Here is a 72089-nt window from a genome sequence, read left to right as displayed (position 1 = left end):
CATCCAATAACAGAAATTAGTGATTTATACCAATATGTGATGCGGCTGCTGGGCAGTCAACCCTGGTTGTGGAGTAAATGAAGACACTATGGAAAATATATAATGATAATATTAATTAACCATTCAAAGGTCAGTGAAGGCATACTGCCAGTTAGTGATATAGGCTACGTTTGGGCATGAGGTAGTGGGTTCGCCTACTCATTTCAAAATTATATAAAATATCCAGGGTTGGATTTAGTTTGCAATTTGGATTTTTATTATTATTATTATTATTATTATTATTATTTTGTATAAATTTATTACGCTCCCTCAAAACTTGCGACATCTGTGGCATTGTGCTGTGTGATAAAACTGCACATTTTAGAGTGGCCTTCTATTGTGGCCAATCATGCTGTCTAATCAGCATCTTGATATGCCACACCTGTGAGGTGGATGAATTATCTCGGTGCTCACTAACACAGATTTAGACAGATTTGTGAACAATATTTGAGAGAAATAGGCCTTTTGTGTACATAGAAAAAGTCTTAGATTTCATGAGTTCAGCTCATGAAAAATGCGGGCAAAAACAAAAGTGTTGCGTTTATAATTTTGTTTAGTGTATGAGCAAATCATTTTCAGGGCTCGCAAAATTTCAAAATCCCTGGTAGCCCTTTGGGTAGGTACTCTTCAGATTTTGGTAGCCCGAAAATGTATTTAACTAGCCCAAATAAAAAAACGGAAACATTTTCATCGCGCTGATCGCGCACTGATGGCGGCTTGGTAGGTTGCTGTCACGAGAATACTCTTCAGTGGTTGGTTGGCCTCGTTCTGACTTGATGACGCTCCCAGGAAGTTGATTCAGTTTCTGAGGCTTTTAGATGTTAAAGTTCTTTGGAAGCTTGAGTCTTGGTCTCAGTTTATTGCTCAATCATGATGTTAAATGGCTGAGAGCGTCCAGCAAGGAGGGAGCTGAGCTTAAGCTTTCCTTTTCAATTTCCAACAACCAACTCAACAGACAGTTGAGTATCTGTTTTTAACGGGCCGATTTGGAATCTGCCCCCCGGGCGACTGACCCAATCGGATTCTTCCTGCACAGCTCCTTTTCCGTGCATACATTATTTGTTCAGTTATTTATCACATGAAAAACTTATTGACAGCAGATTTCTATTCGTATTGTAATCATGCATTGATGAGAACAAACTAATTTCATCCACACCAGCTTACTATTAATTAAATCAGCTTTCATCTGAAACCAAACACCTACGTATTTGACATGCACAAAAATACATATATCCTTTGTATTCATTACGCGGTTAATGCATCGATTAAACGATCCTAAATTCTACATAAACACATTCAGCATGTGAACTGAACACTAGGCATCAGGTGAAGTTATGCATCAGAAGATTACAACAATATCATACGTTCCAATGACACAGTAAAGTTTATACATGTCATGACAACCTTAATATATGTTGTGAATATATTATACATAGTGTTTTTCCAGTATATTGCTTCAATAGCAGAAACTAGTATAAATTTGTCCCTGTAAGATACGTGAGCAAAGCGTGGCGTCTTTGTCTGTTAGAGAGCAACAAGGAAAAGGCGCGTTCCCCTCTTGGGGAGAAGCGCGAGGTTGTGGGAAGGTCACTTTCGTGGAGATCTGGAGATTTTCTTAGCTGGACGTTGATCATAAATACATCATCTTCAACGATACCATCCTTGAATTTACTGCGTTAATGGAGAGAGATTAGGGAGGGTTTCTGTGGAGTTTCTCCAAATGACAAGGTCTTTTCCCTTGTTCGACTTTATTTATGATAAATCCAGCCAAGCACTTAAAGTTGCTCTTCTCTAAAAGCATCCAGATGTCTTTTCTCCAATATATCCTGGTTTTTATGGTCCCAGGAGATAAGGGGGTTCGGAGCGAGCGGTGGACTAGAATGGGAGCTTTGATCCTTGCTTCAGGAATGTGTTGAAATTAGGTGTGTGTATCCTGGTTTCGACCAGGTCTTCCAATGCCACTCATTCTGTACCAGCAGATCTGTTGAGCATCACAACTTGGCTTACAGGACCTACTTTCCTGTTACAAGCAAAACAAAGTTCATCATCGGAGGAAGAGAGGTTTGATGTCATTGAGCCAGATTCAGACACAGAGGTTTGATCTCTTGTAACCACTTTATCCACTGATGGCTCTTACCTCAGATGTCAACACTTTGAGCGATTCTCTTCTTGGAGGTCTCTAGTCAGAGCCATAGCTTCCCTCATACACATCATCCAGGCTTACAAGGCGGATGATCACCACAATACCTGTAGATCATGGCACCACTGCTCAAAGCCTCGCTCAGTGGAAGAATTGTTACAAGCAGAAGCAGCCATAATAAAGAGTGTGCAGAGAGAAGCCTACAAAGAGGAACTTAACTGCATTGTTGAGGGAAACGACATTCCAAGGAACAGTCCTCTGAAAAAGCTGGACCCTTACATGGATAATGGAGGGATTCTCAGGATAGGATGTTGGCTTACGAATGCAACACTGGATCTTAATGAGAAGTTTCCTTTGATTATTCCAGGCCGCAGTCATGTCGCAAAATTACTTGTGGAGCATTACCATGATCGAGTCAAACATCAGGGTCGTGTGTTATCTGAATCCGCTATTCGCAATGCAGGGTATTGGATTGTGGGTGTCAGGAAGCTTATCAACAGCATTCTACACAAGTGTGTCATATGCAACAAGCTTCGTGGGAAGGTAACTGAGCAGAAAATGACTGATCTACCCATCGATAGCCTGAGCACTGAACCAACATTCACGTACGTTGGTCTTGATGTTTTTGGACTGTGGACAGTTATTGCAAGGCGCATGCGAGGAGGACAAGCTCAAAGCAAAAGATGGGCTGTTCTTTTCACTTATATGACCACTCGTGCGATACACATCGAGCTGATTGACTATGGATTCGTCCACCTTTATAAACGCCTTGAGAAGGTTTTTTGCTTTGTGAGGACCTGCAAATCAAATCCGTTCTGACTTTGGGACCAATTTTGTAGGAGCCTGCAAGGAGCTGGAAATTGTGCTAGCTGACTCTCGAGAGCCTAACGTGAATTGGTACCTTAGTGGAGAAGGTTGTACATGGGTCTTCAATCCTCCTCACGCATCCCACATGGGAGGCACCTGGGAGTGGATGATTGGAGTCTCCAGGCGCATACTGGATTCCATGCTTCAACAGATTAGTCCTTCCTGCTTGACACATGAAGTGTTGTCTACTCTGATGGCAGAAGTTACAGGAATTGTTAACTCAAGACCTCTTGCTCCTATTTCTACAGACCCAGACTCACCTTTCTTGTTGACGCCAGCTATGCTTCTAACTCAAAAGGGTCATACTCTCCTCGCGCCTCCTGGTGAATTTAAGGTAACCAATCTCCACAGACAGCAGTGGAGATGAGTACAACATCTCACCAAAACTTTCTGGAACAGATGGAGGCGTGAATACCTCACAACACTCCAAAGCTGAAGCAAATGGCAAAAGGAACGATGAAACTTAAAAGAGGGTGATGTAGTCCTTCTTAAGGATGCCCAAGCCAAGCATAATGAATGGCCTATGGCTCTTGTAACCAAGATTTTCTTCAGCAGCGACAAAAAGGTGAGAACAGTTGAACTAAGAGTTGCAAGAAATGGGAATCAAGACATTCCTTAGACCTATATCCGAAACAAGTCTCCTCATGCCAGCAGAGGATGGAAACTTTGTAAGGGCTTCTTGTATGGACATTCCCTGTATCTCAGCTGATTATAAAGCGGTATCTGAACAATACTAGGCAGGGAGTGTCATGTCATGCATTTGTTTGTTATTTTGTAGCACCATCTTGTGGCAGTTTGGTGTAACAACAAAGAACATTGATAATTGTGAGCTATTTTCTTAGTGGTTGATTTAGACCATGTGTATGGAGGTATTTTAACACCATAAAGATTTGCATGTGCAGGGTAAGATTTGTGAAAGTGTACATAAGACTGTAAGCGTAAATTAAATTTGCATGCACAAGAGATACTTTGTTAGAAAAAATTATTTGCAGCATTTTACTGTTACTTGTAAGTAAATATGTAAATATCAAGTAAATATGATCTGCATTCTTATGACTTCCATTTTTCCGCGCTTATACTTTTGGCATGTTTTTTTCGCCAAAATAAAACTTTAATCACTGTTCAAAGGCTTGCAGTGCTTTTGACCGTATTTTGGCGAAAAAAACGTGCCAAAAGTGTAAGCGCGGAAAAATGGAAGTCATAAGAATGCAGAACATATTTATTTTGCGCTAGCATGAAGTTGCAGTTTCACAATACATGAATTACACTTTTACTGCCATTTACTGCAAATCATTTTTTCTTGCGCTTGAAAAGCGATTTACAACTTTACAAAGCGTCTCTTGCGCATGCAAATTTAATTTACGCTTACAGTCTTATGTACACTTTCACAAATCTTACCCTGCGCATGCAAATCTTTATGCCGTTAAAATACCTTCATACATGTGACTCTTGGGTTAGAGGTTAACCAGGAAATAATCGCAGTGTTCCAGATTCTCTCCATGGGGTTGTCCAAGAGGTTCTTTGCTCTGTTTCCTTTGCGTTGTGTGCCTTGGAAAGGCTTTACCTAATGATGGTGAAATGAAGCTTTTCAAAGCGCCAAGGCTTTCCCTTCAAGTGTATTGTAAAATGGTTCATTACTCGAAGCTTACTGCGCACACTAACGACATCTTGTGGTCAAAAGGTGAAGGTGATGCATGTTCCAGGTGGCCCATTATTATAATAATAATCATTATTTTATGAATATTGCTGATTGTTTCATGTAATAAATCACTTTCTGCTGTGAAAACCCCAAAAGCAATACAATAAAATTATTCTAAAATAAAGTTTTTCTGCGTGGATGCAGTACACAATAGCTTATTAATGAATTCATGAAAGAATTAATAAATGGGATAAATTAACTTGTACAGAAACAATTTTTTTATGAATGTGCTTTGATCAACACATGCAGCCTTATTCACATAAGCTTTATCCTTATTCCTAAACCTATGGATTCATAGGCAAGGCTCATGTAGGCATATATAATCAAAGGGAAAGGACATTATTGTGGAATTGTGAAATGCTTGTGAACTGGTTAGTGAAAGTGCATGTTTAGCTCTAAAATGTCTCAACATGGAGGATGTGTTGTTATTATAAGGAAGCTGTTGAGAACAAATTAGGTACTCAACCTACGGAAGGAGGTCACATGTATTAATATATTGATATTCTTTTCCTACATTATGTAGGCCTATTATTTAACATATTTTATTATACATTGAATAAGCATAAAATACACATGTAAATATTTATTCATATTATAGTTAATTATAATAATTATTTATTATTTTAAAATACCAATCTTACTACTACTACTACTACTCCGTGTGTATGTTCACTACTGTGTGTACACTTGGATGGGTTAAATGCATAGCACAAATTCTGAGTATGGGTCACCATACCACTTCCCCTTTCCCCCCCTTTATTTGTTGATACAAGTTGAAAATGCTGCCACACTTCTGAACGGCCTTTTTTCTTGGCTGGTTCCATGCTGACAATTCAAAAGAGCTCAGTCTCTGTTCCGAGGTGTTTGGCACGCGAAACCTGCGCAAGGGGTTCGTTATTTTTGAATCAGATTAAGAAGCAGTCACGTGGATGTACGCGAAAGTGAAGCTTCAGATGACACTGATCACGTGGTTATGGCAAAATGAATCAAGCTCCGGTACACTGCTTCACTGCCAGATGTTTCATGTTTTTGATACAAGTTTCGAAGCCTCGGCGCATAACGTCACATCACTAGCTTTACCTGTAAGTCTATTACTTTTCTTCAGTGTTTGCAAGAATGTATATGCACGTATAAGTGTGAAATTCACAAGTTAGTTTAAATCTATTACTCTTTGGTGATAATACTAAGCAGAGCATGAATGTAGCCCCTTGTTATGTGTGTTCATTGTAAATAATGTAAATTCATTCACATTTATTTGTGAACTCTGTAACAAGACATTTGTAATCTTTATATTTTTCCGTTTTACAAAAAAGAAAAGAATAAGAAACGGAAGAGGAAAGAACCTAACGGTAAAACGTTCAACTTTACTCCTGCGTCTGCCCCTTTTCTGAATTCTGACTGTTAGCTATCTGTTAATGTTGCGTAGATGGAACCCGCATCTAGGACAGAATAGTTGGAGCTAAACTCTGCAGGGACACTGGCCCTCCAGGACCGAACTTGGTGACCCCTGGTCTAAAGCAAGAGTTATACAAATTCTGAAAATCTTTTAGAGCTCATTTGTTTAAAAAGTATAACACATTACACATAATGAATAAATCAGTATTTATAAAATTATTTAATTTAAGTGACCTGTTTTTTTTTTGTTTTTTTTTTCATGAAAGCTATAGCTTCTGAACTTTAAATCAAAACATACTCATGATTTTTTTTAGCATCAATTACTGCTTTATTTAATCAGAAACAGTCTAAATATTATTTGTGTATTTTGCTTTCATTTGATTAGAAGTAGGCTAACAGTGCACCCTACGGAATTAAAACGCTTTACGGAGTGGGCATTAGGACCTGGGGGAGGTTGCCGCTGCAGCCGCTGCACGTGCTCTATCACACACCGAACCAGTCATTCTGTATGTGCATTCTCAGTTTAAATGCAGTGATCCAAAACAGTGAATCTAATCATCATTCAGGAAAAACTGCTGACGTTATCTAATCGCTAGCACACCCTGAGCACATGTGATATTGATCCTGCAGGGCCGGTATAATTTTTCATATCGGTCCAATGCCGATATTTACATTTAAAGCCAATATCGGCTGATTCCGAAATTGGTCCGACAATATCGTGCATTCCCTAGAAAGCACTCTTACCATAATGTTTTTCTGCTGGACTTGTGTATGTCAGTCCTTGTCTTGTGTTTCCCCTCCTCCTGTGCCCATATTTGGCCTTCCTGTTCCTGTCCTCGTTTGTCTTCATTAGTTTAATTAGTCCCTAGCCCTGTGTTTTGATTAGTCCACACCTGTTCCTTATTTCCCTGTGTTCATAAGCCCTGTGTTTCCTAGCCCCTGTGTCCGGTCTAAACGTCATTGATGTTCGTCTCTCCCCAAGCTCCTCGTCTCCTTGTGTGCGTCTCACCAAATAAAAGGATTTTTGGTACTCCTACGTCTCCTCGCTCCTTGTCTCCCGAGAGGGAACGTGACAGAAGACCGGACCGAAACAGAAGTAAGCGGCGCTTTTCCACCCCCGCCTTTTTTTTTTCGTTTTTGAAAGTTTTTTGTTAGCTCCTTTTTTCCCGCTCCCTCCACGGCGATGGAGTTCACCGCCCGCCTCGGCGCCCTCGTTTTGCGGGACCTCCCCTTCGTGGAGTACACGGAGGAGTTCTGCGAGCTGGCCGGGAAGGCGGAGCTGCACGACGCTGTCATCCTCCAGCTCTTCCGGCTCGGGGCCTGTCACCACCGCCCCATGAACCTCCCAGACACCACGGGATTGACCTGGAGGCTGGGGATATACCGGTGTCTGGGAGACTTCCGGGCCCGAGTCGAAGCTAGCCCGCCGTCGTCCGCGGCTCTCCCGAGCCCGCCGCCGCTCGCGCTTCCAGAGCGCCCCCGCGAACTCGCGCTTCCAGAGCGCCCTCCAGTGCCTGCTCCTCGCAGGTGGACTCCTGAGTTCCTGCTGGTTCCGCCCAGCCGTCCTGAAGTCCCGCTGGTTCCGCCCAGCCGTCCTGAAGTCCCGCTGGTTCCGCCCAGCCGTCCTGAAGTCCCGCTGGTTCCGCCCAGCCGTCCTGAGTTCCCGCTGGTCCCGCCCAGCCGTCCTGAGTTCCCGCTGGTCCCGCCCAGCCGTCCTGAGTTCCCGCTGGTCCCGCCCAGCCGTCCTGAGTTCCCGCTGGTCCCGCCCAGCCCTCCTGAGTTCCCGCTGGTTCCGTCCAGCCCTCCTGAGTTCCCGCTGGTTCCGTCCAGCCCTCCTGAGTTCCCGCTGGTTCCGTCCAGCCCTCCTGAGTTCCCGCTGGTTCCGTCCAGCCCTCCTGAGTTCCCGCTGGTTCCGTCCAGCCCTCCTGAGTTCCCGCTGGTTCCGTCCAGCCCTCCTGAGTTCCCGCTGGTTCCGTCCAGCCCTCCTGAGTTCCCGCTGGTTCCGTCCAGCCCTCCTGAGTTCCCGCTGGTTCCGTCCAGCCCTCCTGAGTTCCCGCTGGTTCCGTCCAGCCCTCCTGAGTTCCCGCTGCAAGAGCGCCCGACAGAGTCCGCGCTGCAAGAGCGCCCGACAGAGTCCGCGCTGCAAGAGCGCCCGACAGAGTCCGCGCTGCAAGAGCGCCCGACAGAGTCCGCGCTGCAAGAGCGCCCGACAGAGTCCGCTCCTCTGTGGCTCCCAGGGGGGAGCTTCCCCAAGAAAATTTTGGGGGGGGGTAAGAGGGTCACAGCCTGTGTGGCCGGGCCAAGGGCCAAGGCCACACGACCCGAAAAAAATAGGCCGTGGCCTCCCGAGTCCTCTGACCCGCCCTGGCCTCCCGAGTCCCCTGACCCGCCCTGGCCTCCCGAGTCCCCTGACCCGCCCTGGCCTCCCGAGTCCCCTGACCCGCCATGGCCTCCCGAGTCCCCTGACCCGCCATGGCCTCCCGAGTCCCCTGACCCGCCATGGCCCCTGGAACGGGCACCGCCCTGGAGGCCTCCAGAGCGCCCACCCCCCCTCCCCATTGGATGGTGTTAGGCGTGAGGACACGCCTTCCGGAGGGGGGCGTAATGTCAGTCCTTGTCTTGTGTTTCCCCTCCTCCTGTGCCCATATTTGGCCTTCCTGTTCCTGTCCTCGTTTGTCTTCATTAGTTTAATTAGTCCCTAGCCCTGTGTTTTGATTAGTCCACACCTGTTCCTTATTTCCCTGTGTTCATAAGCCCTGTGTTTCCTAGCCCCTGTGTCCGGTCTAAACGTCATTGATGTTCGTCTCTCCCCAAGCTCCTCGTCTCCTTGTGTGCGTCTCACCAAATAAAAGGATTTTTGGTACTCCTACGTCTCCTCGCTCCTTGTCTCCCGAGAGGGAACGTGACAGTGTAGGCCCAAGGTGTTATTTTTTTCTCTCTTCTGTTAAAAGCTGTTAAATTATTAAGCATTGTCTCATGAGGGTTTTTTCCTTGTATTTTATGTGGTGACCACAGGGAGGTGCTCTGGGTATATATTTTTCTTTCTTGGTTTTCTTCCCTGACATGATGTGTGTTGCAAAGCGAAAGTAAAAGATTCACACAAGTTCATTCCATTCTAGCAGGAAAGAGTTCCGTGTCTTTATTTAAAATCAGTACTTCTTTTATAAAGAACACCACTTTCTCACATAACACACAAATATCTTAAGCAACCTCATAAAGTATAGTTCGGGGGAACATGCCTAGAAATGGTACACCTTTAGTTAAGGCATACTTTTAGAGTTTTCATAGGGCCCTTTTAGAGACAGCGTAATCAGGAAACGCAGTCCAGGAAGCTGAACATCGCTCATGCAGGGGTCTGGTTACTTGTAGCAGCACAGGTGGTGGTCAATCAGCTGAACTTCGTATCCCATAAAGTTTCTGCTTAGGTTTGAACTGCTGGCTTTTGTAATCTCTCTCTGTTTCCACAACAATTCAACATGCTGTTTAACACCTCAAGTTGTATTCATAGGGGAATCATTGGGATCTAGGCACATCTGGTAAATGTAATCTCAATGATGAGAAAACAGACGGTGTGTGAAGAACCACAGCAAAAGTTCATTTACTAAAATAGTTTGTCAGATATTCTGCTCTTTTCCACTAATCAGCTTTCAATAAAATTATCAGAAATTATCATTACTGTTTTTATTAAATAAATATACTGAAATAAACTAATGCCTTTGTTTGAGGCTGTAATAATATTTAACAAATCTAAACAACAAAAATAATTAAATATGTAATTATAAGTAAATTAATATGTTTTAACATAGTTTGTGAGCTGCTAGATGGCTGTTAAAATTCCTCACTTCTTTATGGATGGTTACTTTGTATTTGCTCTAGATTTGTTCTCTGGTTTGGCTTAAAGGGTTTGACTGTTTTTTTTCTAGGCTTGATTGTGGTTATGGGATGCAGTCTAACATGCGTTAGTGCTTCGTTTTTGTTTTTTTTTAAATGCATTATTTTTCCCATAATATACCTTTATTCCACTCCACTCTGTCCCTTCTCCTATAACAGGCTGATCATTTCCTGCTTTTATGAAGCCCCTCCCTCAGAAATAAGGCATGGGCTCAGATAGTTAGCTGGTCCAGTGTGTTGTGATTGGCTAAACCACCTCTAGTGTGGACAGGTATCTAAACATCCCGCCCCTCACCTCAGTGGCATGTGCTCCGGTTGTATTGTAAACAATCACGTCATCTATATTGCTTATCAATTTGAGCCCGATTGAGATGCAGGATATTAGTGAAGAGGATCGCACAGAACCTGTGCTAGCACGGCTCTTAATGGTATGTTTTTTTTTTGTGTTGTTGTTGTCTCATACTTTTAGATATGTTGTTATTTGTAAATGTTACTGCTTTGGTTAGCTTTTATTGTACAGTTTTATCCTGAGTAAAGCTTTAATACAATACGGCAATCACACGCACGTCCATGTATAACTCCTCTCTATGTGAAAATAAGTGTATAAATGGAACAGTTCATTGTTGGAGCTGAGCTGATGATCTGAATGAGAGAGAGCGAGAGAGATGCAGAGCAGGGGACCTGAGGAACAGGATTGAGAACCGCTACTTTAGAACATTGATTTTGAAACTTGTGAATCCATTAGAATCGTTAGAAGACAGAATTGCGATTCATTTATTAACAGATTTTTACGTGCACCCCTAGTTTTCTTCCTCTTCTCTAAAGCAGCACAACATGGCCTCACCCGCTTAGCTGCATGTTCCCAGGGGTGGGGTTTATCAGGGTTCGTCGAAGCCAGGAAGTAGCTTGTTGTAGTCCCTATGAGCTGCTTTTGTAGGCATTAAACTGCCAGAATTTTAAAAGACAAAATATCTTTAAAAGATATTGCTCAAACATAGTATTTTATAAATCGTATTATAATAGTATTACAGTTTAAAAAAAAATGTCCCTCGATTTTCTTTCTCTGAATGAAACAACCAAAGAGTATTGTTTTATTAAAAAAAAAAAAAATCAGCAACTATATTCATAACTAACTATATTGGGCAACATTTTACCCAAAAATGAAAATTCTTTCTAAATTATGTTTTATTAACAAGGTTCAGGAGGAGCACGATCAGATAATCAACTAATTTGGCGCAGGTGCAACTCATTTAGCTAACTATTCTAACGAGCACAATGCGTATAAATATGCAGCCTGCCTACCTCTGTCCATTGACAATTTTCCAGCATCCCTCCTCCACCCCAACTCCTCACCCCTAATCTATTTAATCCCATATTAGGGATAGGGGAGTTCTCTGGGTTCGGGCCATATTCCGGGCTCGGAACCCTCCCCCAGGACAGCATGCCAAAATATGTGTATTATTTGCTATCAGATTAGATGTAAGGGTGAACTCGTGAAACATGTATGAGTTTATGTTGAATACAACAGTAGACAATTTGTAGAATGTTGGTAACCAACAGCTGATGGTAGTCATTGACTCCCATGGTATGGGAAAAAATTTGTATTGAAGTCAATGGCTATCAGCAACTGTATAATTACCAAAATTCTCTTATTTTATAATAAAACTTATTTTGTGTTAAACTCTTTTTGTAAGAAGCCATAATCTCTAACTGTATAGATGTTGTCAGTTATTTAGCAGAATCATAATTGTGACACTTCTTAACATTGTAGCTTACACTCGCCAGTACACAAGTAGCCAACAAGGTAGCAGAGCTGATGTGGAGGTTTGTAGGTAAGTGCATTTCCTCCATCAAGCTCATGGATGCACAGGCAGGTCCAAAGCCTCTTTCAGCCTCATTCCTTTCCCATGGAAGTTCTTATGCAGCAATGTTTCTGATTTCATTCCAAAAGCACTGTCAGTAGTAATATCAATGCATTTGCAAAGTTAAACCATCATTGCCATTTGATGTTGGTAGCTGGGCTCAGCGTGTATCAGTGTTTACAGCTAAGCTATAACAATTAATGAAAAGAATTAAAAAATTTACGCTTAATTTGTAGACTTAGGCTTAGTAGTTTTGACAAAGGGAAAAACCTTCTGACCTGCTGTCCTCTCTGTCTGAATGTTCAATGCCTAGTAAGCAGGTGTCCAGGAAGTGCACAGCTGCATACAAGCTTACTAAATATTTATATAGCCTACTATAAAGGCAGATGCGTTTATTTGCCGTAATGGTTTTCTGTTTTTGGGGTTTGGCCATTAGTTTGCGTTTCCAGTGTAGAGATGCGCCGTTAATTTGCCTGTTCTTCAGTGGTGTATCTGAAATGTGTGAATGACAGTGATTTGCATCTAATACAAGGCTCGCTTTGAATAACAAAATGAAGTTGAGAAAAAAAAAAGTAATTTATCTTTTAACGTGTGACACATGCCAGTCTTTTACACAATGCAGTGTTTATTTGGACTTGAAATAAGTTTGTTTGACAATGGCACAATGGTAGAGTGCATGCACGCATAGTCGCATTGGGATATTAATCGCGTGTGTGCACCTGCTTTGAATCTCTCCAGAATATTAAACAAAGATTTGTTCCTATGTAAAGAGATTTTAGGTTGAGTATACAAATGTCAAATTATTCACATGATATCATTACCCATCTACGCACATTTGAAAGATTGAAAGGCTTAAAATACAAAGAAAAAAGCAGTATTTTCTTTATTATTAATATAACACCCAAAATACTGTTGTCACATGTCTGGTTTTCTGTTTTCCTCTGTGACCTAGTTTTCCCCATTCTGTTTAATTAGTCATTCAGTTCACCTGTGTTTGTAATTATCTCATTAATCTCCTGTTTGGTCCATCCTTTATAAGTCCTCAGTTCTCCCTTTGTATTCGTCCGTTCTCATCAATGTAAGCTTGTTTTATTGTCTGCCTCTTGGATATTCTCATTAAAATACCTTTTGTTTGACTACCTTCTTCTTCCTGAGCCTGTGCCTCATCAGCCCGGGACAGAAGAGCGGACCCATACAGTTTTTTTGCAGCATTTTTTTGGTTCCAGTATTTTTTTTTCTCACTCCCCGTCACCATGGATAATCCCAACGTTGCCCTGCTATGCCTGGAGCAGAGGGATCGCTCCCTAGAGATTTACACCAGGGAATTTGTTGAATTGGCGTGCCTAACGCACTATCCTGACCGCCCGCTTTGTGTGTTTTACATTGCTAGCCTTATCGCTAGTCTAAGGCACGCCTCCCCGGGAGCGGTCCTCGGAACAACTTTGCCGCATGTGTGGAGTGGGTGCTGGAGAAGAATGGACTATACTTCTCCGTCTGCCCCGCTGATGAGGACATCTCCAGCCCCACTCCCAAACCAGTGACCAGCCAGCCATCATCCTACTGCACGGAGATTTCGCTGGAGCCCACTCCAGACGGAGAGCCAGAGCCTGCTGTAACGTATGAGCCAGATCCGAGACCTGCGACTGAGCCTATCGTCACCCCGGAGCCTAAGCCTCAGGAGTGGTCTGACCAAGTGCGTGAGCCGGCAAAATCGTCTGTCCCCGAGGGAGTCTTAGTGGAGATCGAGGGCTTGGAGGGAAGCCCCGCCTACCCTGAGGGTGAGCTGCAACTGGCCACTGGCAATTATACTGAGGAACTTAAGGACATCTTCGAATGGGATCTGATTGACTGGTTTGGATAGGTATTACCCAACCCTGAATCTCCTGTGTCTCCGCTGGTTCCGTCCAGCCCTGAATCTCCTGTGTCTCCGCTGGTTCCATCCAGCCCTGAATCTCCTGTGTCTCCGCTGGTTCCATCCAGCTCAAGTCCTTCCGTGTTCCCTCCTAGCCTCCCTCTCCCGCCTCCTCTCCAGTCAGTCAGTTCCTCAGCCCAAGTCCCGCTGGTGCCTGTCAGCCCCTCAGCTCACCCTCAGTCTGCGCCAGCCTGGCGCCCTGATCCATCACCGCGGGACTTCCAGCCTCCAGCTCTGCCAAGGTGTGAGGATCCCCTGTCTCCACCTCCAGCTTCCGAATCCTGGACTCCATCTCGGCTCTCCGAACCATCGGCTCCACCTTGGTTCATAGCTCCCTCGTCTCCACCGTGGCCCGTCCTCCCACCAGCTCCGCCGGGCTGCCTCGTCCCTCCGGCTCCGCCTTGGTCAGTCGTCGACCATCCTCCGCCTTTGGGCTCCATTCCTCCAGCTACGCCTTGTCACTCCTCCCCTCTGGCTCTGTCAATCAATCAAATGTTATTTATATAGCGCCATACAACAACCTGAAAGGTGCCCAGGGCGCTTTCCAGTATAAAAACCAGAAACACAGTAGACAGCAATAAATAAAAGCACAAATATACATAAAAACAACAATCAAGTCAGTGGCTACATATCAAAAGCTTGTCTGAAAAGATGTGTCTTCAACTGCGATTTAAAAACACACAACTCAGTGATGCTTCGAAGCTGTCCCGGAAGTGCGTTCCACAGCTTTGGGCCCTGAACGGCAAACGACCGGCCTCCAAACTTTTTATAATTGAACTTGGGTGTGACCAGCATGATGTGTTCAGAGGAGCGCAGGTCAGGCTCCTCCTTCCCTTCAGCGTCACCTTCGTCCTCCGTCACTCCGGCTCCGCCGCCGCATTCCGGATCCCCGCCTCCGCCTCAGTCGCCTGTGCCACGGACTCCGCCTTGGCCCTCCGGGTCCTTGATGTCACCCTGGCTCTCCATCTGTTCGGCTCCATCCTGGGCTCCCCTTCCATCGGCTCCATCTCCGTCAGTCGTCCCCAGGGTGTCGTCTAGGCCTTCTCCACCCTGGCTACTCCCTCCCTCGACTCCGCCCTGGGGTCTCTTCTTGGCTGGTCTCTGGATTTTCATCTGACTCCTCCTGCTCCTGACTTCCCCTTGGCTCCTCCCACCCTCCACTCCCCCATGGACTTAATTTTTGGACTCTTTTCTTTTCTGCCACCCTCCTGCTCCACATCCTCCTCCAGAGCCCACCCTCCCTCGTGAGTTGGTATATTACGGCGTGGGGTCACGCCTTGCCGGGAGGGGGCGAACTGTCACATGTCTGGTTTTCTGTTTTCCTCTGTGACCTAGTTTTCCCCATTCTGTTTAATTAGTCATTCAGTTCACCTGTGTTTGTAATTATCTCATTAATCTCCTGTGTTTGGTCCATCCTTTATAAGTCCTCAGTTCTCCCTTTGTATTCATCCGTTCTCATCAATGTAAGCTTGTTTTATTGTCTGCCTCTTGGATATTCTCATTAAAATACCTTTTGTTTGACTACCTTCGTCTTCCTGAGCCTGTGCCTCATCAGCCCGTGACAACTGTTCTCCAGTATAGAACTTGAAAATGAAAATTCATTTACTCACTCTCATGCCATCCCCAGATGCACAGACTGACGTTCTTAGGATGAGGGTGTTTTTCTTCTAAAAGTAATTTTTTATCTGGATGGGTTTTTAATATAGCCTATATTTCCTTCACAAGTACAGATTACAATACAGACTTGTTATAAAGCTTAGATATGTGTACTTATTAGGTGTGCCAAGTAGGAAAATGATACAACCTGCCCAACCCAACATGTTTCTTGTTATTTTTGGTTTTTGCAAAACATTACGTATTACTGTCTCCGTAGCTTTTTTTTCCCCTTAAAAATGCAAATATATCATGTCAATCTCAACATCTGAGATGCTCCTACATAAGTCATAACCAGACATTTTTGACAACCAGATCTGGATAATTAATGGGATGATGATGGATCGCTTCATGCTGTTGCTCATATTTCTTTCAGGTAAGGGATTATTGTAACGTTACAGATTAAATTTCAGGAAAATAAATGTGGGGCAGGGTTTATTTTAAGAATATAACAAATTTCTCCCTTTCTATATATATATTTATGTATATATATATATATGTATACATACACATACAAGTGGTCAGAATTGTTGGTACCCTTGCTAAATATGATCAAAGGCGGCTGTGGAAATAAATCTGCATTGTTAATGCTTTTGATCTATTAATTAAAAAATGGACAAAAATCTAACCTTTCATTGGATAATAATAGTTTAAAATGGGGGGAAATATCATTATGAAATAAATGTTTTTCTCTAATACACATTGGCCACAATTAATGGCACCCTTTTATTCAATACTTTTTTAAACCTCCATTTGCCAGTTTAACTGCTCTAAATTTTCTCCTATAATGCCCGATGAGGTTAGAGAACACCTACAAGAGATCAGAGACCATTCCTTCATCCAGAATCACTCCAGATCCTTCAGATTCCCAGTCCCATGACGGTGTTTCTCCTCTTCAGTTCACCCCACTCATTTTCCACAGGGGTCAGGTCAGAGGACTGGAATGGTCATAGCCGAAGCTTGGTTTTGTGCTCAGTGACCCATTTTTGTGTTGTTTTTAAGGTTTGTTTTTGGATTATTGTCCGGTTGGAAGATCCAAACATGGCCCATTATAAGATTTCTAACAGAGTCAGTCACTTTGATTTTTCAGATTTTTCATATGTTGGTATTTGATAGGATCCATGATGCCATGTGTCTAAACAAGATGTCTAGGACCTCCAGGAGAAATATAGCCCCACAACATCAAAAATACAGCAGTATATTTCATTGTACACATGGGGTACTTTTTATCCCTGTGTTCACTAAACCCATCTTGAGTGTTTGCTGCTAAAAAGGTTTTTGTTTTTTTTGTTACACCTGACCATATAAGCCAGCCCCATTTGAAGTTCCAGTCGTGTCTGACAACTGCATATGCTGGAGATTTTTTTTTTTTGTGAAAGCATTTTCTTTTCTTGATTTGTTTTATCTTGAAGCCCTCCCAAACAATATGTGGTGATGTAGGTACTGTTTGACAATTTTTTTTTGACACGGTTTTCTGACCCCCAAACTCAACCTTTTTATGCAATTCTCCAGCTGTGATCCTTGAAGAGTCTTTGGCCACTCAAAGTCTCCTTCTCACCATGCATTAGGACGATATAGACACACACCCTCTTCCAGGCAGTTTCATAACATTTTCTGTTCTTAATTATTGCCCTGATGGTGGAAATGGGATTTTTCACTGCTTTAGCTCTTTTCTTAAAGCCACTTTCTAATTTGTGAAGCTCAATTATATTTTGCTGCACATCATAAATATATCCTTTGGTTTTTCTCATTGTGGTGGGTGATTAATTTAGAATTTGGCCGTTTTTTTTTTTTCCCTCCTATTTATATTTCTGTGAAACAGGAAGCCATGGCTGGATAATTTCATGTTCATAATCACCCTGGAGTGCTCAAAATTGTGATTATGAATATATTTCAGATATATTTTACTCAAAATAATTTCTAGGGGTACCAGTAATTGTGTCCAACATGTATTTGAGAAAAGAACATTTATTTCATTTATTCCATTTTAAATTCTTATTCTCCAATGAAAGGTTAGAGTTTTGTGATTATTTTAAATTAAAGATCAAAAGGATTAACAATGCACATTTATATTCACAACCTTCTTTGATCATATTTACCAAGGGTACCAACAATTCTGACCATGTGTATGTATGTATGTATATATATATATATATATATATATATATAACTTTTGTGCCTGTTGTGCAATGATGTTGGAAATGATGCAATGGATGTTAAAAGTTCTTCATGGAACCATCAATGCATCAATAAAGAATCTTTACATTTCAGAGTGTAGCTGTCAATAGGCGCTTTCGCATCGCATAGTTCTAAGAACTCAGTTCTAGGAACAAGACAGCAGGGTCGTTCCTAGGGAACAAATTTCTCCCTCGGGCTGGTTTCCTGGTTGTATTCGCACCGGCAGCAGGAACTCTGTAGCGACTGACAGCTACGTCTTTATTCATGCCATTTACAAATATCAACAAACAGTGAATGGACTAGTGTGTCGTGGGTTTCGTTATAATGGAGATGGAATGTAAATGCACAATTTACGCGATTAAAAGAGCATGGAAGCCTGACTAAATTCCCTATGACAACTTTCAGTGTTACATATCATTGAGGCTGAGAAAAGAACACAATGCTGCAGACAACAGGTAAATGCCGTTATCGCTGTTTTCCACGTTCGTGGAGTAAATATTTTTACATGGTGAAAAAATGCAGTCATCTTTGTTTTGTATGCATTTGGCCAATCAGTGTACACTTACGTCACTAGTAGTTCTGCAGAATTGTTTTAGACCCTACTCTGAAGTAGGAGCTAATTAACGGTGCATTCCAAACGGGATATATTGTCCTCCGAAGGGCACTTCGGAGTGAAAACGAAGTGCTCAAAACTGGTCACTTCAAAGGGCCCTTCAGAATGAAGGATTTCTTAGGGTACAACTGATGGACACTTCAGGCCCCCATGATCCTTTGTACTGATTATTTCCATGATGACAGCACCTCCGTATGGGCACGGGATGATGATGCAGAAGGACATTTCAAGAAACAGTTGTTTGGTCCCCTACACCCTTTAACCCTTCAAAGCTCTCACTCTAGAGGGTAAACCTATCGAAGGGATTAGGGCATAGGGATGAGCCCTTCCGAATGGACCCCAGGGTTAATTCCCTCAAACAGAGTTCCTAGCACTAAAACCTAGCACTAAAAGTGGGAACTTCCGCCAATAATTCTATGAACTATGAAAAGGTTCCTTTGGTGCGAAAGCGCCTAATAGGACAGGGTTCACATTATTTAAAGTGGTTTAAAAAACAATATACAAAATCATATTGTACCAAAAAATATAGTGCACACCTAAACTGAATTATTTTCTTCTGCTTGAACAGCATTTACAAATTTATCACACAACTTTTTATTTGACGGTGGTTACACATTTGCTTTCGTCACTAACGCCCCTATTACCACTACTACCCAGACCATGCCCACCCCTATTACCACTATTACCCAGTCCACGTCAACCCCTATTATCACTACTATCCAGACCACTAATACCCAATCCATGTCCACCCATATTACCACTACTACTCATTCTACTACCACCCCTACTACCACCACATTAAGTACTATGACCACCACGTCACCCACAACCACTTCATCAACATCAACTACCAGCCCTAACCAACTTTTAACAACAACTCAACCTACAGGTACGTATTTCAGAAGAGTTCTCTTAAATTCTGGCCTGCAATATAAGTAAGACCATTTCAAGTTTTTGCTGAGGATGACTTATTAGTTTAATTGCAGGCAATACCTGTCCAGAGGAAACACTCAACGGTTTGATCTTCCCACTTACTATGATCGGTCAGATTAGTTATTCAACACAGCTTTGCCCTCCAGGAACAGCCAGTGGTATGTAGTATTACAAATTAAACAGTCATAAATACAAAAACATGATATCCATAACTGGGGGGGCGGGGGACTAAAAAAAAAAGATCAGATCTTAGCCTTCAGATCTCAGATCCTTTAGCCTGATAAATTATACAAAAAAAAATAATGTAGCAGTAATTTACAGTACAGTTATTTAATTTATGTCAGAAGCAGACCTGCCAACCTGTATGCATTTTGACCTCAATGTATGTTGGTACGACTTGTCACTCTAAATTATGCAAAAACCTGGTGATGCGTCCATCCACAAGTGGTGCTCAAAGCAAACAACAGGAAAAAAATGAGGAGTTCAGTCAATTAGAGTGTTTTTTTCCCCCCTGTGTTTTGCAATTTCCCCCACAACATTAGACGAATGTTATATAGAAATAACTTCAGCCCTGATCTGATGTGGTCTCTTATCACACAATGACACATAAATATATTTATTTATTTATTTATGTGTCATTATGTGATAAGAGGTGTGATATGCATGTGTGTGTATATATATATATGAAACAGACATTACATTTGTTTATAGCACTAAGTAATGGGCCAATCAATAAAAATAATACTTCTCTCAAAAGAAATTTGAAGTATACATATGATAATCCACGTTTTATACAGTCTACAGAAGTGTAGTGGAGTTTTATTTAAAGTGTACTGGAGTTTTATTTAAAACAGTATTTAAAAATTGCAAAAAAAGAATTTTGATGAACCAAACCAAAAACTGTGGTTAAAAACTGAGGTATTTATTGAACCATTGGCTGCGTCCCTACAGTTTACTCTAAAGTGCTGTATAACAGGAATCACAAACTGAGTGCAGACCCTACGTACTAACCTATAAAAAATATTTAACCCCAACATTGATGGTACTCAAAATATTTTTTTCAAGGTTGGCAGGTCTGCAGAAGTATCAAAATATGCTAATCTGCAACTATTTGAGTTTGGGTATGTAATTTTTTTTTGGTTTGTATTTTGTAAATTAGCAGTCTTCTATGTCTTTTATATCTTCTGTAGCTGGTATTCCTATGGCCTCAGCTCGATGTTTGAATTCAACACCTTCCCATTCATTTGGTGGACTTACACTTCTGGACTGTGCCTTAAACCTGGAGGTGTTCGAAAGCAAAGTCAACGTCTGTATTTACATCTTTGAAATTTAATAGGGGCAACGGTTGACAATTTTAACAAATTCACATTTATTTTCAATGACAAATATTAATGCGAGTGTTATTTTAGTGTCATTAGTTTTTTATACTAAATGAGTTTTTATTACATTTTCATTTTTGGATTTAGCACTGTTAATTATTATATTATATTATATTATCCATTTTTAATGTTAAAGTTGCCACCCATTTTATATATTTCTTGTATAAAACATGACTATTTATATATTCATATTTTACGTTCATGGCAACTTAAGAGTTTAATTACTGTTGGCAAACACATTGTTTATGCCAAAAAAAAAAAAATAATAATAATAATAATATATATATATATATATATATATTTAATGTTCTTACTGTAGTCATTGTGTATTCAATGGTTTGAACTCTGGCATTTTGAGTGTATTTTAAAGTGCTTTTGATTAGATAACAGATTGGCACAATGGTTTTTGTCTTTGATTGTTTTGTTTAGGGGACTCTGGAAGAGAATATGTATATTTCCTCCATTGTCCAAATGCTCACATCCAATCCCAAGCAGCTGACGTCCCAGAGCATCACCTCAGCTGCTGCGATTGTCACTAACCTGCTGTCTGCTACCACGTTAAATGAGGTAAGAATGTAGAAACATTAAAATATGTTAGCATGTTTGTATGAGAGTGTGACTAGACCGAACTCATTATGTAGAAATATTATAATATTTTAATATTAATAATATATCTTTTATGCAGGCAGTTGCAGAGTCAGCGGTGTCCACCATCAGTCAGCTCATGTACACTGATAAAGACCAATACTCTGAAGACACTTACAATGCTTTTGAGAGGTATTTACACTCTACACATACCTGTCCCACACAAACACAACACACTATGAATGTCTTATAATAACAAAACCACACATTTCTGTGTAACGCATTATATATAAATGTAATTATAATGGCAAATGAAATGAAATTAGAATATCAAATTTATCATCTATATATATGTAAATCCATATATATTTGGACACAGGCACAAAGTTTATTATTTTAGCTGCTGACCAAAACATATTCAAGTATTATATAATGAGTATGGGCTAAAAGTGCACACTCTGATCTTTAATTTGAGGGTATCCACATGAAAACCCCAACCCATTTGAGCCCCTTGTTTAATTTTAATGCTATTCTGGTGGCATACAGAGCCAAAAATATGAAAATTGTGTCAGTGTCCAAATATATATATACCCAACTGTATACTACAGATTTGGCTACAACAGAAACAAAACGGAAAAAAATTGAAACAACAGTTACCATGGTAAAATTAATTTATTTTTGCGCGCACACACACACACACACACACACACACACGTTTATTTCAGTGAATTGTGGGGAAGAAGTCTTTCCATAGACTTCTATTACTTTTATACTGACTGTTACGAACTTAAGTCTAGAGTTAGTTCGCAACACTTAGAAAAAAATTATTATTCCTGGGTTGATTGAAACAGGCAGAGAAATGAACATAAACAAGGATAAAGCTTGATTGCGAATAGTTTATTTCATAAAGCCGAAGCAACAAGAATATGAATGGGATGCACTATTTACAACTGCTGGAATGAGTATAAATACTGTATAGAGAGAGAAAAAATAAATTACCAAAACAAGTTTACCACTAACATAGGGAAAAGGAACTTGAGTGGCGCCCAAATCAAAAAACAAAAATAAAACTAAATTCCCATAAAGCTCCCAAAATCCCCTAACCTAACTAACAAAAGAAAAATGTAAAAAAGAAACCGAAAGCTTCAGTGTATCGATGCTCTAAATTTCCTATTCTCACCAATAATAACCAAAGTACAAGGATGGCGCACACCACTTCCCTAATGTATCTAAACCGGGTGTGTCTCACTCGTACTGGAAAGTGAAGCTGCGGGCTCTTTGATCGCCCCCTGGTGGCTGGCTGCAGTACAGGTCATAAACCCCGCCCTCTCCATGTAAACGAATGGGACATAAGTCATAACAAAAAAATTAATTACACTTCCAATACAATTTTCCAAAATATGATTTTGGTCATTTAAGGTAGTTGTTATCACGCTGATATATGTTCAATTGTTCGTTTTTGTGGTAAGTTTGATTTTAGCTAGTAATTTGATGCTATAAAACGGGGCGGGAGTTTGTTTCTGCGGCTCCGCCTCATGACTCTACTGCGCAGACTCGGGCTCCAAACGAATCTCTACTGCTCAGACTCGGGCTCCAAACGAATCTCTACTGCGCAGACTCGGGCTCCAAATGACGTCATTTACTCACAATAGCAGCAGCCATACTGAGATGTATTCGCTTCACTTTTCTATAATGGAAGAAAGCAGACACGCATCGTCCATCTTTTTTTACAGTCTATGATCTAAACACTCATCATTACTACATGCAAAGTGTATATCACGTGATATGCTTACCTGTTCTCTTTTCCCTAATCAAGGAGAAAACGAACCATAAATAAAACACACAGCCAACTAAGTGTTAAACACATCACATCAAAGAATAAGATACAACAAACTTCATTTCAGCAAACAAAACATACATAGATGCACAGCACACCAATCAAGCACAAACAAGCTTCCTTCCCAAGTTCGCGGGAGGACCTTTAAACCAGCAGGGCGAATGCAGATTGGACGAAGAGGACGACGTCACACCGATGATCAGCAGGCGACACGTCCAATCAGGAACCTAAGAGCAAGTAGCAGAGCAATAGCAAAAGAGGGAGGGACGAGAAAGAAAACAAGCACACACATCTATGCGCATAGCACGTAACACTGACCAAATGATTTTTATCTCCTAACCCAACCCCAACCTTAAAGTCGGCATGAAATCAAAATATACTTTATTTACTTTTCTATCACAAATTGCTAGTCTTGATGTTAACAATTAATCTGTGCAAGTAAATCCGCTGAAAAAAATAGGTTGATTTGGTAATCTTTAATCAAAATCTGAATATTCACTTCCACTCTGGAATAGCGTTCCTTTTTTGATGACGTCAGTTTTACAGCTTGGGCAGAATATCCTTAAACACACCTCTCTGACCGTTAGGTTTCTATGAGTGAGAGACAGAGAGGAGGAGCGCTAAAATAAAAGTTATGGAATTCAAGTCGATTCGTCCAAGCGTTCTCGAAAAAAAAAAAACACTAACGAATTCGCCGAAAAGCACGCAAAAATGGATCTGATGCTATATCTCCACAAGGGTTTGGCGTATGTGTATCTTGGTGTGTTATAACAAGCATGACCTGAGGTGTTTCGGCGCTGTGCCTCCTAGTGGTCAAGAGATATGAAAAATGCATATTTTTGCTTATAACTTGTGAATGGTTTGGCCAAAAATCACAAAACTCTCTTTAGATTCGGTGCATCATGCCGAGTCGAACCATATCCCAGTTTTCCCATGTAAGCCATTTTGGGCGTCGGCCATGTTGAATTTTGTAGTAAAATGCTATATTTTACAAACGCATTGATGTATCGTTACGAAACTCGGTATGGGTCATCAGCATGATGCTCTGAAAGAGTCTGAGAAGTTTCGAGCCAGCGCCACCTAGTGGTAAAGTCAAATATTCACATGCTTATAACTTTGAGTGGGGTTGACTTATTTTCACAGCAAATTAAAAGTTACTTTTTTAGACTCCTAAATCCTTGTCGAGTCCAGCGATACCAAACTTGCCAGTTTTTGGCTTGTGGTTTGTGCAATGTTGCATTTTAGCACTTAAAAAACATTTGCCAATATCTAAGAAACCATTACTCCGATTGACACGAAACCACCGTAGGAAATTCGGAGACATAGCATCCCGGCTATACACTAATGCCCAATTGCCAAAATTTTGTGGCAATACAATTTTTTTATTAAGTGGCACAAAAATGCAAACAAAATCAGCAGTCAGTCATTTTTCATCTACTCATATACAAATACGTCTATAACTCCAAAACAAAATGAGATATTTTCACCAAATTTGACACACACATGTATGGACACACTCTAATGACACATCAAACAATTTGTGGGATTGTGCCTCTTGGTGGCACTATAATTGAACAAAACATGAAATTGCCAATCTTACGAATGCATTGGTGTACTCTTAGGAAACTTTGTATGAGCACCAAAATGATTTGATTGCAGTGCCACCTGTCAGTCAAAACTGATCAGCAATTTAATTATATTACTAGAGGTTGTATTTATGATTTTTCAGCCATTTCAATTGAAATCATCTTAAAATTGCCTTTAGCACTCGTTGCATTTGGTCTAATGCTCCATGCTATACTTAGCTCCTCATTTTGCCGCTGGAGTGCTTGGTCCCGTAATTGCTGCTTGCAGCTATATTTTAACTTAATTTATTTATTTTTTTCTAACATTTAATTTTAAATTAAATTACTCAACAAAGATTTGGATACAGCAGAAGCAAAATATACAATGGAACAAAATATTATTACACTAAAAAAGTTAGAAAAAATTACTAAGTACATTATTTATTTATTTGTCCCACATTTACATTTATATATATATTATATATATATTAATCACTCAACTAAACTTTGGAAAAAATAGGTACCAGTCTTGTAGGTACCATATGTGTAAAACATTAAAAATACTGAAGATTTGTTATTATTATTATTATTATTATTGCTTTTATTGTTATTATTATCATTGTTAGGATGCATATGTGTTTAACCTTTGCATGTGTATTATTTCTGTAGTCTCACAAAGACTTTGGAGGGTTTTGCTTTGAACATGGGTAATATTAACTCTAGTGTGCTGGTGCAACCAAACCTAGTGGTGCAAAGCATCAGGTTGTCCAAGTGGACCCCACAAGCGCAATTCCACGCTGTAACAGGTCAGTGTCAAAACCTCACAAAGCTTCAAGTGTAATTATTATACATCTGTGTTGATATCACAAAGTACAGTGGCTGAGAGAGCTCAACGTGCTGCAACTTCAGAAAACACATTGCAAATAGAAAAAGCACCAGCAAATTTAGAAAACTTCTTCATCAATTTGACAGCACATGTGCTGCAAATACTCACAACACAACCAAAGAAATGCACTGCAAATACTCACAACACAACCAAATACAGGAGCACACGTAAGTAGCACAGATGACAAAATGACCTCAACACAATGTTTTTGTGGCGTATTGATTACCATTTGTATAACCACAGTGGTAAAATGCCACACTATGGTTAGTGTAGTAAATCCATGGTTAATTTATGCATGGTTACCATGGTTTAACTATAGTAACCATTTTTTTATTAATTTTTTTAATAATAAATGTATTTATTAATTATTTAGTTCAAGTTCATTTATTTATAAAGCACATTTAAAAACAGCCACACGACTGACCAAAGTGCTGTACATAAAAATCGAACCTTAAACACATAAAACAGAAATAATAAAACATTTGAATTTAAAGACCAAAAGGAATGACAGATAAACATTCTGAAGTCAAAGTAATAATCAAGACCATAATACAATGTAATGAGAAAACCTGTTTGCAATGTTACACTTTCAGATAAACATCATTTACTGTTTGTAATAATTTTTTCCCCTTGTGGGGACCCCAGGCTGGTCCACCTAGATCGAACAAGTGCGTCTTTAAAAGTGACTTGAAAATGGATAATGAAGGTGCCACTCTAATCTCAATCGGCAGAGAAGATCTGAAGGCTTATAAGATGCCCAGATCTAGACTGGTAGCCTGAGAATGAGTAGGACTGAAAACAGTCACCTCTGTTTTATCTTCAGTTAACATTAAAATATTTAGTTTTTAAAAAAGCCAGATTTTGACCTCGTCTAGGCACCTTAGTAAAGTACTAAGTGCTGAAGGATAATTTGTCTTAATAGGTAAATAAATCTGGGTATTGTCAGCATAAAAATGAAAAGACACCTCATTCCTTCTTAGAATGGAACCCAGAGGAAGCATGTACAGGGAAAAAAGGGAGGGTGCCAGTATCGAGCCTTGAGGGAGGCCACAGGTGAGATGAGCAACAGCGGAAAAGAAGTTACCTAATTTGACAAAAAAAAAAAAAAAAAAAAAATTGTCAGAAAAAAATGACTGAAACCACTTAAGGACCATACCTTTTAGGCTAGGGTGACCACCTGGCAATAGATCTGTTGCGGGACAGTAGATGTGATTTTGCGGGACAATGCGGGACACGTGTGAGACAGATACATTTACTACTGTTATGTTATTTAAATACTGATTTACATTACATCCGTTGTCTTGTGCGCCGATTTATGTTTCTGCCGATGGATGCCCATTGCCCACACTCCAGGTTGCGCTTCTGGCAACATTAAATCCAGGAGAGAGTATAAGTTTTGAGCTTGCACACGTAGCCCTAATGTCTGATCGAGAGAGAGCGCGCATCTGTTTTGTGTGAGAGTGAAGAGAATCCTGCAAACAGAGACATTTGTTGCATTCTCGCATTACAATAATGCGCTCTGGACACTTGTCATTAAAATAACGCCATAGAAACCGCCTCAAATGAACTATTAAAATGAGAAGAAAGTCGTGTCTGAAAGCTGCAACTGTTTTTTTTTTTTGTTTGTTTTTTTCAATGAAAGGAGAATATCGTGTTTTTCCGTGTGCACTCCACCATTTCCGTCGGTGGTGCTCGAGCCCTTGATGAGGTCCGCACATCCTTTGTGCCGTCCACACAGTTGTCATCTGCGGAAAACTCCCTGTCTACGACTGCGTGGGTTGGTTATTTTCTTAGCTAGAACATGACGACTGCGCAAATGGGGTTTTAAATGCTAGTCAGTTTGTAATGTATTTCTTATTTTGGTATTTCAGTTTCTGGGATGAAAAAAAAAACCATACAGAATACATAATTGAAATGCGGGACGCACCTTACGTCTTGCAGGATGCGGGACAAAGCTCCCAATTTCGGGACTGTCCCGCAAAATGCGGGACGGGTGGTCACCCTATTTTAGGCCCATGTCTGACTCTAATCTAGATATCAGAATAGAGTGGTCCACAGTATCAAATGCTGCTGATAAATAAATAAAAAAAGTCGGTAACTAAAAGGATGTTGTTTAACACTCTGAGAAGGGCCGTTCCAGTACTATGAGCAGATTTGAAACCAGATTGAAAAATTTCAGAAATACATTTAAGATTTAGAAAGAACCGCAGTTGGTCAAACACATTTATTTCAAAAACCTTTGAGATAGATGGTTAAACAGAAATGGGATGGAAGTTATTCAGACTAGAAGGATCTAGTGAACTAATTAATTTTAATGCATAGGCTATGGTTAATTTTTGTAAGGGAAGTTGTAAAAGTTAACCCCGCTTATATAACCTTTCACAGTTACAGAGAGTAACTGTCTATTTTTTCAGCTTATTTAGGTTAATAATGTCCAAAAAATATCTAATGAATTGTATGATCAGCATGTTAAAATAAACAAAAATCTCACCTTTTAGAGCAAACATTGATAGATATGTCCCAGCCATGTTCGTCACGTTTGCTGTTCCCTTAAACATTTCCGATATAGTCTGTGCCAATTTGCGGAGCGTTCCTGTTTTTGTTTGTGTTGTGAGTATTTGCAGCGTGTTCCTGTTTTTGTTTGTGTTGTGAGTATTTGCAGCGCGTTTCTGTTTTTGTTTGTGTTGTAAGTATTTGCAGCGCGTTTTTGTTTGTGTTGTGAGTATTTGCAGCGAGTTTCTTTATTTGGTCGAGCATTTGCAGATTGCTTGCTGTCAAATTGATGACGATGTTTTCTTAATTTGCAGGTGTTTTTTCTGTTTGCATGTTTATTTTTTATTTATTTATTTATTTTTTTTTTTTTTCATTTGAGCTCTCTCAGCCACTGTAAGAAAGACATTTCTAAATCTTAAGCTAAACTAAACTGCATTTCACTACGACTGTCAAACTAGTCTCCTGAAAGAATCGTTTGTTTGCAGATGCTGCTAACAATGGATCTATTTCAGAACATCCCACTGATCTCCAGTTAAATGTCAAACTGCAGAATGATTCCCAGAAAGACTGGGGTACCATTTATGTCTCTGTTCTCATTTTGAGGAATGCAATTAAAAGTCATACTTTTGAAAATGATTTTCCCTCTCTTTTCCCATAGGGAACAGAAATCTCAGGATTGGAGTGGTGCTTTATGAAAATGATCAGTTTTTCAGCTCAAAACAATTTAAAAGTGAACTCGATACCAAGAGAAGGGTGGTGTCTGCCAGCCTCACAGACAAAAGCTTGCTTGATAACGTGGAGTTCACCATTAGGCCCGAGGTAAAGGATTGTAAACTCATAATGATTAAATATAGCAGCTTCTGAATCACTTGTGTTATTAGTAAATAAAACGCCTACATACGACTTAAAGTACAATCAGTTGTTATGACAAAATAAACCATGTCAAGGTGATGAGGATCAGGTATGACCAGTTGTTATATTATCCTGCTCTTTTGCAGTAACTTGCCCCAAACCAGATATATATATATTTTTTTTTTGTATTTTTATATTTAATTTTTATATTATATATGTATGTATGTGTGTGTGTGTATGTATGTATATATATATATATATATATATATGAAGAGTTCAGACTATCAGGCTCCTGTATTTATGTTTAGCTATTTCACTTTAATTGCATAGAAAAGGACATAAACATTGCCATTAAAGTGAAATTATTGAACCCACACATAAGAGCCTGATAAAAATGCTCATTTCAGAATAAAATCTCGGATGGCACTTAGAGGCTTTTGCATCTGAACTCTTCATGTATATATATATATATATATATATATATATATATATATATATATATATATGCATATGCATATTTCAATAAATTCATATATAATCATGAAAACAATTCTACACACACTTAATTAAAATCATAATTTTAATAAATTAATATGTAATAAGTATTTAATAAATTAGGAATAAAACAATATATTTAGTTGACTAGCTAAAATTGCTGAGTGTATTTCTATTTAATTTTAATACATTTTTACTGTAGTATAATACTTTATTATTTTCATATGTTGCAGTTTTTTGCATTTTTGTTTTCATATATAGACTTAGTTAAAAAAATATATATGTAGGAATAAATAACTAAAGTAATAAATAACTTTTAATTAATTTATTTTCTGTTTAGGATGGACATGTGTTTACCTTGTGTGTATTTTACCTGTAGTCCCATATGTTCAGGACTTTCCACAGCTCTATGTATGTGATATACAGTAGTCAGACATTTGAAGTGGATCAAAAAAAAATAAAGTTGTCCTAAGACAAGAATGCATTTTGGTTTTAGGACAACTTTGATGAAATGTTGACTAGTTTATTATGTCTTTATGTTTTCAGAATATATCCGGCTCGACTTTTTACGACTTTGCATGTGTGTTTTGGGACTATGCTCATAGAGACTGGAGAACAGAGGGTTGCGTCAAAATACACGATCTCAGTGGAGTGCAATGTAAATGTAACCACACCACCAACTTTGCAGTTCTTGTGGTTAGTTTCACATACATGTTTTTAAATAAACTGCTTTAAAAGCTAGTGAGCTGCATAGTGAGACATGGAACATAATTTCCTATAGAAACGTTTTATATATGCAGTAAATAATGCTCCTTGTGTAAAGAGCACAGGGCACGTCTCGTAACTGATTTCAAGAGAATCTGCTGTTAGCATGATGCTAAGCTAACTTCATTTGTTATGTTAGCTTATAATGTGGTAGTAAAAATACACAGCGCACTTTAATGTTTGGTGAATCTATGTGAATTAAACATATTTATTATAAAGATTTCTCTCTCCTTGTAGAGCTTTAGAGCAGACTACACTTATTCTGAGGCTTTAAACTGGATCAGCATTGTGGGATGCAGTCTGTCTATTGTGGGTTTGGTCCTCACCGCAGTTTATCAAATTAAGACCAGGTAAAAGCACTGGATACACTGGATAGAATAAATGAACCTTTACTGTGCTGTAGCATGGTAAAATAATACTATGTCATTATACAGTATACTTTGATTTTATACTATTGAATGAACCTTGCAATATTCCCGTCTACTTCAAAGAATACCATAGTATTATCATGCTACACTGAGGAAAATAAGCCAGTATTTTTTGTTTTATTTTCCAGTAAAAATATTAAAACATTAACATCAATGTGTTAATGTATTTAGAAAAAAATGCTAATTTGTTTACATAGATTATGTATTGAAATAAATATATTTCTTCATACTTTATTTATATTTTTGAGCATAATTCTAGCAATTTTAAGTGATATCTGCATAAAAATCCCATTTTGTCAATATTGTAAGATAAAATCAAAATCAATGAATGTAAATTTTTCATTCTATACAATATAATGTTGTAATGCTTAAATTTACCTTTTGCATTTATAATCATTTCACTTTTTTAGTGTTTTATTTGCATTTTATTTGGACAAAATAGTATAGAATATAGTATATCTATACACAATTATTATTATTATTGCACATTTCTTGCAGATCATGTATTTCTATTGTGTGATGTCATGCAAACTAATGATATATCCATAGAACTGGTTTGTGGACCAGGCACAATATTTGAAGGTTAATCCTCTTGTTTAATTTTTTTAGGAAACAGAGAGGAGCTAACTCCACCATGCTCTTGGTGAACATCTGTTTGTGCATGACCACCTACTACCTGCTCTTCATTTTTGGGATCAACAACCCGGTCAAGAGCTCAAAGGCATCTGTTTCAGAGCAGAACGTTATTCCTTCTTCAGATGTGCAGGAGAAGATCGATCAGGGTCCTTGTACGGCAATCACAGCCATGCTGCAGTACTTCCTGCTGTCCACGTTTGCCTGGAACATCCTGTATGCGGCTCATGTGTTTTTCCTCATTAGAAACGGCCTCAACGGTCCGCCCCGAGCTTTCCGCACCATCGCCATGACCGTCGGCTGGGGTACATTTAAACACACTGATATTAAAAGTCATGACAGTTTGATCCTGCATAACTTGTAAATAAAGAATATATGATATTACCTATTTTATATTTAAGAGTAAAATTCTGATACAGACTGATACAGATGTCATGTTAAAGTCTGTTAATATTAAAAATCTATTCACAGTAAATAAATGATCATTTTAAATGCTATATGTGAATTTAAGCTTCACAACATTATAATGTACTTCAGTATGGAAATGGATATTCTTTTTGAGATTTGCTAAAGATGACATTTTACTGTTATTCATTTATTGTTATTAAAGCCTAATCCTAAAATAAAAATGAGAAATGAGCATGAGGATGATAATTTCATTTATAATAATCATTCTGATAAATCATATAATATGTCTAGGTCTGCCTGCTGTTATTGTCGGCATCTCGCTGTCCACCACCTACAGCTTTAGGGACCCTTTAGGTTATCGACAAGAGGAGTTGTAAGTGAGAAATTGCTTTTATCATTTTATCCACCTTATATTTCACCACTTCAGTAAGCTATTTCCTGTGAATGTAACAGATGTGTAACACCATAACAGACTGTTTAGTAGCCCACTTTAAAAACTGTTTTTGACACCGGAAGACTTGCACATTCAAGTTTAAAATAATATGGATACAACAGATGAAAACATGGCATTTTATCTGTAACAAAACATCTGTAATGTAGAACAGTACTTATGCATTCCCCTGTATTTCACGTTACTCTTTTTATTGTTCTAGTTGTTGGTTGGCGTCTCTGGACAAGGCGGGAAGGTTTGATCCGAAGCGGCCGATGTTGTGGGGTTTCTTGCTCCCTCTAGCAGTCATGTTGTGTTTTAACACATCTCTGCTTGTCTACTTCTCTCAAACCATCTGCTGTGCGAATCCCAACCTCAAGAGGTACGCAACCGAACCGAGAAGTAATGCTCCGGGTTTATGCAACTCCGTAATAGTTATTATTTTCTATGTGGTTTAAATGTTCATTTTGATTCTTCAGCTCACGAGCGACTCCCATGAAGAAGAAGATTTTGAGTAGTTTCTCTCTGGCTGTGGTGCTCGGTTTGTCCTGGGTCGTTGGTTACTTTGTGCTCATTACTCATGAGAAAACACTTTACACCATTCTCAGTGTGGTCTTCTGTCTCTGCAACACGACACAGGTGCGTTATTACATTTATTATTATTATTGACAAAAGAAAAGTTTTTTGTTGGATTTATTCAAGCAGATGTTTTAAGATATTATGTATACAGTATGTATATCTTGCATCGATTGGTGACTGACCACTACATTTTCTCTCCTTCAAAGGGTGTACAGATTTTCATTTTATTCACACTGCAGGCTTTTCTAAAGACAAGATCTCGAAATAAACTGGATTCTAAGACCGAATCAAAGGGAGAGCCTTAAAAATGGACACAAAAAGCAGAGGACAACAGACAAGATCATAGTCAATTCTTTCTTTCTTATTATTATTTAATTGATTTCTTTTAATTTAAATTACTGTATTTTTTAGTGATAGCCATTTGTCTGGTGACATTTATTTTAATACAATGTAATATCAAATGCATAGTCTCATACTCATAATGTACAAGTAAAGTATATAGCAAATTTCAGATATTATAATGCAGACAGTCCTTTAACCTTTTACTTTAGCTTTTGATTCATATTTAACTTGCTTTAGGACAAATTATGGATTTAAACTTTCTTTCTAGTCATAAAAAATATTATCTGTATTGTCTCTGTGTGGTTTGTTTTATTTATTCTTTATTGCTTTCAAGGTTCAGCCAATGTGAAACAACACATAACTACAGTTTAAAGCAAAATTTGTTATACTGTATATTAACACATTGTCAGCAGGTTCCACAAAAGGCAAGATCTATTCTAATCTAAGATCTAACAGTATTTTTAAAAAGAAAACAAAAAGGCACAGGAGAACAACATAGAAGTAACAGGAGAAACCAATCCCAAATATAGACAAGATCTTAACAAACCAGGTGATCTGTTATGATTTAATGAAGAGAGTTAAGTCTACTTTAAGTCTTCATTTACTCACCCTCATTTGTTCCAAACCTTAGATACCTTAGATACCTTGAATAATGTTGGTAACCAAAGAGCTGCTGGTAGCCATCGACTTCCATAGTATTTTCTTTTTCATGGAAGCCAATGGCTACCAGCAACTGTTTGATTTACCAACATTCTTCAAAATATCTTCTTTTGTGTTCAACAGAAGAAAGAAACAGACAAAAGCAGGAATAAAGAACCCTAAACTCTAAAACAAAGAGCCATTTCAGCATAAAAAGGTTCTTCAGGATGATATGGTAAATATGCATATGTTGCTGCATGTAAATAAAACATTTTTAGAGTGTAGGAAACCAGGAACAAGGAACTCACATAGAACAGGATGAAAATAATATCAATATAAACGACAATGAACACACATGACTCCTACAAATCTTGAATTGCAGCTGTAAAGTAAACAGCAGTTAAAAAAAATAAACATCTATCCTGATGGTAAGATATGCAGGAGTTGGAAAAAATAAATGTGAACACCTGAGAAATAGGCAATATTTAATTCAACCTTTTTAGATTCATACAACTTTTGAATAGTCTCCAGTTGAATGTTGTCTTTAAAATGCTGATATACAACTAGAGAATATAGACAACGGAAACATAACATATAATAGCAACAGTGCTTTTTCATCCCATCTTCACATTATTTAGTCAAACCCCAGATGTGCTTTGTGAATGCTATACTGTGTAGTGCTGTTGTCTGTTTAGCTTCTCATTAACGTTAATTTGAATGTAAATGTTTGGCCGACTGATGAACTTCGTACTCCAGCAATGATCCAGCCCTGCCTCTGCTTTATAAACCAGACAGCAGCAAGAGTTCATTTTATAAATATCATATCAAATACATGTGAAATGGACTACTTTCTGCTACTCTTAATCTTTACCTCAGGTAAGGTGTAAAATTTGGTGCACAATTTATTTTGAAACAATGTTCACTCAGAAACTGCTAGTGACTTTCTCAAACAAATACAAAGTGTAGCACACTTTTATAAATTTTGAAGCAGAAAATAGTTTATTCTTGAAAAATGTACTTCAATAAACAATTAACAAGATAAAAAAAAAAACATAATTTTAATAAACTTTTCAGTATATTAATTATAAATACTAATGCGTATATTTTAAACAATAACTTGTAATTATTATTTAAAAATGGTCAGGTTATTGTTTCTCATGATTGTATACATATACATATATACACATAGCACCAACGTGTTAAACTATAAAACAGTACTCCACTGAGAGATAAGCATATATGTGAGGAAATATCATATTATGTTAAAAAGTAAATAAATAACACAGCACGTGAGAACAGTTCCAATCTTTATTTTAGCATAACAATGCTTTTTTGTTGTTGTTATAAATTCATTATAATCATCTTGGGACTTATTGCTTCAATAAACTCACTCATAATAACAATAATAAAATAAAATAAATTTGAAAAATTATCAGTCTCCTTGTTTCTAATAATTAACATTATGCATAATAAACTCTATGAACTGCAGCAGTATTTAACTGGTCAAGCATAACTATTTACATATGAATCAAATTTACTGAGACTGCCAACACTTTCCTAATTTATCATATCCATTTATGTGTTTACAAACAAAACCATACATTCTCTGACCTGTCTTGCTTGCAGATGAGACCGTGACATGAGCTCCACTGACAGTCTTCACTCCTATTGGTTGTTACTCCCAAAAGTTGCTCAGCATTTGCAAAAAGCTATATGTTGCCTACAACCTGTCGCCGATCACTGTCACTCATATCATTGAAATTAAACCATGGATCAACAATGGATCATGTGTTTTCCTGTTTAAGTCGGTTTTTGGCTAAAATAAAAATTGGCAAGCTGGGTCAGATTTAGCAAGACTAAAGGCAAGTAGTCACAGTTTGATGTTTTGTCTCTGTAAACAGCCATTTTTGAGCAGACTTGGTGTCAATATAATTCCAACAACAGCACATACAACAACATCATCAGTACAACATTTCCCACAACAGTGACCATACAGATTCTGGTGTGTGAAAACAAGGGTATCATACAAAACGGGATCTGCATCTGCCCAGATGATTGGACTGGACCTACCTGCAACATTTGTAAAACCCATTGAATATTTTGCATGATATGTAATAATCTTGTAAAAGGTTACAGACTTGTTCCTTTTTTAAAAGCAAATTTCTGCCTTGAAAAAACCTTCACAGTGACTGAAAAAACCTTCACAGCAACTAATGAACCTTTCCAAAAACTATCTTAGGCCGGTTTGCTTCCTCCGTAGAGCTATGTCCAACAGAAACAACAAATGGTACTCTTGTACTCTCAAATGGTCTCTCTACTTCCGGCTTTTTAATTACAATATGAACTCAAAGTATGAATTTATGATTATTTTTGCACCAGGCTTCATCTCTCTGTGATATAACTACACGCTTATTCCTTCCTCCAAACTTTCTAAATTGTAGTTTGACCCTGGACACCATTAATGAATGGGCATGTAATCTATGCATAATGATTGTCATATAAAACTATAAAACAAATTGTCCTCAGATGAATACAGAAATATTTCATAACAGATTTTTATTTATTTTTTAAATCAAGGTTTCTGGAGCTACTCTGCAACAAAAACAGAACTTAGCTTCCAGTACCCAAATCCTCACATCCATACAAGAACAGCTAACACCCCACAACATTACAAATGCAGCTAAAATAACCAGCGCCTTGCTCTCTGACCAACAAACTGCACAAACTACGGTACTTAATAAGCCTTAATCAGATATTAGCATTCAAATTTATTTGTCATTATTTTCCCCTTTTTTCATCCATTTTCTTTTTTGTAATAGAAAAGTATAATCTGATGACAAGCTTTTTAAAGTATAATGTAATCTAATTACAAATACTTAATTTCTGTAATCTGATTATGTAATCCAGATTACATGTAATCAGTTACTGCCCAGTACCTTAAAGTGCCCCTATTATGGATTTTTGAAAATGACCTTTCATGCAGTGTGTAACACAGCTCTAAGTGAATGAAAACATCCTGCAAAGTTTTAAATCTGAAAGTGCACCGTGTATGAAGTTATTGTCTCTCAAAAGAAACAGTCGACTCTGAATCATTGAAACGAGTCGTTTTTAAAACAAATCCCAAGCCATTTCATGTTGACATCAACATGAAACATTAGCATATTGCCCGCCCTCTTGTTGCGCGCGCAGACCTGAGGAAACTTGATCTTCGCATTGCTCTGAATTAAAATGCAAATTTGTGTTTTTTTGACCTTGCATGCATTCAAGCCTGTTGTTGGGGACTCCCAAAACCAAAATATGAACCTTTCATAACCCATAATAGAGGCACTTTAAACACAGTGACTTAATTTATATATCAGAATCAGAATCAGAATCAGAATCAGAATATGCGTATATTCTCACCATCTGCATAGCCATAAATGAATTGTGACCCTGGGCCACAAAACCAGTCATAAGGGTACATTTTTGGAAATTGAGATTTATATCATGAAAGCTGAATAAATAAGATTTCCATTGATGTATGGATTGTTATGATAGGACAATAATGAATCTGAGGGTGCAAAAAAATCTAAATATTGAGAAAATCACCTTTAAAGCTGTCCAAATGAAGTTCTTAGCAATGCATATTACTAATCAAAAATGACGTTTTGATATATTTATGGTAGGACATTTACAAACGATCTTCATGGAACATGATCTTTACTAAATATCAAAATGATTTTTGGCATAAAAGAAAACCGGTGCGACTTATGACTGGTTTTGTGGTCCAAGGTCACAATTGTTTAAGGTGTATTATGTGGGGAAGTCGTGGCCTAATGGTTAGAGAGTTGGACTCGTGATCCAAAGGTTGCGGGTTCGAGTCTCCGGCCGGCAGGAATTGTAGGTGGGGGGAGTGAATGTCCAGCGCTCCCTCCACCCTCAATACCACGACTGAGGTGCCCTTGAGCAAGGCACCGAACCCCCAACTGCTCCCCGGGCGCTGCAGCATAAAATGGCTGCCCACTGCTCCGGGTGTGTGTTCACGGTGTGTGTGTGTTCATTGCTGTGTGTGTGCACGTTGGATGGGTTAAATGCAGAGCACGAATTCCGAGTATGGGTCACCATACTTGGCTGAATGTCACTTCACATTATTAGTACTTTCTTAATGATCACTATTACAATTAATGAAAAGCTGGAACAATTAAAATGCATTAAACATATACTTAAAGCATAAAAAGTTGTCGTAATAACTGTACAATGTCAATTAGTCAATTTGGTTTAAAAGAACAGTTGCAAAAATGAGTACACCCTTGATTACATTCAACAAATATGTAATATATAACACCCTGATCTTTAATCAAGGTTCAAGGTTTTTTTTATTTGTCAATGCGACCATATGTGCAGACATACAGAGGAATCGAATTACCGTTTCTCTTCTCTCAATAATAGGAAGTTTTGCTCAACTTGTCTCAACAAAATTCTCCACAGGTGCTAAAGAGTGTTAAGGTTGGGTAAAACACTTGTCCACATAAGGTTATTCACCTTGGAGGAATGCATATAAAGTAGTCATTATCATAGGTGCGTTATCATATCATATCTCCAAACAACACTAATATGCCCTCTGAGTAAATAGTAATTGCTGAATTTGTTAACTTTCAAATGCAAATGATTAGTTTGAAAATATAGTAAGTCATTGTTTACTTTTCATTCTCTCTTCACTCTGTTTGCACAACTTGTATATCCAAATGTTTTTTTTTCATAATTTGCATGTTGTCATTTCCATATGCAGTGTAAACAAGTCAGTGTCAAATCTTTCAGACTTCCCATGAAATAGACAGATATACTAATTTGACTAATCCAGGTATAGCATGGGACACTAACGTCATGTAATACTAAATACCGTCCACAGTTGTCTTGAGAAACATTTTCTTCTTTGTTGTGCAGGATATTGCAGTATCAGCAGTCAGCTCCTGAGCACAAGTCACGAGAAGTTCTCTTCTGTCGACCATGAAGCAATTTCTACGTAACAACATATTTCACACTCGCTGCTTTGCCACTGACATACAGTACCATCTAACAGTATATTAATCAAAATTCATAAGCACTATTTTTGTCTGACTTCGGATTGTGTTTGTTCAGACTAGCACAGACTCTACAGACACTCTCTCTGCGTGAGAAACCAAATCCATTGTTAGTGCAACCGAATATGGCAGTGCAGTCACTGAAGGGAGAAACCCCAATAAAACAAGTGCAATTAACCTCTTTTAAAAGCAAGTGTTTGATCTTTTCACAAAAATATTAAGCAGCACAATAGTTTCAACATTGATGACATTGATGTTTCTTGAGCAGCAAATCAGCATGTTAGAATGATTTCTGAAGGATCATGTGACACTAAAGACTGGAGTAATAATGCTGAGGATTCAGCTTTGCATCAAGGATTGAATTACATTTTAAAATAGAAAACATCTACAATATTACTGTTTTTACTATATTTTTCTTCATTCATCTTCATTTTTCCAGGGCAGAATCATACCTTTTTACCTGACAGAATAAAACTGTATACAACAGATGTTGAGATTTCCAAAGATATGTCACATTCAATAAAGGTAAAACCAGATTCAAACTCTGCTTTATAACTATACTTCTCCTCTTCTTGTACTTTGTAATTCTTCCACATGAAATGATCTCTTTCGAATGATATCTCACTTTTTCTGTAGAATTTAATAAAGGTGTTGGGTTTGTCCTCTATGATAACGATCAGTTCTTCAAGTCAAAAAGCTTTCAACCTTCTTTGGATACGAAGAGAAGAGTGATATCCGTTAATCTTCAAAACAATTCTGAAATTGAACAAGTTTGTTTTGCAGTCACACCTTCGGTGAGCAGCAAGTCCAACATCATACTTCCCTCTCAGCACGGTTTTGATTCAATTAGAAAGTACGCAAAGTGAAACGTGAATAACAATTGTTTTTTTAATCTAAAAATATTTTTTCCACCATAAAATACCTTTTGTGGAATGGAACGATTCAATGGATTTTAAAGGTCCTTCATGGAACCATCAATGCCAATAAAGAATTTTTAAAGGGTTCATAAAATGGAGAATCAATATTTGGATTTATATTTTAGGAGGTTACTCTACAATAAATACACACTGCAAGTTTCAGAACTCATAACTAATTAACTCATAACTCAGAACTCATAACTAACTCTAACTTCCCAGTTTAAAATATAAACCAACCTTTCTAATACACCCGGATTTGACACCCCTTAAAGGGAAAGTTCACCCAAAAATGAAAAGCCATCCTAGGTGTATATGACTTTCTTCTTTCAGACGAAGTTAAAAAATTAAAAAATGGCTCTTCCAAGCTTTATAATGGCAGTGCATGGGTGTTGATTTTCAATAGTCCAATAGAATTTCAATAAAGTGCATCCATCCATCATAAAAAGTGTTCCACATGGCTCTGGGGGGTTAATAAAGGCCTTCTGAAGCGAATTGATGCATTTTTGTGAGAAAAATATTCATATTTAAAACTGTATAAACCCGCAATTTCTCATTTCCGCTAACTGTCGTATGCATGCAATATTATGCGAGTTGAACATTTTATTACAGTTTATGTTACTGTTATCATTATCCCTTCACACAATGCCATTTATTGTCATCCGTGTGGCGATGTTTCAATTTCATCTGCCTTGGGCCAACATATAGAGCTCAATCACAGCGCTTGCCATCTCGAGTATCAAAACACATGCTTCTATTTCTGCAAGTAACAGAGGATGGAAAAATTATAACTTTTATAAATATTGAATCTTTTTTGATGTACTATCAAACTTAAACTAACCTTGAGAAACATCAAAATATACAAATCTGAAACTGCATTTCATGACCTCTTTAAGAACTACACTGCGATGTTTCTCATTATCAAAAACATTGACAGAGGTCCATACAAGTATGGTGTTGATAAATTAATGCATTGTTGATCCTTCAGGCCGATTCCACATTGTCCATCAATGACTTTGCATGCGTGTTTTGGAGTCACAGAAAAAAGGACTGGATCACAGACGGTTGCACCAAAACTGAGAGCCCCTCAAAACATTTAATTAGCAAGTGTGAAAGACAAAAGAATGCAAACTTTGCTATTCTGATGGTAAGATATATTTGCATAAGGATGTAAATACAATTTATTTGAGTTTAAATGCATCAGTAGATTAAAAGTCAATTTCCACTAGAATTTAATGCAGGTGTCATTTTCTGCAGGCATACGATATCAACTATCAATATTCTGAAGCCTTGCATTGGATCAGCATCTCCGGCTGTGCTATGTCTGTATCGGGACTGTGTGTCACAGCATTGTACCAAATCATAACCAGGTAAAAGTTTATAGTTTACACTATTAAGCATACAGCTTTCTGCATTGGTGAAGCAGTTTTTATATTCATGCACATGCCACAGGAAGTCAAGAGGAGGCAGTCCTACTCTGCTAGTGGTGAACATCTGCATAAGCATGATGGTTTTCTACCTTCTCTTCATCTTCGGCATAAACAACCCAGGCCAACATGTGCATGTAGCAAAGAAGTCTGGCCAGAATGTGGTTCCTGAGTCTGACTATATACCACAAGTACCAAGATCAGGGACCCTGTACGGCGTTCACAGCTCTGCTTCAGTACTTCCTGTTGGCCACGTTCACTTGGAATACTCTGTACAGCCTTAATGTGTTCATGCTCTTCAAAAACTCAGTGTCTGGAACACCTTCATGGTTTCCAAAGGTCTCCATGCCGGTTGGATGGGGTAGGAGACATGGAACACAAAACACTGATGTATTGTTTAATCTCATCGAGGAGCATTCGAGTGGGAATTAAATATGCCATGGAAGGATATATAAAAGATTAATTTAAGATTAAGCGAGGGTTTACAGATCACAGCACAAGCGGGAGAAGCCTCATGTTATGGTCGTCATGATCGAAGATGACAGCATCCAGGATCAATGCTGTTCAAGTATCACAGGGCATGATTAAATTAATTTACATTTAATCATTTTAATATGGAGATGCACTAAAATGTGGACCTTCGTTTATGTGTTTTTGAACTACACTGTACATGATGTGAACAGTTAGCCATTTAGGTTTGTACATTAGCATGGACTCACTAACTTTAACGTTAACTAGTTTTAGCCAGACATACCTTGCTGAAACACATAGGATGGCATTCACGAGTTCACCCTTACATCTAATCTGATAGCAAATAGTAAGCATATTTTGGATTGCTGTCCTGGGGGAGGGCTTCGAGCCTGGAATATAGCCTGAACCCAGAGAACTCCCCCTATCCATAATATAGGATGAAGATAGATTAGGAGTGAGGAGTTGGGGTTGAGAGAGACAGAGGTAGGTAGGCTGCATATATATACGTATTGTGCTATTTAGGATGGTTAGCTACCTCTCGAACCTTGTTAATAAAATTTAATTTAACGTTCTGCTTGAGCAGATGAAAATTTTTACTTAATGAGAGTATGGCAACCAGAATGCTGGTTCTCTATGGCGCTGAAACTTAAAGATGTCCGAGTTCTGGCCCCCATGCAACTGATACTCAACTGCCATTGGCTCATCTGTGTTCAAGGGGAGAGGCTTACCGATAGGTCAATTGCGTTTTCCTACCAGCGTAAAGAACCATAACCAACCAACCAATTACCTTAGTTATTTCTGAACATTACCTAGATTGGTGAGCAGACAGATATAACAGTATTTTAAATAATAATTTAAAAAATTGATCAAGTTTCTTAAATGCAGTGTGCATTGCTTTTAAAAATGAAAAAGAGGATATTTTCAGCACTTTTATATAAAAATGTGTATACCACAATGAATTGTTATTAAACAACATTTTTAGGAATATTGCAAAATATTGCTTAGTTTGTTCTCCCATACATCCTGGGTATTAACTGCAAACATGACTAAACCCTAACCATGAAATAATGTCTCCAATATGCAATGCCATCAGTATCTATAAAGCTTTTCTTGTTTAGGTTTGCCTGCTGTTATTGTTAGTATCTCATTGGGTTCCACCTACCGTGTGGATGAGCCTTTAGGTTATCGACAGGAAGAGTTGTTTTTAACTTTTAACTTCACTTCTTTCTTTTTTATTTAATATTATTACATTGATTATGGAAATGTTGGTTCAGTTGTCACTCTTCTTTGCTGCAGTTGCTGGCTGGCTTCAATGGACCACAAACAGAAGTTCAGTATATAAAAAAACATGTTTTGGTGATTCGTGCTCCCGTTACTGCTCATGCTGCACTTCTCTTACAACATCTGCAGAACCAACCCTATCTTAAACAGGTAAGTACCAGAAAAGCACTATCAGTTATCAACCAAAGCAGATTTATGACAATATATTTCACCAATAACACAATGATGCTGTTTAGATCGCGTAAAACTCCTCTGAAGAATAAGATTTTGAGTAGCTTCTCCCTCGCAGTGATGCTTGGCTTGTCTTGGGTCACGGGCTACATTTTGCTCATCACCCAAGAAAAAAATCTCAGATTAATTCTCAGTGTGGTTTTCTGTTTCTTAAACACAACACAGGTGGGTTAATGCACATTACACCAAAATGCACAAAAAGCATATGGGCTAAAAATGGAATCGTCAATGCTTCTATGTTCATGAAGTTTTCCATTTCCATTTCCAAAGGGTATTCAGATATTAATTTTATTTAATTAATATCTGAATAATATCTTTAATTTTAGGCCTTTTTTAAACTCAAACCCAGCTATTCTTAACTCTCTGTATGCACCAGAAATAGGCTTTCACAAGAAATCTTTTTTTAATGGAAAAATAAGATACCAGAAAGCAAAGAAAGCTACAAATCCACATACGATGAATCAGCCTGACAGGCCATCAAAGGTAATGATAATACATCAATCACAATATCTAATACAATATACAAACCAAACCACCCTTTTCTTGTCAAAACTCTTCTTCTTTAGAACCGGCGTAGATCGTTGGTGAGACTGTTACCTTGACCTCAGCAAAGATGTACATCATGCAGTGAAGACTCATTAAATGAATGAAGTCAAGGAGGAATATCATCTTGAGTCAGATATTTTAATTTGTACAACTGCATCCTGATTCAGTATTGTGTAAGCAGCTCAATTTTATATTCTCTCCACATGTCATTAGGGGCTTCTTGAACTTTGTTCACACTGCACAGAAATCTGATTTGGTTTTAATTTTTACTTTTTATAGGACTGAATGTCGACACATTTCTCAGGTTATGCAATCTGACCTGCTTATTCCAAAAGTATTAGTACTATTACTAAGCCAGATAGCACACATACATCTGCAAGATGTCTGTTAAAGATCTCTTGATCTGGAAAGCATCTGCTGTCTACAAACGTCTGACAGATGTCTTTAAGATGTCAGTTCTACATACATTCTAAATCATAAACATGTTAAAGACATCTAATAGACATCTATTTGACATCTAAAAGGAAACGTCCTATAGACGTATTGCAGATGAGCAAACACCCTAAAATGATGTCTTGCAGATGTAAATGCAGACGTCAAATAGATGTCTCCGAGGTGTATGTGTGCTATCAGGGAATTAATGTTACATAGTTTGAGTTCACCCACAAATTTAAATTTGCTGAATTTTTACTCACCCTTAGGGCATCCAAGATCAAAATGAGTTTGTTTCTTCATCAAAACAGATTTGGAGAAATTAGCATTACAGTACATCACTTGTTCACCCATGTATCCTCTGCAGTGAATGGGTGCCATCAGAATGAGAGTCCAAACAGCTGATAAAAACATCACAATAATCCACACCAGTCCTGTCCATCAATTAACATCTTGTAAAGTGAAAAATATGCATGTTTGTAAGAAACAAATCCATCATTAAGGCGTTTTAACTCTAAACTGTTGCTTCTGAACAAAATATGAGTCCATAACACTGATCTATATATAATGACTGGATTGCTCATTGCTTTCTAAACTGCTGACAGGCAGTGAAGTCACCGGAAGTGTTCGATCCGCCATCCTACTATTCCCTACCAGCAGAGAGCACCATTGAGTCACATGCAAACCGCTGACCTAAAAATCACCCGATTTGAAGCGAATCAAACGGGATTCATTTTTATGTTATGTGTATATAAATTAATTTTGACTTCAGATGTTATCTGCAATGTTTATGGTATTTTTGAGCAGGATAAGCAATATATATTTTTAGTTGTGTGTGTCTACTGTGCACTGCCAACACATACCTTAAAAGATCAATTTTAGTACGAAATTAACTAATTCTGACAAAACATTACAAAGCTATACAGAGAGGTTATACAGACAGTAAGTTAACTGTCCTCTGTATTTCTGACCTAACCATAGTTCATATCTTTTCCATGAGGCGTTAAAATATATAAAACTTTGCACATGCACGCACGCACGCACACACACACACACACATAACTTTTATATAACGATAAAGAGATTGTTGAGGCCTTTTTTGTCAACAAAATAATGTAGGCGGCTACTTCATTCACAGAATAATGCTAACGTTAATCCGCACAGCGACAGATCAAATATCACATTAACCGTGAAATCAGCGTGCTCTTAGCACAGCTTATAAAAAATTGAGGTAAATAATCATATCATCATAATAATTTCCCTTTTAATCCTGCTTGCTGCGAGTTGCTTGACCATCTGGACGAGACGAGTGAAGAATCCAGAAAATTCTATGAAGAGGAAAAATAAACAAACCGGTTGGGTCAAAATAACCCAACCCAGGTGTTCAGTGGAGAAAGAACCCCTTGCAGTCCATTTGACCACTGGCATGTCTGTTTAGAACCATTTTGGACTTTTTTCCCGCTTGTAAACGGGGCATAATCTGTGCATATTTCTCTCCTGATTCAGACAAGATGTCTTTTCACAATAGAAGACTTTGTAGGTTTGAAGTTTGATTTGTTTTTTTATGAACACAAAGCATTTTGCTCCACAAGATGTTAACTGATGCACTGAAATGGTGTGGATTACTTGAGGATTATTGTGATGTTTTTAGCAGCTGTTCAGACTCTAATTCTGATGGCACCCATTCACTGCAGAGGATCCATTGGTGAGCAAATGATGTAATACTACATTTATTCAAATCTGTTCCAAAAAATAATCTTGGATGAGTGCAATGAAATCTGAACAAATGGTGACTCGCATTCCAATAAACAACAACAAAACAACAGGTACAGCTTTGTTAACACCTGATTTTATTTGCTGGTCATACTAAAGAAACTATAAGCATTTGAGATGGAAATGCCAGTCTGATTTTTGCTGCCCAGCTAAACAAAGCTTAACAGGTAAGGTTTGGCACAGCAAACTGCCAGTTTTTGCCATGTCTCACTGATATGCTCTATTGTAAAATAATATAAATGTACAGAAAACACACCAATCTTATTGCTTTTTTTACTTAGTGACTGTTGACTTATGCTAAACATTGACGAAATGGTGTGTAGATTGTTGGGTCTGAATTTATTTTTGAGATCTTATGTATGAGTTTATACATTTCCTTACCAAATTGAAAATTTGAAATGAAATCCAGAATCCTGTGTTAGTAACCACGTGTTTAATAACCAGTTCATTTCTGTAATAAGGCCCCAGACTTCTAAAGCCAAGTCAGAAGAGCATCTCCACCAGGGGGTACCATTTACACGGAAATACATTTGTGATATGTAGAAGATACATAAACTGCAATTCATTGTAGCTTGCATTAATTGCACTTAATTTCTAGCGATTATCGTCAATTTGATTTAAACTAAACTGAGCTAGACAATGACATCACTGAATTCAATAATGAACTGCCTTTAACTGAAAATTGAATGTTTAATCTTATTATTATGCATTACTGACACGCTATCCTCCAATTTGATACTGTTAAGTGCTTTGACACCATCTGTATTGTTAAAAGCCCTATATAAATAAAGGTGACTTGACTTGACTTGACATTAAATACATACCAGTACATTGGAAATTTATTTCCTCTTTGCTTTGCTTCAAATCAGTGTCTGATGCTGTTCAATTTTGCATAGAGGAGAGACAAGCTAAACAAACAAAAAAAACTGCTGGTGCAGAGAAATCCAGAATCTGTCAAACATTAATCTTTTAGACCTGCAGCATGTTTTTACTCATCCAATGTAGCTGTCAAACAAGTTAGATTACCTTGAAGGCATATGAGACCACAGAAATGCAAAACGAGATGACCTTATTATATCCCTGTTCTAAAGAAATTCATAATTACATTACCAAATGCAAATCTTCTATGCTAGCGAAAAACATGGTGAGGTTATTCTCGTTATTAGCAAGTAGCGAGGTTTTGGAGCAGGTGCCAGACCACTCTGGTTGTTATTTTCTGTCCTCACATAGACACAAGTTGGAATATTACTCGGCCCTACAGTTCAGCATAAATAAAACAGTTCTGTTCAACTCATAATTCACTATTTATAACTGGTAGTCCACACAGACTTAGGCGTTTTCTCTTCCTTTGTAGACAATGACCCAATGGCCGCCGTCATAGCGGTTCTGACATCTTCAGACTTGTACATATGAATGCTAAAATGTGAATAGTAAAATGAACTGGTCACAAGGTCACTCTATGACACTCATAATTCCCTCGTTTGCTGCAAGAGGGCACACATTCTGTTTCAGTCAGCACCTATTTCAACAAGAAATATTAATATCAATGAACTTCTTAAACACATTCATCACAGATGTGATGCTGAACAAACAGGTAAACACAAAGGTATGTTGTTTAAATTGAGTACAAATAACACAGTACAAGCATTGAGGTCAAATAAGTTCCACAACACAAGTTTGGAGCCTGTAGTTTTTAGGATTGTTTTTGAAGAGCCAACTGGCTAAGAATGGCAATTACTGTATGTGAACTACTTGTTTAGCATTAAATCCTGCTCAGGATGACTGGATGTGAGTACAAAGTACCAGTTCTCCTTTCTAGTCCACTGGTTTTACTACTTTTGGGGTAGCCTATGTATTTCCAAAAGGCTTCCAGAAACAGCTGACAACACACTTTCATCCTGTTTTGTTCACACTTCACGATTTACTGCAAAGGTAATTAGATTTCTGTGTCCTATGTTGTTCCTGAACTTACGTGTCTCAGAAAGAGAGCACCGTGTTCTGGGAATTCCTGGCTATCGTGTGTCTCTGGGATCTCAATTGATGCCGGTAAGTGACCCGTTAGCGTCACGCTCAACAGTCAAATGTGCGGCTCTTACGAAATAATATTGGCCTCTGTCAGTGTGAGGGATTTGTGTTGGCACACATTTTGACGGCTTATGAGAGGGCAAAGGATTTCCTGTCAGTACGGTGGTTCTTTTTGGCAGTCTTTTTAATGATTCTGACTTGGATCAGGGTCACAAGACTGCTATATTTTGACTGGTCATATGACTGTATTTTTTAGATATTAGTAACATCTGAGCAGATATTTACAACTAATCATGGTTTTATCATTATACAACTTTTTTTTTTTAAAGCTTAGTTCGTTATTTGAAAGGTAAGTGTGCAATTTGTACATTAGCGCTCTGTGTAATTACAAGGACTGCTTTCAAACAGGTTTTATAAACACTCACCTCATCTGCCATTGGTCAGTGAAACAGCCTCAAATGCACGTCATTGGCTGAGCCAGTGTTGCTATGCTAGACTGGTCAGATCAAACAAAATAGATCACTTTTAGAGGGGAAATCAGCCTACAGATGGTTTACATATTAAACTGAGAAAATACTAAGAGAAAACATTCTAACAATAAAACCAAATTAACCAAATACTAAAAATTAGCTACATTTTTATGTGATGCATTGTTATTTTAAAACCTTCACAGATGATCAGAAGTTGCAGATGATTTTAATTTTTAATTTCCAGTGCTGTTACATAATGATCTGCATGTTCCTTATTAAAGCTCTATAATGGCCTCTGTATCATCATGCAAATTCAATTCTTATTGAATTATTGATGGACACATCTGTTTTAGGCCTGTTTTGTTCAGAGATGCTTTGACAGTATTTAATCTGTCTTTCTGTCAATCCCTCCAAACAAGCAAAATGCATTCGCAGTCTCTCAACTTGTCAGAATACAACAGGTTGTTTCAGCCCATCAGTATCAACGGAGGTGAGTGAAGCTTGGTTTATTTTATGGTTGTAATTGTAAGTCATTATTCACTTTCAAATCATCTCATTCATATGAATCAGCGGAATTATTCAGATAGTTCAGATTCTTGTTTTGGCAACCGCATTTACATGAACTACCTTTACCTGGGTAAATAATGTCAAGTTTGTCTGCAGTGGTTCACGTGTGAAGCATAAACAAGTTTTGATAATGAAAAGCCTCTTCGTAACTGAGTCATTCAGTCATCTTCGCCAAATATCCCAGTGTTTGTTTTGGTTGCTCAGCAGGGGGTTCAGTTCTGGGCTCAGAACCAGATCGTAAGATTTAGGGTTTACAGGAATGTCCGGATCTATATGTTTGCGTGCATGTATGCATTTGTGGTTTTGACTGTTGTTCAGCATGTTGTTGCTGAGATTTGTGGCCCACCGAGCTTGTGAATCAGTGGGAATGTATGGGACGACACTCTTCTGCTGTGTTCCATGTTGGCATTCATTCAGGTTCTCCACCTTTGTTGTTTTTCTTTTCCTAGCTGTTCTTCTCCTTTCCCATCTGATAAATTATCCAATAAGCAATGCATGTTAACCACAAGTTTGTCAATCCATGATTCAGTGCACTTTTTCCCATGCCACAATTCATGACAGGACAGGAATGGCCTAATGCTGTTTGACATCAGACCACATCTCCTCATCGTTTTGAGACGCTCCTATTCGACTGTAGTATCAGGACACAATAAGAGTATCCAAGATAAAGAATAAAGAGTGTCCGTTTGTTGGTTCATGTTTCTTAAAACATGTTCATCACATACACACAATATATATATATATATATATATATATATATATATATTAGATTCTGCCTTTTTATACACTTTTGCATGAATTAACATATCCAGATGATAAAATGAGCATCATTTTGGTTGACCTGGGTTACTTTCTGCATCCTATTTGGTTCTTATCTCAAAGTTATGGACCTGAGATTGTAGTACAAGTGAAATCTAAGCAAAGGTCTCAGTTGTGGCTAACAGTTGATATTAATGTAAGCAGGCAAAGTGTGTTTACCTCACTGTAAAAGCGGCCTACCTCAGGCTGTCAGCCCAACTGCTTGCCACTTCCTGATCTGTCAGTACTTTTCTCTACTTTTAACCAACTTCTAACCTCTTGCTAAAATTAGAATAAGAGTGGTAAAATAGCAAAGGAAAACATTACTGAGGAATTTGGTTTAACCCAGACATTTAACGCTCTGTAGCACACAGCTTTGTTAAAGGTTGATGGCACGTGGAGGAAAGATGACCTCACGTGTGCTCATGGAGTCAAAACATGTGTGCTTAAGCGAGACCACCATACCTCTGTCTGGACACTGGGAGAGGGAGAGATTTGAACTGATAAGATATTCATGAAAGTTTGATTTGGACTGCATTGTCGGCCTGGAGCAAAACTTCAGCTGCCATTGAGATGAATGGCAATACTAATGATAATTAAGGACTGAAATTAGCTGATTGATTGAGGAAGAACTTGGTCAAACTTGCTTGGTGGAGACGGCAGAACATTAGTATCTTATGCAAACAAAACACAACTTAAGCAGGGTTTGCTGCTCTCCTTTTTGCATGCGTTGAAATTAGACCACCTGGGCTTACTCCGGTTTTACCAGCTGTTCTGTGCATAAACATAAAATGTTAAAAATAATAGAGATGATGAAGTGTTGGATCTGTTATTATTGGATGCTGTTGCCAAGCACATGCTGATTCCCAATTGGCCACGGTCTGACTGACATGTCCTCCTGCTTCGTCCCAGATAGTGATACATTTGGTCTGTTTGGAGCTTCTGTCCCAACGGACCTCCACTCGGCGCATGGACTGATGAATGGCATGTCATGGATAGACGTTAGGGAATGGAGAAAGTGAAAGATAGAGACATAAACTGCTCGGATCATTCAGCCTAGTGAGGAGTGATATTAACCATATGACTCTGGAGTCTTGGAGTCTGAATACTGATAATAATTCCCCAAAAGCCATGATAATTAGTTGTTGAATTCCACGAAACATGACAATGAGAGCTTACTCTGGTACTGAAAATTCACAGACCTCCCTTGAGTGTTCTAGTTTTGTCGCATTAGCCATTTGTTATTTTGTTTTTGTTTTTGACCATCTGTATTGCAAATGAACAGTGTGATGTAACACATTTAAAATAATTCCATATTACCGACAATGCTTTTCACTTTGGTTCTAAAAGTTATTTTGAACGTTGTAATGTTTCTTTGGCACTAATTCACTCAGATGTGAAACAAAACATGCATGTTTTGGGTTTTACAGATTGCGTATAGACTGTTATAGATGTTGCTACATTCATGCTCAAAAAGCACTACATGAGTAGTTATTCAATCTCCAGTGTAATCTCATTACAAAAAAGGTGACCATATATTTTTGCAAAACATTAGCATGTTACTGCAGTTCACTGCATATATACTAGGTGGTGCTACTGTAAAACAAGTCCAAAATGTTTCCAAAAATGTTCTATTTAAATTTATTACAGTTGAAGGGATATATCACCCCAAAATGAAAATTGTCGTCATATCCTCACCCTAAAGTTGTTGCAAAACTGTATGAGTTTCGTTCGTCCATTTACCACAAAAAGAGGTATTTTGAAAAATGTTGGCAACCAAACAGTTGACTTCCATGAAAAAAAAAATCAAAAAGAAAGAAAGAAAGTCAGTGGCTATACCATCAGCTGTTTGGTTACGAAATTTCTTCAAAATATCTTCTTTTGTTCTTGAGGGTGAGTAAACTGATTTTTTTTTTATTTTTGAGTGAACTATCCCTTTAACAACTAACCCACCTAACTCTAATAATCTAACTGTCTAGATATTCATTTTTAATTTTAAATCCAGATTTAGAATATTTATTGCACTCAATACGTGATGGTACTGGCATTCAAACCCATGTTTTTGATTTTACGAGAACAATGGCCGATCCACAACACAGTGATTATTTAACATTCAGATGATCTTGTTTTAGCACCACTTGGTGGACATTAAAACATGCTACATTTAACGGTTCCCAAAATGCTTGTATAGGCACGTTTTTCCATAGGACCAGGTAGTTATGGTAATATCGCACAAAAAATAGTCACAATAATCGAGTTGTCTTGGATTTTGAGCTACGCAGGATGTAACAATGGAAATCAAAGAGTATTTAAAAATGATGGATACCCCAAGATGTGCAAGCGTGAATACGAGGAACACAACCAAATCTTTCCTGGTTTTTTTGGCATATTCTCAGTGGTTGGGTCCTTCTCGTTGTGAGATGACTGACTGCTCAACTGATTTGCATTAACAGCATAAATAACCAAAAATGTTCATTTTCACAGTCTGCTAATTCTCCATCTTTGACATATGATTCAAATCCACACACAGCGGAATCTCCATTTCTGGCTGTAGAAGGAGCGACTCTCCTCCAATCCCGCTTTGAGGATCAGTGAGCTTCAACAAGGTCTGTTTAAGAAAAGCATAATCTCATGGTTTACAGTACCTCATAAGGCCAAAGGAGTGGTAATGTGTGACAGTTGTATTTCGGATAAGGACTGCTGCCCGTTTTCATATATTAGCCTTCTCTAAGCCCTTTGGTGCGCTTTCATTGTGTACTGGTGAGATGATAGATCATCCCTCGCTTTATTTTCATCTCTTGATTTGACATTGAAGCCTTTGGGACTCGGTACACCATGTGCAGTGCAGTGAAAGACAAGCTCTGGCTCAGTAAAAATGCTACGTCTCTTAAAATATATTCCATTATTCAATGCCTCGTAGACATTTGAGAAGCTAGTTTATGCAAAGAGATATATATGTTGCCACAGATACTCTGTTGCACCTGCTCGAGCTCATCTTTTGTGGTTAAAGCTCAGGTTTATTTTTATGTTTGGTTAAGCTATTTTAGACATGAATGTATTATATGGTATGAGGTGAACGAATACTTGGCTGGTCACTGTGTTAGGTGCCTGACAAAGGAAGGGCTGGACGGCGGGAGCTTCATCACTGTGATGTGGATTAATGGCTTCATCTTTGTCGCGTTGAGCCGTGATGAAATGCAATCGATAGTTAGAGTGTGTATTTGTGGTTGCTGGTGAAATATATAGTTTGTTTAATGAAGAGTAAGATACAGTTGCAACAAGAGTTGCCCAGATGAGCAATGTGTATTGTCAAATAAGTGGGAAGTCGTGGGCTAATGGATAGAGAGTCGGACTCGTAATCCAAAGGTTGCGGGTTCGAGTCTCGGGCCGGCATTGTAGGTGGGGGGAGTGAATGTCCAGCGCTCTCTCCACCCTCAATACCATGACTGAGGTGCCCTTGAGCAAGGCACCGAACCCCCAACTGCTCCCCGGGCGCCGCAGCATAAATGGCTGCCCACTGCTCCGGGTGTGTGTTCACGGTGTGTGTGTGTTCACGGTGTGTTCACTGCTGTGTGTGTGTGTTCACTACTGTGTGTGTGCACGTTGGATGGGTTAAATGCAGAGCACGAATTCCGAGTATGGGTCACCATACTTGGCAGTATGTATGTCACTTCATTTTGGTGCACGTCTCTTTAAACTATAATGAGGTACTGCTCACCCCACCCCTTCCGTTTTTTGTGTTTTTGGTAGAGCATTACCATCTAAAAAAACGAATGCACTGCGTCCTTAGTGGTTCTGATGTCAGGAGAAAATGAAGACTATTATGTCTTAGAGAAAGGCAAAGGAGGAAAGACATGTATTAAAATATAGTCATAACTCATACAATTAAATAAGGCGGCAATTAACACACTGCTGTACTGAACATTTTGGCCAGTATGAAACACAAGAACTCAGGGAGAGTCTCCTCTGTGCTATATTTGGACCCAAAATTTGTCCGATAGCATTTTATCAGTGCCATCCGTTCTTTGAGGATCTCTACGTTTGGTCTAAACTTCTCTGTTTCCTCCATTAATTTTGTTAATTTTCTCCAGCATCAACCTATTTACATATGTAAATGAAACTAAATCTTACTTTCAGTCTTCTCTCTGTTAAAACCTCCATGTCTGCACTGCGAGTCAGAGGAAATGTCGTCTGAGAGAAGAATTTCAGACTGTTTAAATGCACACAGTATATAAATATCACTATAAATCAATATGTTATAAAATACATATTGTAAATGAGATAAAACACTTACTTTCAGTTTTCCTGTTAAAAAGCAACCTCCTCGTCAGCTCCGCACCGCGAGCTGCACATACAGCACATAAATATCGTTCTAAAACAATGTGATGTTATAAAATTAATGCTGTGGGAATAACATAAAACACTTAATCTCTGTAGTTTCCTTGTTTGCTCTGCATCGCGATTCGCGGGTCAAAGAAATGTCGACTGTGAGAAAAGTTTCAGCCCGTTTAGGCGCGCAAAGTATGTAAATGTCCCGGATGTAACATCTTCTTCTTGTTTAATGGCGAGTAACTCCTTAAGAGTTTTATCAGCACCTATTGTACTGGAAGTCAAATTAAATTTACATAGGTGATGGGTCTGGAATTTGAGGAAAAAAAACAAACAAAAAAAACGTGTGGATAATTCAACACCAGAGCTTTAACTCTTTACTTTTATATGGTATGTGTAAATGAGTTACAGAGACATTTTATTTTGTGTGTGTTCATTAAATTGTTCATTAAATAAAAAAATATATTGTGTGTGTGTGTATGTGTGTGTGTGTATATATTATAAATTATAATCCGATGTACAATTAGTAAATTAAGTTTGGATTGAAGGTGGAGAGAGCACTGGACATTCACTCCCCCCACCGACAATTCCTGCCGGACCTGAGACTCGAACCCGCGACCTTCGGGTTACAAGTCCGACTCTCTAGGCCATGACTTTAGGCCCCCAGTAGTGAAGTGAGGAGTGGGAAAGTATGGTAACCCATACTTGGAATTTGTGTTCTGCATTAATCCCATCCATCTGCAAACACAGTTAAAAAACTTAATGGCTTCTTTATTTACAGCAGTGGTGCTATATAGCACCTTAACCACCCCCAAAGAACCGCTGAAGAACCACTGAAGAACCATACAGGGGCTAAACAGGTTCTTTATACGGTAGCGGTGCTATATAGCACCTTAACCCCCCCCCCCAAAGAACCGCTGAAGAACCACTGAAGAACCATACAGGGGCTAAACAGGTTCTTTATACGGTAGCGGTGCTATATAGCACCTCAACCTCCCCAAAGAACCGCTGAAGAACCTTTTTTTTAGAGTGCAGAGCTGTGTTAGACAAGTTAAAATGGGTGTTGTTTTACAAGACCATTGAAGAATTTTAAGCAGCAGACATTTCTTGAAGACCCAAAAGAATCATAACAACTTGTGGAAAATGGGCATCTGATGTCCCCATTAAATCCAGTGCTAATTTATCTGGTGCAAGCCATCTTTAGTGACTCTCTAGTGCACCATTACTGTTGACCTCAATGTAAAATTAACTGATCACAAAAATGTTTCAAATCAGCATGATCCATTTACATTTTTGAGTCATTTCAACAACAATCCTGACTATTGTCCCCAGTAATACTACCAATCTGAAATTGGTTAAATTAAATTTTTTAGCCAGAGCATTTAAAGATTTATTGTCCAAAAACAATTAAATACGCAAGCAATTCCATAGTAATTATGAAATGAACTTCACAATGTTTGTCTCTGAAGAAAGCAAAGGCATTGCATGTAATTAATTTATATAGATGCAAATAAACGTCAACATTTTACTCACAAATTTTATGAAGTAAAAAAACTCTTAACATGACCACAACAAACAACTAACAGTGATGACAAAAAGATCATCTGCATAGCTGAACATGAAGACAGCAAACAACAAAACAATATTCTTATAACACGAACTGCATAATTTAGCTGCAGTGCGTGTTGGAAACATACAAATCAACACCATTTCTCAATATGAAACTGTTCAGACAACATTGTTATGCTTTAACAACATTTGGAGGGATATTGCTCTAACATGTGTTTTGATGTAGATTCAAAGTCACTTTTCTTAGTATCTGTGACTCATACAGGCCATATGTGGGATAAAATGTAACCTTTTTTTTTTGTCTTACAGTGCCTTTGTAGTAAGAGCTGAATGCAGTTCCACAGGAAATATAGATCTTTCCTGCTTTTGTAATCTCAAGACTACCATGGTAAGATGAATTGAAAGCTGAAGGGAAGCAGAACTGGTGAATCTGATGGAACAAAATTCTCCATAAACTTTGTCTTCCTCCTGCCGGTGGTCTCCTCCTGAGGTTGGGGGTGTATATTCGAGGTCTGAGTTGTGTCAAAGTGGCAGAGGTGAAAGAACATCTGTATCCGACAAATCATTGCCGTACCAGAATTCCCAAGATCTATATCTGAGACTGCGATCCTGGTATAAATGAAAATGCTGTTCAGATGATGGATTTCTTCAAATAATTCTCTGTGTTCAATACAGCTTAAGCTCAGGTGACATTTGTGCCACAATGTTGATTACCGCAAAAAAACAAACAAAAAAACCCCAAAACTTTTTGACTCACCCCTCATTGTCTTTCAAGCAAAAAACGAGGTTACAGTGAAGCATTTTCAGTGGAAGTGAAAGGGGCCAGGTTTTGAATGATTTAAAAACATAAATGTGAAGCATATAATTTTCTAAAAGCATAATTTGTAGTTGTTTTATGGTGTTGGCATGATAACAAAGTTGTAAAAATTGCATAGAACTTTATACAGAAAAGGTTAGTAAAGGGTTTAGTTTTTCTAACTAAAATCATTTTAGTGTATATGGTTTATGACTTGCGCTTATGAAACTGTGAGTATTTTAATGTTTACAGATTGGCCCATTCACTTCCATTGTAAATGGTTCACTGTAACCCAGATTTTTGGCTTGCTTTTTTGCAATTTATTTATTTTTTGTTATAGTAATCAACATTATGTCACAAATGCTGTTGATTTGAACTGACTTTGTGATAAACTCAGAATCAGGGTTTTTATAGTTAACCAAATGTAACCAAAAAATTATTTGAAATGAAACGTCTAGTTTTTTTTTTTTTTTTTAATGTAATTTTAATAAAAAAAATAAAATAAAAATAAAACTAGACATAAAAAGCTAATAAGTTAAAACACACACACACACACACACACGCACACAAATTTCTATTTAAAAATATTAATGAACACTGGAACTGTACCTTAGTAGTACTAAAATAACATGACCCAGAATATTCCTTTAAAAGAGTCAAACCATTATACTTACACCTAGCTTGGCCTTCGGTAGACTGAATTTTGATGCATCATGTGAGACATCCAGCAGAAGTAGGTCAACATTCTCAGATAATCCAGGTGTGTAGTGGAGAAAATATATTCAGGTTCTGTATGACATCTACAGAGCGACAAGAGAGATGGGAGGGATAAATAATGATGTACTGTGCTCTTGGCAATGAGAAGAAAAAAATGTGCTTGTTAATTTTAGGTCATAAATAAAGCCCATTAATCTGTCCTCTCCACTCTCTGTGGTTAAAGGAAAAGATTCCTAAGAGTTAAAGTATTCTTGGCAGGTATTGTTTATCTCTCTCGTTTTCTCATACACATGCCCTCTAGTCTCTTCCCCTCATTCTCATATTCTGTACGATACTGCTGAAAGCTTCAGTGAATTGGCACAGAGTCTTATTGTATTCACTTAAATAGATGAGGTGGCCAGAAACCTCATTTCGCTCGCATTTTGGCATCTATGAAGATCGGAGGCAGACGGCCTTACAGATGATGGATGGCTGATGGCCTAATCCAAGACTTGCAGAACAGGTATACATCATCTACAGATAATAACCACCATCACATCACTATCTGTACCAGGAATCTTAATAATTATAATGACTGGAAAAATGTAGCAAATAAGCTTCAGCTGGTTTTATTTATTTGATAATGAAATCAGTGGAAAAAAATCTTAAAACTACAGTGTTGCAGAATGCTAAAGCTTGTTTCAGCCATGGGTAATTGCAACTTTTTATCCCCAAATTCAGACTTTTTTCACAATGCTGAGTTACTCAATTAACTCAGAACTGCAAGATGTAAACTCAAAATTGCGATATTAAGCTCAAAATATTGTGAAATTACCTCAGAATGGAGAGAAAAATAATTGAAATTTGGAGGAGGAAAAAAAAAATCATGCATGTATGTATAAAAGAATGGATTTTCTTTTATCCATTCTTTTAAATGGAAAAAAGAATGGATTCCCCCCCCCCAGTTCTTTCAGGAATTCCAGATTGGTAAATCTTGGCATAAAGTTTAATGCACTTCATGATATTAATAACGAAGAATAGAAAATATTTTCTTATGCGTCAGGTCAAATGTAATCCAAAAGTAATCACAAACGTAGCCAGAATACACTACTTTATATGTAATCCAATAGATTATGTTACTAATTACAAATTTGTTGAAACTTGGAAGATTCAGTCTGAAAACTGATTAATTTGAACCTATAAACCAACTAAATACAAAAATAATTAATAAATAAATGAAAAAAAGGCCTTTTATAGAGGTGTAGGCCTATGTTTAGTTAAATTCTGCTGTTCATGTTTTCGAACCTAAACTATCAGCCTTTTCCTTATATGTCGCACTGGAAAGTCACGAATCAATTCATTCGAATTATTCAAAAAATGATTTCACTGTGTTTTAGGCCTTCTGTTGAATAGCAGAATTAATAGTTAGTTTCATGCTGCTATTTATTGCTATTTTCTTCTGCTTAGTTATTTAAAAAGTTATGCAGTACATAAAATGGCAAACCTCTCTGAGTGAGTCTACGAATGTTATCCAGAATGGACACATGTGCTATAATATATCCAAATTACTTCTAACTTTATCAATAAGCCTCCAGAACAGAAATAGGTTGAACAGAAATAGGTTTTCCATTCAATTTTGCTCTAGTTAAATGATGTAGGGGAGGATGAAACTACTAACCTTGATATAACACAGACGTCTTTTCCCGTCAACCTAAGGACTAGCAGATTTTCCAAGCTTTAGCTGGTTATGTCGAAGTCAGACACAGAAAAGCAGATGTTTGTGTGATATTTATGTGTTCATATCATTCATCAGGGGAGAGCCACAGATTACGCTGGAAATATAGATGGATGAACAAATAGAAAAGACACAAGGGAGCTTCAGCATGTGCGTTGTATAGCTGCTTCCATCTGGATTGTGTCCTTGTCGCTCGCCAGTAATTTTGAGGTGAACACAGTATCTGAGGTTTATATTACATTGAGCATCCCATAAAGCAAGAGTATTCAATTCTTCAGTTTCTACATTTCCTTTCAATCATAACTTTAAGTTGTTTCAGAAGCTAATATAATTTAAATGAATGTGCAGTTTGGGAATAATCATTGTGAATTTTCAAGTTGGCAACAAAATTGCTTTCTTAAAGTCATAATAATAAATCCTAAACAATCTGTCTGTCACGACACACTCTGGAGAAGGGAACGAGGTGGTGAGGAACTTCTTTCAAACGTAGGCTTTTATTAACAAAACTCAGGAATCGCTGGCGCTACAGATGCACATGGAATGCCAATAAGACCAGACACAGAGACAGGGAAACACAGGGCTTATGAAGGGGAGACTTGACTTAATAATTAATAACACAGGGCTGGGGACTAATAAACTAATCAACCAAAACTGGGACAGGAACAAAATAAGGGCATAAGGAAACACAGGGAGCAAGTGGAAACACAAGACACAGGGAAACAAAGTCTGACACTGTCATTAATTTTTCCTTAGCATGGGCTGTTTTCGAACAACAAAATGAATATGCAGTATGCAATGGGGATACAACTTTATATAGGCCTAAATATCAGGCAAATTCATATTAATTCACACATTTATTTGTGTGAATGTATTTCAGTCAGACAGGGAAAAAAGTGAAACTGAAAAGCTGTGTGTCAGAAAATAAAAAATGTGTCAAAAAGAAAAAAGGGAATGTGTATTTTCTAGTACTCATCAGCAAGTCAATGTCATGAGGTAATTTTTCTCCAGCTTCAGAGTGATCACATGGGATTTACAGCTCTGGTGATTGGCTCAAAGGTTAGTTGTCCTACAAGCAAAAATGGCTGATTAACAGCCACACAGCTGCCATAGAGATGAATGGGAATGCTAACAGATAGCTTTCTTCATGTTTTTGGTAGAACAAATGCTCTTTCATTCATCTGAATTACCTCAGAGTGGAGGTTTTCACAGCTAATATTGTCCTCTCTGTGTTCTGTATGTAGGGCCTTATGAATAAGTTTTATTTTTTCCAAATTCTGTTTTATTTATTTATGTTTTTAAATCTTTTTTTTTTCTGTTTAAATTTTTCAGTTTTTAATTTTTTTTATTTTAAATTTTCTAAACTTTCTTTTAATGGTTAAATCAAACGTATTCCTCAAAAAGAATGTCTAATTAATTGAAATCATGAAACTTGGACAATTTAACAGCAATTCATCAAAACTGAGCAACAATTACTTTTTTTAATGCCTTGTGAAATGTTTTATTTTTTCTCAAAATCAGTTTTTATTTTGTACCAAATTCTGTTTTCCAGTTTAATAATCAAAATCATCTCTAATTAATGGATGTTATTTTTTATTGAATTTTATTATTTTATTTATTTACTTTTAGAAATACTGTATTGTGTATTTTCATTTTTCTGCTTAATATATTATAATTTTCCTTTAAATAATCCTTAAAAATAATGTTTTAATGATAATTTTATTATTAGTAGTAGTACTCTTATTACAATAAAGTAATTTCTGTCACAGTTTCTTCAAGTTAGACCAAACTTTTATTTTGACAGGTTGCTGTGAAGACATGTGAAGAGGTTTCTGTTTGTATATGATATGATGATAGTTTTTCTCAAAAGAACGGTAAAATGCTCATTAAGTGACTCTCGGGAGCTCTGGATTATATAGTTTATTTATTATGTTTATATACTTATATATTGAGACGGTAGAGGCTGAAAGCACTGCGAGCATCATGTGCACTTAAGTATGAGTGTAGTAAATGAAACTGCGCGTTTGCACCATTCATTCACACAGAGACAGGCAGAACATGTAAGATTCATATTTAAATTATATTTTTGCGGCTTAATATTTAGTCCATATCGCAATTTGATTTAAGTATACTGACCTACTTTTGATGTATTTATCCAAAATTTGGCAAATTCCGTGATATATAGTAAATACCTTTTTACTGGATTCCGCGATTCTATGTATATTATGCTGCCTTCGCGTGCTTTCGGATTTAACAAATATACGTTTCCTAGTCAGAAATTGGACATGGACGGCCTCTCTAGTCGTATTTATAACTGGGAAACTCAGACATAGTTCTGATATCTAAATTTCCAAGTTGGGCGAGCCATAAACTTTAAATATGGCAGAGGAGAGAAACATAGCCGTAGTACTAAAAAGTAGCATTTAATCGTCAGCCGGTGAATATCTAGTGAGAGCTGTGAATGTTTATATGCTTATCAATGAATGGGATGCTACATTTTATTCAAAACCTGTTGACTAAATATCTTCTAATCTATACCTTTTGGCTTTTTCCCAAGATTTTCCCAAGAAACGGGCAAGAATGAATAGACTGTCCATCGTGCTTTCTGCTTTTTCCAACAACAGAGCACTTGAATGCAACAAACTTGTAACTATTGCTGCATTCACGTGCTATCGGAATTATTGCAAATATGAGCTTCCTAGTCGGAAACTGGAAATGAACGGCCTTAGAGAGGCCTTATATGGCCAATTTCCGACTTTAAAACTCGTATTTACGATCATTCCGATAGCATGTGAATGAAGCATTAAACTAAAGAAGTTGGAAGTTTCCGATAGCACATGAAGGCAGCCTTACAAGACTCCAGCTATTTGCCTTAAACGCTAGAATCAAGCTACATGATTTCTGTTTTGTGTTTCTTTTTTCTTTTCTGTTACTTCAGTTGTGTGTATCTTAACGGCAATGCGAGAGGAAAAACAAAAATACGAAGCTCACGTTGTCGCTACATGTGAGTGTGCACTTGATAAGACCTCTGGTTGTGTTTTCTGCTCTTCAGCTCAGAAAGCCTCTAAAGACTAGTTTGGCGGGCAGTAAGGATGAGTCAGATGAGTTTTCAAAGTGAAATTTGTGTGACACATTTGCAAACATGCTGTGCAACCTGTTAAGTATTTGAAATCAGCATGGAATCGCTAGCATCGTAACATGCTAGCGTTTTTTGTTGTTGTTTTTCTCTCTCTTGGTGGTTCTGCGTGAGCATATTAAAATTGTCTCTCCAGACTCTTTTCATGTGAAACAACTATAATAACCCAAAAAACAATCATATTCTGGAAGCCATGTAGTTCTATATACAATTTAGACAACAAAATGGCCTTGTTTAATTTTTCAGCCCTTTTCTACCAGATGGGCAGCAGGTGGGATTGTTCTGCCCGTCCATTCACATTGTAAAATCAAGTTAGCATGTGTTATTAGCCACCTGTTTGTGTTCACGTGATAACTGTAGCATTGTTTGCAGGTTATCCCCTGTTTATTTGTTGGCAGGGCTACGTTTAGTCCACTCTTTCATCTGGTTTCTCCTGACAGGAACAGCCGATGCTAAATGTTATGTTGTATTTTGTCACGGGAAGAAGTAAAATTTATTTGGAGGTAATTATTTCTTTGTCTGCATTCCACATGATGAAATGTGATCACAAAACCTGGGTTTGCAAAACACATGTTCTCTCATAGCGCATTTCTTTGTAATGAGGTTGCACAAAAATCATTCTTTTCATTGGTGTTTTTTTCCCCCAAACATCCTTACAGCAAGACACCCCATGTGAATTGAGTAAAATTACATTTTAAAATATATAAATAAATAAAAACTAAGTATTAAAACAACTTTTACAAAGGCTAAAAATTAATTACTAAAATAATTTAATTAGAAAGTAACTAATAGATATCACCATACTTACCCAGTTGATTGATTATATTAAGAATGACAAGTTTTCTGAAATGTTCGGATTCAATTAGCAAATGGGGCATTTTATAATTAAATATGCATTTTTGGATAAATTTGCATACATTTTCAAAATGGAAATCTGAACATTGTATAAAGCCTGGTTCAAAATTCTTGTTTCATTTTGTTAACATATTTTTATCAGTCAGTCCATAATAAAAACAATAGTGTCAACTTGTATAAAACCAGCAAAATGATATATGAACAAACCCCTCAGTAATAGCCTTCTGAATATAGACAGGAATAAAATAAGATAAAATAAAATAAAATAAAATATGTGCTACTGAAGTGGACCAAAAAAAAGCTTATTTAGTAAGAATGGCCTTTAAAATATATATTGTTATTAAAATCCAAAGACGCAAATAGAAAAAGTGCAAATAAATAAATAAATAAATAAATAAACCTTTAGTAGTGTATTTTGCATGTTTTTATTTGACTAGTTTGAAAACAAGTTATCAAAAGCCAAATAACTCCAAATATCAAAATTGACCAGTGCATGAAAAGGTTTTTGTGCATAATGCCTTGCCTTAAACTATACATATGTGCATTACTTGAGAAAACAATCTTGTACGATATTTAACTAACCCTAATGTCATTACAAACCTGACTTACTTTCTTCTGTGGAAATAAAAAAGAAGATATTTTGGCAAATTTCTCTGTGCTTTTTTTTTTTTTTTTTTTTACACTGCCCTCCAAAAGTTTGGAAACACCCTAGAAAAGTGAGGTTTTGGACAATATTGGCATGAATCATTTTTAATTTCTGATAATTTTGCACTGATAAGGGACAACACAAACTACAAAACATATTTTATTACATAAACAGTTTATACAGTATACATCGATTCATCAAAATATCCACCATTAGCAGCTATTACAGCTCTGCATAATCTGGGCATCCGAGCTGTCAGTTTATTCAAACATTGACTTGATACTGTATATTATTACTCCAAGCCTCCTGAAGGATTGCCCAAAGATGATTCACACTGGTTGGACACTTCTTACGGACATCACGGTTCAGTTCCTCCCATAGTAGCCCAATTGGGTTGAGGTCGGGTGATTGAGGAGGCCATTCCATGACAGACATGATGCCAGCTGACTGTTTCCTCTCCAAATAGGATTTGCACAGCTTGGAAGTGTGCTTGGGGTCATTGTCTTGTTGGAAAGTTTAAGAAGGTTGGGGTGTTTCCAAACTTGTGGAGGGCAGTGTAGGTCAGTAGAGTTTAGTGTTGTTTTGTACCCCACTGACTTCCATTATTTGGACAAAAACAGGCGACTATGGCGTCATGTGGCTCATCTTCCTAATTTCAAAACATAGTCAGCACTTCTGTTCATGATGTGATGCGAATGAGGTCCCTATGGATGTGATGTAATGCTACGCCACCCTTTGCTCCGAAGCCCTTCTCCACAGTTGAGACCACACAACACTGTCCCGCCGCCAGCTTTTCTGCTTCCTCCATCAACCGAGCACAGCAATACTTCTTCTCTCTGAAGGTTTCCTTAGCTCAGCTTAATGATAAACCTCTCTCTCAGTTTTTCCCTTTTGGAAACCAACACAATCTTTCTCTGTTTTCTTGGACTGAATGCAAGATTTCGCTTTGATTTGTTCGTAAAGCAATGAGATGGGAAAGTCAGAGATTAAAATGTAATATATGTTGTTTGCTTGTTTTCTTATAGTGCCTACGAATTTGAAGGACGTTTGAGGTGATTCTAGGAATCAGTCTGTAGATACAGTGCAATTTGCCGTAATTGCTGTTGTTGTCCTGTTTAAACACAGGGAAACGTCATCAATCATCTCTTATCAGGGGTTCTTCTCTGTGGAAATGAAAATTCGGCTATAACATCCAATACTGGTCAGTGTTTGTCATTATATTCTCCAGATATTGATTTCTTTAAGCTGTTAATTAAGTCTTGTAGACTTTTGGCCTTAAGGATTTGCTTTGATTTATTGTACATGCACAGAGACAATTCATGCCAATGTCTCAGCATAGTAAATAAATGCAGTTATTAATAAAAATTTAATATTTTAATAATATTTTTAAGTTGTAAATGTAATATTTTAAATATTTTAAATGTTTTAAGTATTTTATTTATTTTATAAAATAAATAATATAACAATATATAGCATTATAATATATAACAAATATACATAAATACACACACAACCATCCAAAATTTTGAAAGACATTTTGAAAGAAATTAATTTTATTTATACGGGTCATGAACTGCCTTTGTTTTTTTTGTACTGTTCTCTGAGGTCCACTTATAATGTTATAATGTTACATCAAAAACATAATTATTTAGAAGCAATAGGCTATTTTCTGACTTGCTTTTAACCCCCCTCATCAGAACGCTCTGTTGGAAAAGGTGTGGCAGATTGTAGACTCAGAAGTAAACACCCACTGCTTTGATTGGCTAACAGCGTACATTCATTCCTCATAGATGGACACTGCTGTGGTTTAGGTCAAAAACTAAAAAAAAAAAAATCTCAATACATATCAAACAATCGATAAGAAGAGACAAATCAACAGTGTTCCCATAATAAAAACAGTTACTCTCACTTGTGGTGCGACATTACTGTCAGATGCAATAAAGTTGGCACAGCATCGTCTTTTAGTTTCAATCTTTTTGAACATTCCACATCGAATTGTGCCTTGTTTGTAAACGAATCTGCGGTAAAATTAAGTGAACGAAGGACCAAGTTCTTACTGACGCAGTCTGGATCTTCATTAAAAATAAAGTTCATCCACTCTTTCCTTACATTGGCATCAGAAGGAAGGCGATGCAAAGACTGTTTTTCCACAACTTGGCACTTCACAGGGTTGTCTTCAGAGCCATCTTTATAGTTTGGTTTCTGCGCGTTCACCTCTCTCATAATCATTACATGCACAAATCAGTGGGCGGGGCTAAACAGGTATTGATGTAGAATCAGTGGGCGGAGCTATACAGACAGCGATGTAGAAGCAGGCGTTGATGATCTTTTGCGGAGGCGGTGCTTATTCACACTATTAAATCATAGAGTAGAACATTCCACAAGCTGTCATTTTGGCAGACTGCCTTCAATATAAGATGTTGTTTTTAGACTAATGAGAAGGTTTTGAGTTTTAAAACTTACAGGACGGTTTTGTACAATGACCTCTTACATGTCAAATGATTTCTCAGTTCATGACCCATTTAAAAAGGTGCATAAAATTGATCAAAAGTTCAATAAGGACATTTATAATGTTACAAATTATTTTTATTTCAAATAAATGTTCTTTTAAACTTTCTATTCATCAGAAATACTGAAAAAAATGTTAAGCAGCATTAAGCAACATTTCACCATTAATAATAATAATAAATGTTTCTTTAGTGGAAAATCTGTATATTAGAATGATTTCTGAAGGGTCATGTGACACTGAAAACTGGAGTAATGTTGCTGAAAATTCAGTTTTGCATCACAGAAATAAATTTAATTTGAAAATAAATTCAAATAGAAATTATAAAATTATAATAATATTTTAGAATATTTATGTTTTAATTGTAATTTAAATGCAGCCTTGGTGAGCAGAAGAGACTATATATATATATATATATATATATATATATATATATTGTGGCGGGAGGAGCCAAAGACAGACACAGTGGGTGTGGCGTCAAGCCTCGGAGAGGTTTTTATTAAACAATAAAAAGGAAAATAAAGTGTCCAAAGGGGAAAAGTGTCCAAATAAACGGGGAATCTGGTGTCCTCGTTGTGCTGCGGGGCTTGTGCCGGAGGGTAGTGTTCGTCAGGGAAGGGTCCAGGGAAGGGTCCAGGGAAGGGGAGGAGTCCGGTGGCCGCACGCGCTCCCCTCTCGGGGCCGGGAGCGATTGGCGGCGGCGTCTCTTGCGCGGCTTCGTCCATCTCCTGGGTTCCCGGCGCTTCTGGGGGATTCGGCGGCCCGGCATCCTGGCCCATCAGCCGCCTAACGGGTGCGGCAGTCCTCCTCGACGCACCCTTCCTGGACCCACAAGGACACCAGCGTGCATGCACGGGGAAGAGACCGGTGTCCCGAGGAGAGGCACGCTCGGCGTTTAAACGGCGGCGTTGATGAGGCTCTATTCACATCAGGTGCGCCTCATCACACGCCGCCAGCCCTGCGTGTTCAGCGCCCCTCCTCTCTCACACACCCACTTGGGAAGCACTGGATTATATCACGTGCAGTGACATTTCCCTTCTGTAACAGTTGGTGTAAGTTTTACCATGCCTTGGGAATTAATTTAGTTTCCTGCTCCTGAAAAGTAATGGATGACAGTACTCATTTACTGTTTCCTTTTGGTTCTCACTGATATTTACAGGTGGAGCTGAAGAATTAGAGCTTTGTTTGTGTTCTGGTTTGGTTTAGCATCTTGTCAGCCAGCGTTTTAGTGAGTATTAATCAACACAGCGAGATGAGAAGGGCTCCAAAGCTGAGAGATTCCCTTGGCTAAAACCACCTGACAAGTGATGGTGTTTAATTTCCTGGTCCCCACTTCAATCCTGCATCTGTCAAACTGAGCCCGCAGGGGAAATAGGTTTCAGTACATGCACGTTCTTGCATACATACATATGTGTGTGTGTGCGCGTGTGTTTGTATTTTTTAGGTTTTTTTTTTATTATTTTGTAAGGTTTTCAAATTAAAATGTAATAAAATGCATAAAGTCTGTTTAGAAACATTTCTTAAAATATTATTACAATTATTATTTTTTTTAATATATTTATTTTTAATATTTATCTTATTGAATTATTTATTTCAAGGAATAAAATAAAAATATCTCCGTATAAATAATTTGAGCATTTCAAATTAAAGTGACCCAATAAAAAGTAAAAATCCCTTTGAAAAATATCTTGTTAAAATATTTAGTTTAAGCATTTAAAGATGCATGTAAGAATCCAATTAAAAGTATTAAGTTATTTTAATCTATTCAAAAATAAAATTAAATGAATTATTTGATTTTATTTTATTTAAATGTCCCCTTAGTGAAGAATCGTTAAAATATTTAATTTCATAATTTACAGTTTACCCTTTACAGTTAAAGAAAAAAACATTAAAGCCGGTATGTAAAAAGCCAGCATAATCTATCCAACAACTTAAATGACTTTTATTTTATGTTATATACAAACATATTTGTTTTTAAGAAATAAAATTAAAATATCTTATTAATATTTAATTTTACCATTTAAAATGAAAATAGCCAAATATAAAGTATTAAAGCCTGTAGGTATATATAGGCTATATTACCTATCCAAAAACTTAAATTACTTTTTTTTTTTTTTTTATTATTCCAGGACAGAAAAGTTCTCCTTTTGAATGGGGTCTGAGGCCAACCTAGTAATGTACTCATAAACCAGGAGGGTCAGGACAGCCTCAGGCCCACGTTTTTCCCCGTTACCTTGGCCTACGTGGGTCTCAGAGGCCTATTGCTGTGGTAAAAGGACATGATATTTCATCCAGGTTTTCTCCTGGTAATAAAAGCCTGATTCAGCATGCCTCATTAGACGAGGCTGGTGTGGCAAACGCTGCCTGTATTGTTTGGCCAAAGGAACATTGAGTGTATAAACTTGTTTATGGTGCTTGTCACTGTTTTTAACAGGGGTGGTACTTTTTAGCTGTTTGGGACGTATTTGATGTGACTTATGAGATCTGCCTGGTTTATTTATGGTTTTGGAGAGGTTTGCGTTCAATGGGATCCTTCTTTTTTTTACAGGCTCGTGCTTGTTACCTCTACAAAGATGACAGACATTTGGAGGCGTTTGCTTTGCTCTAATGAAGCTGAATCTGAAAACAATTTGATGTAGAAACAATTTTTCACTCAGAAACGGCTAGTAAATTTTGTAAACAATTACGAAGATAGGTTGAATTAAATGCGAAGTTTTGAAGCAGAAATAGTAAAATGTACTCCAATAATCTGTATTTACAACTTTGAAAAATAATTTTTTACAGTGTATTTATGAGCGTCGTATAAGGACCGAAAGAGGTTTGTTTTTGCCAATGCTGTAAGCTAAACTCAACGTTTTTTCCCAGAGTGCCGTCTGTCGACAGGCCATTTATCTCGGCAAACAGGAAAAGGTGATTTTTCACTCCTCTTTTCCTCAAACGATGCCCTGCTTCGCTTTTTATTCATCCCCCAGGGTGTGTTTGTCATCTTTAAGGAGGCCAGAAAGCCCTGCTGAGACTTTCATTTGATACGTCTGAAGACTTTCTGAGGTAAACTGCGTATTTAAGAAGAAACCGCGTGCCGGCCCGAACACTGTAACCCACCTTCAGTATAAACTTACCACCAAACCCCAATACAGCTGTGGATTTTGATATCGTAAGCGCTTGCGGAGAGTAAAACTAGCCACAATCCAGCATGATTACATCGGTCTGTGCATTGAGGGGCTTTTTGGAGACATCTGTATGCTAAAAAGCAAAGTTGAAGCCAAAAGCGGAGCCTCCAAGACCCAGACCAATTTTAGACCCCTTGAGGCCCAGATCCATATCAAAACTGAAACACTGAAGGACCAGATCTGTCAGTTTTATTGAAGTGAAAGAAAAAAGAAAATCCAGTTCATTTCGTATATCCAACAATTAATAAACAACAATTAATGCATCAAAACCTGCTGTGCTGTACATGTGCTGTACAATCTAATGAGTTAACCGAACTTAAAACGAGAAGTTCGAAAAATTAAGCAGTTAAATTGATGTATTTATTTATACAAATGTTTTTAAATTACATTACTAACATTTTTCTTTTGGACTGCTAAACCATCTGTTAACTGTACAAATTTCAGTTACATAAGAAATCCATGTTCACAGTCAATAATATAATATAAGTAAAGATAATTGCTGAAAAAAATTTGTTTGTAATTGACAGTCTTATTTTCTAAATAAATTAGTTCAAAACAATGAGAGAAATCTAAATTATATTTATAACTTATATAATAATTAAAATAATATAACAATATAATAACAGTAATATAATAAATTAAAGGTACATAAGGTGTATTATAATTATAAAATATTTCTTGCAAAATGAACATTATTATTTTGCACATATGCAAAATATTAAATAAAAAGGTTGAAATGAAAAAAGAATCAATTAATAATAATAACAACAAATCTGCTTATAAATAAAAATGTTGCAAATTTAATTAATAATTAATATTATAGTTAATTTATATATATGTATATAGTATATATATATATATATATATATATATATATATATATATATAGAAGTATATATATTACAAAAATATAACAACATAAACTAATATATATATTAGTTTACTTTGTTGTTATATGTTTTTGTTCATATTATTATTATTATTACTGAAATGTATTAACTGCTTTATGAGCTGCTTTTTAAAAAAAATGTATTATATATATATATATATATATATATATATAATACTTTTTATTTTAGCTATATAAGTAAATTATAATAAAATGTTTACCAAAAAAAATCGTAAATAATAATCTTAAAGACTTAATTTGCTGCCTGTGAGTTCCTGAAGTGTGCAGCTTAAAGTAGAATAGGTGCAAGAATTTTGGAGTCTAAAACTGGGTCACAAAGTAAAAAAATATGGAGAATCACTGATTTAAATCACAAGGATTTTAGGTTTTACAATGGACGGCTGCATGCCAGACACCTTCAGAGAGTCCTGCCGAATGATGAAGATACCCTGGTGACTTGCGGTTGAGGTAATTTTCACCTTTAATACGCTGGAATTACACTGTGGTCTTGTCCGAGACCATAAGCCGAGAGCCAGATCCAGACCAAGACACTGAGTAATGAGAGCCACACCACCGTCACATTAATGTGGTCTCGAGAGATCTCAAGAACAAACCCACAACATCAAGTCTCTGATTAAATGCGTACTCATTTAAAACTATTAATTGCAAATATTGGTACCTGACATGCAAATGAAAACCCTATTCGTCTTCAGAAAACACTTCGGATGTTCCAGCAATGACACTGTGGTTCTTGTCTTACAGTTTTCTTGTCCCTTTCGATGCTGTCTAAGCGCTCTGATGAGCTGGAGTCTCGATGTGAAGAGAGTCGGATGGCAGGACCGAAGCCAGTGTGGTTGCTGCGGCAGACCTACTCTGAAAGGTATAAACATATGAAGCTGAAGAAGAAATAAGGAGGATAAAGCAAGTGCGCTAATACTAAGGGGTCATTTATAGTATCAAAATGAACCCAAAAAGCTCTTCAGATCGAAATAACGTCATTAATTTGTAAACAACACTTTTTTAATGTGTCTAATGTCTGATTCCTGGACAGGCTTGTCAAAGTTGAGAGGTTTTTAATAATTCTTGTGCCGTCAACGATGGTGAAATTGTGGTGGGGTTTGGCCTGATTTCTCCAACTGTTGCCTGCCATGACCGTGAGGTTCATTCCATCCTGATTATAATTGCTTTCATCTTGTATCGTGACTGTTTTCAATTCTTCATGGCCCTGTCAGCTCGCAGAGGTTCACAGAGGTTGCAGGAGTCCCATACTACTGTGGTTTAGGTGAGTATTTCATAAACTCTTGTTTTGGGCCCCATTATCAGTCTGAATTCTGTGAAATTATTTATGTTTACAGTGTTGGGAAGGTTACTTTGGAAACGCAATACACTGTAAAAAAACAACAACAAAAAAAAGTTGTGCAAACATGAGTTTAAGGCAACCAGTTATATTGTATTGTATAGCAGAAACACTATACAAATAGCATATACACTATACAATACTCTGCGATGACAGAGAGGAAGTCCAATGCTTATAAAGCGTGTCTGAAGGGATCAGCTGTGTAATCAGTGCAATGTGAGATTGATGACAGCTGTATGTTGTCAGTGCGATGGATGATGGGAGTTGTAGTCCGATGGTGAAGTGCAACAGTAGTGTAGTGCAAGAGTCAATGTGGTGAGTGAGGGACCTCTGGTGGTGATTAAACGGAAGTTCATAGACAGAATTCGTGACAGTAACCAGATTGATTTTTTAATATTGGCTTAATGACAAAGCTAAAAAACCTAAGTGTCTTCAAAATTAATAATACATTGTCAAATATAGTGAATAAGGATAAAATGTATTTTGTTTTCATGAACAACAAATGTGAATAATATCTAAACACAGGAGTAAGAACAGGCCAACATTTAAAAAAAATTAAAATAAGAGAAATCAACAAAAATTTACATTTTGCCTAAATGTATTTGAGGGATATAAATGCTGTCCTGTTACATACTACTACATATTACTGTATACAACATATTCTACATATACTGACTACTACATATTCTGTAAATCAAGGGCCAAAACAAGACAGATGCTTTATGGATAGATGCGTCTGCAGTAACAACATGAAGGTTTCTGTCGGAAAGTTTTGCTTTGGGAGCTTGCAATCTTACAATATCTATTTTCTCTATCTTTTCTCCATCTCTGTAGATGCTGTTCCTGAGAGATGAGCCCTGTTGAAGGTTTGCTTACTGAGTTTGATGTCTTGTGATAGTATCTGGTCTATCCATT

General features: G+C 37.5%; 1 protein-coding gene across 1 annotated transcript; it reads left to right on the top strand.

Moving 5' to 3' along the window:
- Positions 1–18909: 18909 nt before the first annotated feature.
- Positions 18910–38451, top strand: LOC306875270 (adhesion G-protein coupled receptor G7-like; the record flags this gene model as incomplete). The annotated part of the gene is made up of 13 exons (XM_079425743.1): positions 18910–19138; positions 20373–20488; positions 20991–21128; positions 21247–21338; positions 25218–25354; positions 28413–28499; positions 28586–28746; positions 30277–30389; positions 31077–31405; positions 31800–31881; positions 32162–32320; positions 32418–32577; positions 38422–38451. 13 exons carry the CDS (start codon positions 18910–18912, stop codon positions 38449–38451), a joined length of 1833 nt encoding a protein of 610 aa, XP_079281869.1.
- Positions 38452–72089: the final 33638 nt, after the last annotated feature.

This window comes from Barbus barbus, assembly GCF_936440315.1.
Source record: "Barbus barbus genome assembly, chromosome: 9".
Taxonomy (NCBI): Eukaryota; Metazoa; Chordata; class Actinopteri; order Cypriniformes; family Cyprinidae; genus Barbus; species Barbus barbus.
The sequence above is the reverse complement of the archived record's forward strand: the minus strand, read 5'-3'. Positions and strand labels throughout refer to the sequence as shown.